This window comes from Anoplophora glabripennis, unplaced genomic scaffold (genome assembly GCF_000390285.2).
Source record: "Anoplophora glabripennis isolate ALB-LARVAE unplaced genomic scaffold, Agla_2.0 scaffold12, whole genome shotgun sequence".
Taxonomy (NCBI): Eukaryota; Metazoa; Arthropoda; class Insecta; order Coleoptera; family Cerambycidae; genus Anoplophora; species Anoplophora glabripennis.
In genome coordinates, this window is record NW_019416512.1 from 1 (window position 1) to 54,391 (window position 54,391).

Consider the following 54,391-nt stretch of genomic DNA (forward strand, 5'->3'; position numbering starts at 1 on the left):
GCGTGGGGGACCAGTGAGTTGGCCTTCAAGGTGTCCAGATACGATAAGTTGCGACTTTTTTTATTTTTTATAAAAAGGAAAGTTTATGTTACACCACGGCGGAAGCATTACAGTAGCATTTCAAGAAATTACGCCAGACATGCTGACCAATATTGAACAGTCTTTTAAAAACCGAATTCGTTTGTGTATTGATCAAAATGGAGGACACTTCAAACAATTGATGTAAATCTAAGTCTAAGTATTCTTCTCCTTGTTGTGTTCAGAGTTTCAGTTTGTTTGGTTTTGCATTTTGTTGTAGTTGTTGTTAGTGCTTTACTTTTGTTTGTCAAACTACTTCTTAAATATGCCAGTAAATATTGACACTGTCAGTCCCAGACCTGATAAAATGTGAGAGAAAAGTGGTTTTGCAAGGCCTTCTTGACGCTGTTACATAGCTACTTTTTAGGACTTTAGAAAAGAACCTGATTTTTCTGGAAAACTATTAAAGATAAGTATGGACAATCTTATACCAGTCGAAAGGGCATTCAATTTTACATTTACCCATGGCAATTAATATGGGTCATTCCATTTGAAAAAAAGTTTTTCAACTCGTAAGCTTATTAAATGTAGGTCTCACTATTTCCGAGTCTGAATAAGGTACATGTTTTGCTCAAAGATGACAAGATAGAGTAATTTATGCCCAAACGAACTGTGAAAACTGCAGGTTTCTAACTCTTACAGTTTAGATGCCATCTAGCTTTATTTAGAGAGCTAAAATCGTGATTTAAAAAAAAACAACTGAATATCTCGAAAACGGTAAGTTTTAAGCACCATGTACATTTAATAAACTCTACCTAATATTAACCAAATAATTGAAAATCGCAATAATATACAGGGTGTTATATTTAAAATAACAAAGTTATGTAGCGTCTGCGCGAAATGGAACACCCTGTAAAGCTAAAAATATTTTCTTTACATAGCCCACATGATTCCAGGCAACTTTTATTAAAACCATTTTTTATAAATTTTACAGTTGCATAGTTACAAAAGAATCCCTCTTAGGTGGAACACCCTGTATATGTGTTTTTATACTGTGTAAAATAACAATAAAATTTGAGAAATTCCTTCCGTTTACTCAGGGACTCTGCCGGTGTGGATCTGTTGTCTACCGTCACCACGTTGATGTGCTCTGGGTACAGGCACAGACAATAAAGTGGGCTTCAAAAAGAATACAGCAGGAAACGAAATTTCCTTCGAAAGTTTAACGCCTAAGATTCTCAACTGAATTTCGTCATTAAAAATTGAGAAAGAAATAAAGGAAAATGGGAATTACTTCTGTTCCGTTTCTCGAACTGCTGTCGATGCCCATTAGTAGGGAAGCAGCAATTTGTACCCTAGACACATAAATACAGTATTGAAACTAAAAAACTAACCGAAAATAAACGAAAATTTAATATGTATTGGTACTGTCAAAAATGATCACAGGCCAACGACCAAAAAACTTTGTAGGTGTGTTTACCTTATTTTTATAGTTTTGAGTGTATACATTTTGTATACATAAAAATACAAATTCAGCCAAATTTCCTCTTTCGGTTCATGTGAGCGTTTTCACCAAGACATAAGAGTTATGGAAAAAAGTTATCAAGGACGCTGGAACACCAGTATGATGGGAGATTACTGTTGGTGACTTCACCGAGACAGTCAGCAAACAGCTCATAAGAGAAAAAGTCGCATCAGGAGCTTTAAAGAAAAGAGAGAAAGAAAATATAAACCAATGGACACATAAATCCTTTGTAAAATTTAGTATTACGTATATAAAATGTACTTCTATGTTCAAATAAAGTTTTGTGTGCACGTTAAAAGTTGATTACTTCTCATTTTTATTGCATATTTAGAATACTTTGTCATATCTAAATAGAATGAATTGTGACTAAACTAAGCATGATACAAATTAACAGAGTTCAAATTCAGATTTACCACCCCAAAAACTATAAAAATCAGCTATAATGATTTAAAAAGCTTTTTTGATGTGTTTTATTTGCAGGCCTGTGATTCTATTAGAGGGAATGAAAGATATATAATTTTCCACATTTTCTGTATTTAAAAACGGTATTCCGCGATTTAAAAAGAAATGGAGGACAATGGAGCAATTCTGGCACCGGATTCGGATTCAGCCAGTCAAAATACATAAAATTTGTATGTTTGTGTTATATGCCGTATTGTATAGGAAATCGTAAGTGAATATTTATAGACTATATGTGCGATTTTTTCCGTAGATGTAAACCGAAGAGTGATTTTACAAACTATCCAAATACTTTGTTTTCATGCTGCAATTGATAAAGAAGTTCTATAGGTAATGGAAGAAAATCTATCACTAAACACTCGATTAATTGCGGTTATCACAAAACGTGATGTGGAGATTTCCTTTACATGAAAATCGCTTTATCCGCACTCGTCCAAGCATTATAGAGAAGTGCTTACAGAAATTATTACCTCGAAAAAAAATGACCATATAGGAAATTAAATTTTAAATTGAGTTTCTTGCAAAAAACGGTTTTTCTAAAATAACTAAGAAAATATAGTACTGATCGAAAAATATTAAATGAGAAAGTTGTAGGTTTTAAAAAGATATATCCTCTGATTTTTTGTAAGTATCCATTGCTGGAAAATGCTGGTAATATAAACTCACTTTCTCAGAAAATCTTATATTTAAAGTTTAATTCTTAACATTTTTTTTTAAATTAAACATAATTATAAGCCTAAAAAAATATCGAACTCGTTAAGTAATAATTTAACACATATGGCTTATAGTAAGGAAATCACATTAAAAAGAAAATACCTAAACTAAAACTAAAAAACCACTTTAACCTGAAAGTGTTCAGATTGTAATGGAATATATGGAATAGTAGATAGTAGAGTGTAGTAGATATACAGGGTGTCCCGTCATGTTTCAATTAAATGGAAAATATTTTTAAATATACAGCTTAGCAATTAATCTCATTAAATGTTTCTTATTTAAAAATTATAAAATGTTTTCATCTTTCGTTAATATTTGATATTAGAGATTAATTACCAATTTTGCTCTGCTCTTAATGACATTCTATACAGGGTGTATTTAAATGAAGGAGCAGAAAAGCTACCTTGATAATCTTGAGCCTAGAATTTTATACTTGGGCTAAATATACTTTAGCCTTACTTGCTTCATTTGCTTGTTACAGGGTGTTTAAGTTTTTGAAAAACATCACAAGTATGCAAATTTCTGGAAAGATATTTGACGTAGATTAACGGAACTTGGGGTTGCATCTTACCTAAATAAAAATAAAAATTAACTAAATCTGCATATAATTATATTAAGCACCAGCGGTGGAGAATATTGGGAGATACCGTCATTAAGAACCTCAAAACTTCGATGTTACTAAATATTTTGGAAATTCGATAAATTTATATAATGGTATTAAAAAAAAAAGATATTTTCCATTTTATTCGAAAAACAAACTATTTTCGAAAATAAACTTATCACACCGTTGTAAACTAACTATTCTTTGTAAAATTGCCCTTTTCACAAAAAAAAAATGTAGAGGAATTTTTTATTACAAAAACAGTTCTAAATACTCGCATTATATAAATTCAGTGGCGTAGAGATTTGCCCTATACTACTCTTTAGAATAGAGGAGATATTTTTTCATTGAAATGCAATATACAACTTGTATGAAAATTTCTGTTCGAACTATATACATTTGTAGTCTATAAGTGACAACAACTAACAGTGGTAAAAAAAATAGTTTCTTTAATGCTGGAAAGTAATATTACTTTGGCAGTCTCTAAACCATTGTACTTACTACTATCCTCGTCCTGTCCCAGTCATTTATCTTCTCAATTCTCGATCACACTAAATGACGTCACGAATTAACGCAGCAGCAAAAACCCGTTTAAAACATTTATTTTGCGCGCCAAATTTTAATAATTGTTAATTAACAGCCTCTAAATGATTTCTAATATTCTCACTACATGATTATTTAAGGTTACAAATTATTTCTAGACATTTTAAAAAAATATGTGAACTTATTAAATTTACAAAATATTGAGTATATATCTTGAAGCCACTATTAAAGCTATACAGGAATTTACTTTTAAATTTTCATCCATTGCAATGTTTTGCTTGAATAAAAAATAATTGTTTACAAGATACATACAAGAAATTTTACATGTTAAACAATGCATAGTTGGTAACACTACTGCAAACTAAATAAATTGCAGCAATTCTGTCCCATTGTGTGACAATAAACATGCAATTTTATCCTCGCAACAAAATCCCCGTAATTTTGTCGCTGCAACTAAATTGCATTTTCTGATACAGGCTTTATGAAAATATGTTACGTTTTTCCATACTTTTTTTAATATTCTTAAACCAAGTAGAAACATTTTTGTTAAATATCATTTCGCTTTTTTTTCTATTAATTTCATTGTAAATAACATTTTTAAAAGGATGTTTTTTAATTTATGGCTATTTGAGAGTATATTAATAAAATAAGCAAATAGTTGCGTAAATATTTCTATTTTCTATAAAACCTGAATGAACATCCTTCTCGTGAATATCGATAATATTGTAAATGCAACTAAAAATTTCTAGATTCATTTAGTTGCTTGACCTTGAAAATTTAAACATTTTTGCCTGCGGCGCTTTTTTTTCTTCATTGCCCAACTAGTAAAACAGGCAAGGGCCTCGCCTATTCACAATGTCACGAGCCGCCACTGGTCTGACATGTGGAAGGGATATCTGATTTGTCAAGGTTATCAGTTGTTCGTGTAAATCACTTTAACTTCATTAATTCGGCTACCAAAGCCAATGTAAATCTCCCCATTCACTAATTGGTCGAGCGGCGTCAAAATATGCAAATATGAATGCTCCCTAACTGAATCAAAAGTTAAAAACTTTTGAATTTCCTAGTCCCTTCAAAGCCGTAGCTTATTATTTGTGTATTTGCATGAAAGCAACCCTGTCTCATTAAATTCGTTCTTTTCAAAGTCACAAACGTTTTAAACGTTACTCTGAATTGCTAGACGATATCATACTCGCCTCCGAAGCGAAATATTTACATTTTCTTTTCTTTATGCTTGAAATAACTAGCATCATTAAATTGGTTAATGCAAATCGAGTTCGCACTAATGAATAGGAAAATTTCGTGTATACTTCCTCATTTCAATTTAAAATTGTTCGTTAAAATATTTGGACCGCTCGAATACACAACTGGACCACTGAAAATTGAATTAAACACGATGGGATGCAATGCTACAACAAAGAGCTCAGTGAAGATAGCTTTACTTTTAATTATTAGTCGTGAATTAATTATTACACATCTATGGAGGAAATGAAATTTATTTCTCACTTAATATTTCTTTAGTTTAAATTAAAGCAATTTTTTTAACACATTTCAATTTCCCGCTTGAGAGAAGTAGTTGTCAAAATTAACAAAAAGAATTATATTGATATTTCATAGCATTATAACTCAAATAACGTCATCATCATCTTAATGGTACAAAAATCCAATATAGCGTCCGTAAGAAAATCAAAAGTTGGTTGTGAAAACATAAGGATTTAGGAGGCTTGGAAGGTGTTCTTTTCAACAGACAGAGCATATCGCCTTATGTATACATATGTATTTTCAATAATCTACTTTCAATAATAAAAATTATATGGAAGAAACAAGAAAAGCCAAGTTTTCAGTTTTTTCAGCTTATTTCATGAACAGTGCAATTCTCCAATTTCTTTTCATAATCCGAATGGCCATGGACATATGCAATTTCCCTGTAATTTAACCAACTCTTCTAGTTATGGAGATACTAATAGTGCACACCTTAGAAATGACAACCTATCTAGGATTTTCCAGAAACCTCTCTCTACCAAATTTGATTGAAATATCTTTAAAAGTATTCGATACGGACTTAGGAAACTTTAGTTTTTTGTACTTTAACTAAATACCGGGTGTCCGGAAAGGTCATGTCAAAAATGAAGGGGTATACAGGGGAGGTAAAAATAGTTGTAGTACTTCATAAAAAAATAACATGATGTCGGCGTATGTAATTATGCGATTTAATAATTCTTACCTACTATTTATAGTAGTATGATAAACAAGATTTTTAAGACGACCCCAGAGAAAAAATCGAGAGGATTAAGATCGGGAGACCAAGACGGCCACGGAAAAGGACTACCTCGACCGATCCATCGATCGGGAAATGTAGTATTACTAGTATTTAAATAAGCTCTTACTACCCTGCTAAAATGGGGTGTTGCACCATCATTTTATTTCAAATATTTAAATGGACGTCTTCCAATAGGGTTAAGGTGTTCTTGCAGTAAATGTACGTATTTATCCCCATTTTAAGTGTCATCAATGATATGATATCCTACTAAATAATTTCCAATTATTCCCATCCATACATTAATGATAAATTTTTGTTAGTGTTAATAGCATGGAAGTTTTCGTCACTTCACATATGTAAATTTTATTTGGAAAGCGGTTGGCGTAAATCCAAACATTTTCAGAAGCATTACATTCTGCAAGTTCGTACATTAGATGAATATCTGCAAATTCTTCCTAGCTAAATATACTTGTCAAGTCAAATCCAAGGAAATTCTGGACTTATCTTAATTCCCAATTTAATTTAGCACCTCTTCCTCACATACTGAAATATAATGATGACTTAATTGACGATCCCCAATTGATAGCTAATAGTTTTGCTGACTATTTTTCCAAATCCTTTACGGTACCAAGCATGATAATTAATAATTATATCTTTTCATCAGCATCATCAAATATTTCTATTAGTCAAACTGATGTTATTAATGCCATTAAAAGAATTAAACTTACTATGACTATGGGCCCAGACTTAGTTCCTTCATTTTTGGTTAAAGATTGTACTACTGCTCTGGCGGAACCACTTCCGTTTATTTTTAACTTAATCCTTAATTCATGTTATTTTCCCGATCTTTGGAAACTGTCCGGAATATGCCCCATTTATAAAAAAGGTGAAAAACTTGAACTTACCAATTATAGGCCTATTAGTATTATCTGTAATTTTGCCAAGGTCTTAGAAATTATTCTTCATAACTTCATTTATAGTCGGGTTTCAAATACAATATCGATTGAACAACATGGCTTTATGAAGAACAGATCAACGGTTACTAACTTGGTCACAAAATGTCAATACATAGCTGAAAAGCTTGACAGTCAGAGTTAAGTGGATGTTGTGTATACTGATTTCTCTAAGGCGTTCGACAGACTCGACCACGGAATTTTATTGGATAAATTAACAGCGTTTGATCTCAGCATACCAATGATTAATTTGTAAAAGTCGTATCTGCAGAATAGATACCAATTTGTTCAATTCCGGGGGTATAAATCTGAAAAGTTTCAGCAGAGGTCGGGTATACCACAAGGATCTATTTTGGGCCCGTTATTGTTCGTAATGTTTATTAACGACATAATTCGTGTTTTCTACCCGAAGATTACAGACTAATATACCCCCAGTATCAAGTCAAACCCCTCAGCCAGCTGACGTCTCAAATAAAGAAGCAGAAGATGATATGATAGACTCTGAAAACGCTATTGATCTTGATACGGAGGCGACAATACTAATAGTGAAGTACAAGAATTAGAAGTCAACAAGGGGGCTAGTAAAAAAAATCCGTTACCTGGTATTACTGCGAAGTCTTCTAAAAAACCTATCATGACAACAAAAAGAAAAATTGATAAGACGGATACTATAGGAAATATTCTTTTATTGGAACAAAGGAAAGTTGAAGATTTGGAAAAAATGCAAGGAACTAAAGACACATCTGAAGAACCCAATAAGGATGAATATTACTACTTTCTTATGAGTTTGATACCACATCTTCGTGATATCCCCAAAAGAAAGAAGCTTGCAACAAGTTGTAATGAATGAGGAAGAAACAGATGTACCAAGCTGCAATGCATCTGTCTCATCGTAGACTTATAACTATGGGCTACCATGTACAACTCAATCATCAAACCCAGGAGAAGTGAGTCAAAATTCACTGGTCTTATATGTAGAAACCTTTAGTCCACAGTACCATAGCATGTGATTAATATAATTGTTTTTATTTTTTATTCAGTTTGTGCATTAATAAGCAGTATTTGTTTGTTTTTATATAATAAATAAAAATTATATATTTATTTTAATTAAAAAAAAGTTTAAAACTTACCTTATTGTTACTGCGAGCCGTTCTTCTGGAGAAATACATGTTCTAAAATTGTCATATTTTTCTATATACGGTCTTATTCTACTTAGTAGGTACCAGAACGTATCAGGTTGCATTCTGAAGTATTCAAAAAAATTGCTTGGTTGCTTAAGAATCTTTGGAAACAACGTATGAAACTCGCCATGCTGTTCTCTCTCCGTAAAAATTGTATTTATCCATTCACTTTTATCATCCTCTAACAGCAATATACGCAGCTACGGGTTTTCCAACAACATTACTTCATACATGCGGTGTGACCACAAGTTCGGCATAACAAATTGACCGATTCGGTTGACCGTAGACTAAAAATACATTAAATAATTCTACATTTTCTGACTCATTTCTGTTTAAATCTAAAGCCGGGTACAAATGTAAGCACCCGGTTCTAGTTTTTGGTGTATGTCCTTGTTATTGGTTGTTTAATAGAAGAACTGTTTTGCAGGCATTAAGATACAAGAAATACATCTGAAAGCGGCTTAAATGGCTTAATTTTGTCAATGTCTTTGCAGACAAACTTTCTGTAAAATCGACAGACCTTCTATCTTTATATCCTGCCATCTATCGTTGACATATTGATTAAAATTAGTAGAAACCATTTCGGCCTATATCAGTGGCAGCTCGTGGTTTTTTGATGGGTGGGCAAAATATTTTTTCTTTCATGTAACTTAATATCATATAGGAATAATTGCACTCTACTGACCTACTAATTTATTTTCTATATCAAAAATTTTTTAAATTTTCTGTTAACAAACGATCTGCAGCTTTTTTCCCCTTGCTTACATAAAAAAATCCCATAAATCTTTCAACTACTTTACCACAGTGAACATATCTAAAAACTACTAATAACTGAGATAAGCATTTAACATCCGTTGTTTCATTTGGGTACTTGCCACGCGAAATATAGAGCATTTCTTATTTTTTAAAATATCACTTCGGATGCTACTCCATTGATGCTCTCTATTAAGTCATTTTGAATAGTTTTTGAAAGGCTGCTGAAAACTAGACTTTTTTCTAAAAACAATTTAAATTTATTGTCGTACCTTGAAACTAAGTTTGCAAGCTCACGAAAATTGCCTTGAGTAATGGAATTATCTGATTCAATATGGTCCTTAAATCTTGTTCTTGTGTAGCTAAGTGAATAATCATATCAATAAAGTGCTTTACAATATCTATTTTCGTCCACGACTTTATTGTGTTTTAAAATATCTCCCGAAATGCGGAATCAAAAAAAGTTGAAGTGAATGTTTTTTTCCTAATAATTTAAATTTTAATGATGAATATGTATACTAATTTGATCGCTCTTGTTTTTTTTAAGGAGTCATTAATATGTTTCAGATCTGAATATCCTAGATAGTTTCACGGTGTTTTACTTTTTTCATTACATAGTAAGCAATTCCTGCAATATAATTTGGTTTTGGTTTAACTGCCTGTTAACCACTCATATTTATTGTACCACTTTTTACTAAATGATCCGTTCCTTCCGTTATTGTTTTTATTTGTTAAATTTTTCATGTCAGGCGTAGGTTTTAATTTTGAAATAAATAATTTATCATCGAAAGTCAACGGACTAAATTTTTTATCTAATAAAAAAATTAACAATACATTAACATTGCTACTCACCAATTCGCGAATTTCACTTGTCATTTTGCTTTACTCCAAACTATTAAACAATAAAAACTTGCCTAAACTACCACTAGAAACCCTAACCACAGCTTCCCTAACCTTGTCTAGGTTAAACATAAACAAACGACAATGACAAATTGCAAGATGATACGTAAGTACTCGAGGAATATACGAGTGAAGCCGAAGGGCTTGCCCGGTGCGTAAGGCAATTTATGTATATTCATATTATAATTTATTAAAAATCTGATTGAAATTCAAAAAATGTATTAAATGAAACAAACGGTTTTTTTATATCTGACCATTTCTTTACTATTTGAAGAAAAAATGAATATTGGATTTAAAAATCCTACAAATTTACGTCCATATTTACAAACTCGAATCTATTAAAACATTGAAAATTTCTCCGCAATCATTCTTAATTCAATTTAACAGCAACGAGTTAAAAAAAACTAATTATAATTATCATTGTCACAATATTCAACATAGCACCGTAGATATTTATTTTTTTACTCGATTTACACATTATTATAAAACGGTTTATTATTTCATTTATTAAAATTTGTAAAATTCATTTAAAGAACAAAATTACAGCAAATAAATATACATATGTGTATTTCCAATCGCTGTCGAAAAGCCTTAGCTGGCCTTAGCCGATACAGCCTTCTACAGGCATATGCGGGCTTGCCCGTCGTGGCGCAAATATTCTGAATTGGTAAACGACTTACGTTTCCGATTACTCTCTAGTCATAGGTAAGGATATTTATAATACATAGGATTGCTCGATAAGCAGATATTTTCTCCACGTTAGTGGGGGCTGTGACGTCATCGCGGACCACTTCAGATAAATCTGCATAGTCGCATACTGTTATAAGATGTTTTATTTACTTTCTATATTTAATATGGGGTTTAAAATAATTTTAACTTAAAATATAAACTTTATATAATCTGCAACGGGTCTCCCGGTAAATAAAATTATAGTCAAGTTATACAAATTTCTATTTTTATTACTATTTTTGATTTTTTCTATTTTATTTCTACAAAAAGTTAATATTGCAAGTTTTTAATTTAGATAAATATGACTGTTTCAAACTTCCACTAAAATATGAAAATTATTATTCTGGTTCATTTGCACTTTCAGAAGTTATATAGAAATACTAATTTTACTGTTATCTTTTCAAATATATGTTTAAAGTTAAGTAATTATTATTTAAATGTGTACTAGTAACTTATTCCATTTATATTTTTAAAAGAACTAAGCACATTAAATATTTTCTAAACTATTGTAGGTATACCTAATAAAAAAAATTGGAAATAGTAGGTGACTGTTTTTTATTAAATAAAAATAAAACGATACAAATGATTAAAACTAGTGTTGTAAAGAAGAGTATGCTCTTAATATGCATTTATGAAAACAATAATTAATAATATATCCTGAACAAATTTCATTCCAAAATAGTAACTATAGAGTTTCATTATAAAAAGTGGTGATATTTGTAACCGCTGGTGGCTGATAACATTTCAGGTATACGTCTAGGGATGACAATTTTTGAAAAATGATCGATGTATGACATCACATCTTTTCGTATAACACAAAATAATATAAGTAGATAACTATTACGAATTTGTGGTATGGATAGAACTTTTGCCTTCTACTCTAAATATTTTTATATTATTCTATTCTATAGCAGAAAATACAATTAAAAAATTTAATACAATTGATTTTAATGAGCGAAGAGTACTGTAGTTATAATATCACAATGATTAGATATCATATTAAAATTACATTACATTAGTTGTACCTGTTGATAAATATAGAATGTATTAGTTTGTCTTCTTATAAGATGGAACCGACTTTATTTTCTTTCAGTGCTACTAATTTTTGCTTATTGAAAATTAAATTTATTTTTATCAACATAATTTTATTATATTACACATTAAATAAAAAGAATGATTATTAATTGATATAAAATCATAAAGGTACACAGCGATCTGAAACGCTGTCGATACATCGATATATCGGTTCTTCCTCTTTTCTTTGTAACTCTTCTTCCATTTCCTTTTTTTATTATATCTTTGTGTCCGTAAACTTGTTACATCCTGTGGTTTGTTTGGAAGAAATAATGATGGCACAGCAGTTGTTTTAAGAAGTTTTCGTGGAGGCAAACCTACAAATTAATATACAGCAATTGTTTACGACAACCTGAACATTGAACAAATAATGTAATTATTACCTAATGTTTTTCCTTGGGAAAATTATGGTAAACTATTTCCGGATTATCCGTTTTCGTTGAAATACGGCTGTTATTAAAGCCATACATAGTAGAACGGCGCCACGGCATCTCATCTATTATGAAAGATTATAGGTTACCACTAAGAATTATATTTGTTTCTTACAACTTACCACATTATTATTACTACAAATAGTGCACAAAGATTCAAAAAAGTTCTACAATTTACACACACTACTGCTAAAAGTTTAAGAAAGAAGATATAACACAAATTTATTAAATGAACGCACAAGCTCCATAAGAATACACAAGCTTCTTACACATCCAGGTCCGCGATGACGTCACGGAAGAGTGGGAAAACGGCCAACATTGAAGGTATAGGGATCGAGCAATCCTATGTATTATAAATATCCTTGGTCATAGGTACGTATAAGTAGGCAAGGGATGGCGTCATTTAGTTCAGCGGCTACGGGCCAGCCCGAATGTAATGTTGGTTGCTGCTGAGATCATGATTAAATTATAATTTTAAAATTTGGTAGCGGAAGTTTCAAAGGAGGTAATGCAGTTTAGATTTAATTTTATAAGAATTAGGTTAAATTACTTTGGTATATGTATACACATTTTTCTTTTATTTTTCTGAAATTATCAGGGGGTGGAAGCCCCCTGCTTAGACCCACTTCAATCGCAATGCTACGGGCTTTTCTCTACGGAAAAAGTGTGAATTTCATCTGCTACCGCATAGTCTATGCATCATCCTTAAGGCTTACCTCGCGGTAATAAAAGTATGCGCCGTCGTGTCCGACAATCAGCTCTCGCGACCATAATAATTCACGGCGGTGTTCCAGTTGCAGCCGGGCGTAAAAATGCAAATGTATGAACAATATCGCATTCCCGAAATGCAGAAATTAGTTCCTGCGAGCGCATTCGAATCACGTCCGAAATGAAATTCCCTTGCTTTTCAAATGCTAATAAGCCTTATACTGTTTTAATACGAGCCCTATTCACGGAACAGAAGCGAAACAATAAAAATATGAAGGCACTTACCACCAACGCTTTTTCTAATATGAGAACGCGATAAATTATAAGCGGTGTTTTGTGTTTTACGTTTTATTTGCTGCATTCTGGAATGAAATTAATAATTTATTGTTGTTGCCTTTGTCACGGAATGTGTAAAAAATATAGGATTTATACAAAGAAATAAGCACTCTTATACAGGGTACCTTTGATTATTTGCAACACAAAGTAAGTTCATCATTAAAATTGTATTCTTTTTAAACTTTTTTTTTTTCGTAATTGTCATACCTATTCGTTGAGCAAGCTATAGTAGGATCATATTCGATGCAAAGTAATAAATCATTGCATGTCAATAGATCCAGTGCAATACGGTTTTAAGGGGTTTAGAAATAATTTCCTTACGCATTATGAAGGGATGAAGGGATCAGTTTACGTCTGGCACCTTTGTTCCTACAAAAATTCTTTTATTCTCATAAACTATTTATTTTAAATGTAATTTATTATAAATCCAATTTGTTTTTTAAATTCCAGGTATGTACTACATTTTACCTCTGTACGCACCACTGTTGTTTACTTATTTTTTGGAGGCGGTCTCTGATTTGTGACCAAGTTCGTCAGGTTAGTATTTGACGTATAACCGACCACTTCGTACACTCGATGCATCTGGGCGACTACAGCTACTACCAGAACACAGTGCGTATGCAGCGGTGTTTCAGATTTTACATTCAATTTCATTTTAAATTTGAAATGTTTCATCTTGTGCCTCCTAAAAATGAGGACACGATTTTCCTTTGATAAAAGACCGACAATTTTTTGCTCTACTTTGCATCGAATACGATCCTACTATAGTGTAACCTGAAACAGTAGCACGCCATTCGCGAAACATACCATAGATACCTTAAAAAGAAATAGGCGACAAATTAAATAAAATCCTTGTTCTAAATGAATATTGTGCAGTAAGTCAGCAGTCATGCGCCGCATATGGTAAATTGTAGTGAAAGTTTTGAAATACAAGGACCGTGTGATAAATTTAACATACGAGAGATGTATGATTAATTATAAAAAAGCTTACAATTCTTCTTGAATAATTTTATAATTTACTAGTCTTTACCTAGACACATGAACGAATAAGATATTCGTTCGTTTTTTTAAGTTTTACTCGAAAATCAGGGTTTTTTTGAAAAACATAAGAGAAAAGTAATTTGTAGAAAATTTAAAAACGAATCCGAAAATATCATGGTTTTTACCGTAAAGCAGTGGCGTTATTTAGAAAAATATGCCACCGATACCATGTATCTCCGCCACTGGAACATGTAAATTTTAGAAAAAGTCCTCATATTTTGGACAATGTTTATTTTATTTATTTATTTATTTATTTATTTATTTATTTAATTACAATATCCAACGAGCAATGCCCAGTTACAGGATAAGGTTACAAACTAAATAATAAAAATAAGTGAAAGAGATAAAACCTATTCTTAACCAAAATAAATATCACAAAACATAATATCTAAAACAAACAGGGAACAGACATATAATATTAAAATGCTATAATACAATACAAACAAATGCAAAAACATATTTATACAAACATAAAGTTCAAAGGAAAACTTTTTTAATTTGAGAAATACTGGAGCAGAGTATATCAATGCGAGATTCAATATTAGAATAACCAACAATCATTTGGTGAACCGGAGACGCTTTATATAAATTAGTACGATGATTCTTGATTCTTACATAAATATATGTAAATATGGTATATAAATATATAATATATATGGTATATATTATATATAAATATATGGTTTACATAAATATATGTACCCAATTTAAAATTATTTCACTTATTTCACTATTTCACTATTAAAAATATTTTTTGAAGTTTAACCCCTGCATCTTTTCAACGAAGCGTCCTAGATAAAAACTTTATAGGAAAGACACTCCTTAAAATTCACCAAAGATTTTGGTCACCATTTGTGAATCACCCTTTATAAGGATAATAATAGTTTTCCAATGTTAGGTTATTACAATTTAGTATTTTTAATATTGTTCACGTTTTCACTATGTTTTATAATTGAATATGAGTTTTTAGTATTATGTCAATTAATTATTCTGTTTGTAGTACGCATACCTAGTGATTTGCAAAGAGTAGTATGGTCGATAGCACTTTGTTAATAAAGTTGGGATCCGCTGTCGTTAATTTTGAAACCAATTGCAAAATTCAAGATGACTGAGGAAATCAGCTGTTTCCCTTCAACGTTCCAATGCTCTGTGGTCCGCCGGCGTATTCCCGATCAGAAAATGTGATGCGAAGTAGGGCACCGAACTAATGGGAGTCAAGGATTAATTTCTTATCATTTAAAAGGTCGAGTAAACGTTTTTTTCGATTTTCTGTCTTTATTAAGCCTTCCGAATACGTAGTTAAAATAACTGACGTTATGATTGAATCTCCCTGTATGTACCGGCGGAAGCGCTTAAATTTTCTTGTTTTTGTTTATTTGTACGGGCATTTCCACAACAAAAAAACATTTATTCTAATGCCCATTTCAGAAACGAAAATGACCGTTCAATATTTACCAAGACCACAGGCGTATATCTAAAATAGTCGAAGAATAGATGCTATTTTTACTAATGGTGGCGAAGCATTAGTTACATGTACATGTTTGCCTCTGATCTGATGCTTCGCATCGATCAATTTATTCGATACGTATCTAGCGCATCCTATTGTCTGACCTTTCGGCCTGGCGTGCCAGTAAACAATCCAGGTTTATTGTTGAAGGACGTTGGTCGTGGATTTCATTGTCGTTTGTGCGTGCGTCAGTGAGTTTTACGCTTTGCTTAGTCGAGTGCATAGCACATGTTTTTATGGCAGTCCATATAATTGTGTACCGTGAGCATAGAGTGGCACACGACTTAACCACATATTTTGCCTATTTCTGCTACTACAACGCGTGTTGCTGCTTACTAGCATAATATAGATTACTACTGTTTATTTATTTGATTGTCGCCACAAAGTTTCCGATGTCTAATAATAACATAATATAACGAGTATCACTGCTTTTCTTTTAGTAACACAGTATTTTTAGCAGTGCTAAAGACTGTTGTCGTCTGTAATATAGTTTATCGATCCGTAGAGTAAATTATAATGTTTTATAAAAAGCAGGGCAAGCGTAACGAAGCGAAGTAAATAACGTGCATGTGCGTATATGCACATTCTACATATTTACATATAACGAGATTCTAAATGCATACTTATATTATAAAAACTGATATCGGACTAATGTGTTTGTTTAAGTAGCACCAAACACATTAAACAGAGTATTTTAAAGTTGTTTTGGAAATAATAACACACCGTTATTTCGAGTCTAAATAAGCTGAGTGTGATTAATGTTATTTTAGGGAGAGGAATATGAAATTGTGTTGGTCAGAACAAAACGAGGGCAAAGCTAACACTTCATTTGAAATTTATGAATATAAAATTAAATTGCTAAATAATAAATAAATGCAGTTACCATACTTCTTCCAGATAGTTTTCAGGAACGTTGAAATTCAATTCAATTAATTCAATTTTTCACAATTTCATCTTTTTGTCAGTAAATTTGATTTCAGAAAACATTATTTGTGTGTCTGATTGATCATTCTTCAGTTCGATATGAGAAAACTTATACTTCAGACAATGTACGGGGTTAGTCACTATAATCTGACAATTTATTATGAGTTTATTATTGAAATCACAAAAGTTTTAGCTTTTTTATGAATTTTTATAATACGGTATTAGAAAAAAGAATTGAATAATGGAAATCACTAAATTAAAGAATATTTTTTTTTAATGTAACCCTATAAGTATATTAGTGCATACTTAGCTTTGTAAAATTTTTCTCTTTTCAAAAATATATAATTATATATATTAATAATTGATTGATTGATTCAGGACTTTCCGACATATTTCAGTTTAAAACTATTTTTGAAAAAAGTGGAGGGAAATTTATGACGGACGGATCGCAGTGGCTATACAAATTTAACGAAGCTAAGTATGCACAAATATATAGGGTGTTCCATTTAAAATTAAATTTTATTTAGTGATTTCCATTATTCAATTAATTGTTTTTTCTACTACTGTTTTATAAAAATTCATAAAAAAGCAAAAACTTTTATATTAAAAACTTTTTTGTATTTCCAATAATAAACTCACAATAAGTTGTCAGATTATAGTGACTAACCCTGTACATTAATTTTCAGAAAACATTATTATATTTTGGAAAGTTTGTTATAATTATTACTTACTATACTAACTAAAAATGAGCGCCCATTTCAAAGTTAATTTTCTCGAGAATGGCTAAACTGATAATGATGAACTTTTTTTTATAATTATAGGTTTATTTCTCAGTAATGGCCCGAAGGTATACATTTTTGTTATAATTTATAGTTCTCTGCATATACAGGGAGCTAGAACAAATAAGTTTTTTCCTGAAATTTGAAACACCCTGTAGTGTGTCTCAACTAAAATAGTGAACGTCTACTTAAATCATACTGTGGTGACATCTTTACTGGATAATTTTGATTTACATTATTAGCTCTATTGAGATACACAGTTAGGTAAATTAAAGCGCGTCAGTACATTACAACATTTTTAAAAGCTGATGATGTTAGAGCATGTGTCAGTCAATTATGTGAAGCTGCTATTAGCAGTATTGATTTATCTTCTGAATTAAATAATACCTACGAAATTTAGTTATACTTTCTAAAACAAAATGAAGAACACTGAAATACTACTGTCGCTTAAAGTGATTTAAAAAATTTGCACAGTTTTACTTACTTCATTATACGAGTATTTTTCGAATATTTTTTCAAGATAAAGAAATAATTAAAGTTATAATATATAATTTTTCTGGTTTTGGTCTCTTTGTCACACTGTACAAAATAATTTTTTAAAAGTTATTAAATAATTCTTTGCACAACAAGGAGGTTTGTATTTTATAAACTAATTTTTCAATGTTTAAATCATAATGAGAGGTAGGTGGGTATATAACACTTTTTACACTCTATAGCGTGAATTTAAAATTACAAATGTGTATGGAGATACTACTTTTTTAAGGTGCAATATTTCGAAAACTATAGAGAGAAATTATCGTTTTTATATGCGCAACAACGAATTGTGAGTGACTTTGCCAATTCATGTGGCAAGACAATTATTTACAATTTGACTTCAATTCTTCATCAGCCCAAATAATTGTTATAACTAAATTGAAAAATAAGGTACTTAAATGATTACTACAGTATATGTTTAGTGAACAATCTATCAAGCTAATGTTGTCATAATAAGCCTGTCTACATATACACACAACTGGTGTTCAGTACATTACATATAATTAATTTAGGACAGGAAACTGACAGCTGAAAACACAAAAGCCAACACTTGATTAATATTAAATTTGATGTGAAAATACGCATTTTGAATTGCACTGAACTATATTTTGTGTAGTGTATAATAATCTCTTATACTGAGTAATGTACAATTTTATTAGTCTCTCTGTGTTGTAATTTACTGTTGACGTATTTGTGCCGATTTGCAGTTTTCATGGATGCGTTTAAGTATATTTAATTAATAATTGTAGGGAATTATAGTATACTCACGTAGAATATGACAGTTTACACGAATAGTGGAATATAGTAGATATGTGATTTTATACGCGGATTGGTACTGAGGGCAATGGAATATGAATGAATGCACCTTTGTTTGTATTGTTAAAAGATTAATGGACTATAAATCTTTCAAATCCACAATAGAGAAGAATGAAAGTAGATATAATAGGCCGGTTCTGGAGCGGAAGTGACGTCATATGGCCAGCGTCCATCGAGCTTGAGGGTCCGCCTTGTGGTCATTGGCTTCTGGGGTGACCCTGAAGAGTTCTTGAGCTGGATGGTAGCATACAAGAAGTGTCATGGCGGCAAGGAAGTGACGTCATGGCCAGTTGGCGGTAAATTTAAAATTTAAAACAGCATTGCGGTCATTCTTACCCGGTTATTGCATCATTCAAGATCAATGACCTCCAAACAGCAAAATTGCAACTTGGTAGTCTATTTCCTTTAATACTGCCACGCTGACATAAACTGTAACCTAATATATTATTTCCTTTATAATTCCAGTGTTAGTAAAAATTGCAACTTGATATTCTATCTACTTTGACATAAACTTTAACGAGATATTTTATTTCCTTTAATATTGCTTTAATAAACTGTAAACTGATATATATTAAGTTGCAATTTTTACTAACACTTCAATTATAAAGGAAATAATATATCAGGTTACAGTTTATGCTAGCGTGGAAAGGAAACAAAGATTACTGTTTGGAGGTCATTGACCTTGAATGATGCAATACCGGATAAGAATGACGCAATGCTGTTTTAAATTTTAAATTTACCACCAACCTGTCATGTGACGTCACTTCCATGCCGCCATGGAGGTCATTGACCTTGAATGATGCAATACCGGATAAGAATGACGCAATGCGGTTTTAAATTTTAAATTTACCGCCAACTGGCCATGTGAAGTCACTTCCATGCCGCCATGACACTTCTTGCAGCTCGATGGACGTTGGTCATGTGACGTCACTTCCATGCCGTCATGACACTTCTTGTATACCACCATCCAGCTCAAGAACTCTTCAGGGTCACCTCAGAAGCCAGTGACGTCACTTCCATGCCGTCGTGACACTTCTTGTATGCCACCATCCAGCTCAAGAACTCTTCAGAGTCACCCCAGAAGCCAATGACCACAAGGCGGATCCTCAAGCTCGATGGACGCTGGCCATATGACGTCACTTCCGCTCCTGTTTCATATTACATTTTCCATAAGCACTAAGCATATAGTGAAATCAGGCCTATAGCTTAGAAATGGTGATAAATAATTTCTAATTTGTTAAACATTTGAAATGGTTCATGCCATTCGCAGAGCATCGGTGACGTCATAACAATCGACTGGCTTGACCTGACGACTCAATGCGCTATTAGTTGAAGTTATTTATTTGTGGTATAGCTCCAATTTTTTCCCTGTTTTTTGTATAAAAATTAATTAAAGTAACCTTTGCACCAAAAGGATTAACCTAGGGTTATTTTTATTAAACTGTTTTTGCCCTCATACTGAAAAAAACAGACAAGTCAAAAATACGCATATGTTATTTCTCCAGATACATGTTTATAAATGTACTCTCTTCCTCTGGTGCAAATATGAAATCTATGTCTTAATAAAAACTTAGCTGTAAGATAAAAATAATTTATGAAATCCGTAAATAGATATTTTCGAATTTATAGAAATTCGAATAACCGAAAAAAAATCCATATCAAATAAATTCGCAATTAAAAGGTAAAAAATCTCGCGCCAACCATCCAGAGACGTCTAATGCACGTCGAACAGCATCAAGTCGTCTGGTAAGACAATAAGGACGATTGCGGCACAATACTGGGACAGTTGAGCGGTTTTGTCATCAGAATCCTGGCTTTGTCTTCTAGATGGCTGGGTACGTGAAAGCTTCGGTCCAGATGTCTCGAGATATTTCATAAGTTGTCTGGCGCGCCTGAAATATTCTTATCTTTGAAATATATGCGCATAATTTACATTAGGGATCCTGTTCTTTAAGTTTTTGAGGTAACGTCGTGGAAAGGATGAGAATTTGCTCGGCTTAATAGCTATGGTAATTAACGTGGAGGTTCAAAAGTTGCTTTAATCTAGTGGAAATTTATGCAAAAAACTATTTGTTAATGCAAGTTTAAATTTTAACTGAAATTTAATACACCAGGAACTATTTAATTAATAATTTTATTTTTAATTTTACTGAATATTTTCCAAGTATTAAAAAAGCTATGTGATAAGAACAACTCCAGCACAAGAACCCAAAAACTCGTTGGTCAGTCAATATGTCGCGTTTGTCGCTAATTTAAAATAGAAGTATTGTTACGGTACAATTCTATATGTGATTAGGTGACATGAGAACCTTATTACATTATATTAAAAATATTTTATATTTAGAAGAACTACAAAACATATAAGTGAAAGTTTATACAGAGTGTCTCACGAGGCAGTACACAAACTTTGGGCGAATATTTCTTAGGTAAAAATAAGCAAATAAACACATTGAAACGTTCACTATTAACACTTACAAAATCATGCACTTCAAATTATCACTGCCGTATTTTTTTATTTAGTTTACTTATTATTTTGTATTTATATATCAACTCCATTTATTTAGTTATCAAATCATGTAGGTAATTTAAATTAAATTGGATTTGGATGTGCACATTGTACAATTTGCAACGTCATTATGTATTTAACGTTTAATATTAAAAAATTTATGAAGAGTGTGTCAAGCCTCCCTAGACAGCAAGGACCTTTCATTATGTGTTTATCATTTATTTCGTGTTTTAGGTATAAAATGCAATAAACTGATTTTTCAAAAGCAACTTTTCATGTTTAGTTAGTTTTTAATTTAACTTAAATGTACGTTATTTTCCATTATCTGCAATAAAGACATTTTTACTATTGAAAAACTTGGAACTTCACAAATGTATTGTTTATCCTTGTCTTACATATGCATATGTAGCAGTTTACCAGTTTATCTTTCTCAGGTACTTCTTTATCCTGGCGAGACACATGGGACATTTGCGTTGGTGTTGGTTATTCGCGTACAGCTTTGCTTAAAGGTTGTTTTGATTATTTTATAGGTAGACTATTGATTTACGTCTAAATGTTTCTGATATTGCTAAACATGAATTAGTGAACTGGTGCTATTGGAATTTTATTAAATCAAAGTTTTCTACATATCTTTACCAAAAAGTATCACACACGCCTATGGATAAGTCTGATTCAATGCTTATCAAACTATCAAGCGTTTTTAGATGGACTGCTGTCACATCTGCGACTGTGACAAGGGGGTAACATAAATAATGATTTTTTTGAAGAAAAGAAAATATATTTATTGTAATGCGATTAAAAGAAAACTATGAATTATAAATTCGTTATTACAGTCCATAATCTGCTAAGATGTGTACTTCAAAACAACCCTAAAACTAACTTTTTCTCTACTCCTACAGTCCACCACCCAATTATCCAGGTCCAATTAAATCAATTTTGCAGATTTACAATTGTTAAAGTTCCGAGTTTGTTGTTGTGTTGATGTATTAATGTTGATTACACAGCCCCACAAGAAAAGGTTCTGTACCAGAGTACATAGATTTTGTATATTTTTTTATGCTAAATCCAAATCCGTAGCCCAAAAACCGATTTACCAGGTCATTTTTAATAAAACGCTAAAACATCCTCTGAAATAGGGTGAAATAGTGAGGATAAGGTAAAGCCTTATAATGAAATACAACAATTTGTAAATACTTTGAGGAAACAATTTAAAATAATATTTTGGGAAGGTAATAAGAAACAAATTAAATCCACACCCACCCCTGCGAGGGAGTTAATTCCGCCCTTAAGAGTAAATAACGAATGTTAGTGGAAAACTATACAACCAAATATATTGTCCCACATTTTTCTGTTCAATATATTTGCTTGAATTTTGTTACCGTGAGTTTTTGAGGTCGCTGATTACGAATCTGAAGTCCGAATCCGAAAATTCCTAAATAAAAGAGGGCGGATCCAATAGCATTCAAAATTTGAAGATTATGGCTGAAACTTGTTACTCTGTGATTTTCAATGTCGCCAATCACTAGTGATCTAATTAATTCGGAAATTATTAAATCCAAAATGGCAGACCTATTATGGCGGATTGAAGAATACCATAGAAATGGGTTAGGAATATTTAAAAAATTGGGTCATTGAGTAAAAATAGGCAAATGTTTAAAAATTAGAAACAAGCAATATAAATTCGGTTTGCAGGGTGCTGTCTCTTTCAAATACTCTTACCAATTCCAGCTGGGAAATATATAAGAGGCACAAAATCAGTAAGATTTTAGAGCTAAAAATATAAATTTGATCATTCAAGTAGCAACCTTTCTCAACTAAATGATGGGCGTAGTTTATCATCCATGCAAGTGCCAGTTAGAATTTATGTGTTATTAATTTTATTAATAAATCGACTGGAATTATTAATACTGAAATTACTGAACTGAACTGGACTGAAATTATTAATAAATCGACATGTTCTTTGCTCTATACAATAATGAAATTTTGAATTACAATTAAAAATTTTTAATTACTTTATTTTAAAACAGAATTTAATTTAAAACTTAATTATTTCTCTGATTGTGAGAGTATTTTTAAACACAGTTAACGAGTATATTATTTTGCTTTCAATAAAAGAAGCAACTCTTCGTCCTCCCCGAGTAGTAATGTCTCAATCGTCTCTAAAGGAACACTTTTGTCTAGTTTCTGAAAGACTTGTTGAAGGAGAGCTATACTTCAATAAGTCAGTTAAATAATTAATTGTTTAGTTTAGGCAAGGAACTTATTTTTATAATAATTGCTTTAAAATATATATTTCCAGAGAATAGTGAAATATACAAATTTATAGAAACAATTGATAGAAAATGAAATTATAAAATACAAATTTTGAATCATGTAGAAAAATATTCTCACAAATAAGTTTGCTTCTGAGATAATTCCGCCTAGAAATGCGCACTAGACATGACGAGGCAAACGCTCCAGAAATATATTTGTGAATCTACGTTCCACATAGGACCGACTCTTAGGGCTGTATTAATGTTTCCAAAACTACTTCCCAATGGATTTTTGTTTTAAAAGTGACAATTAAAAAGTTAACGGGGCAGTCACGAGAAGTGGTAGCAAATGTGCTACGTTATATGCAGCGTGATTCTGATGCAAGTCAGCCTGTCAAAGAACTTAAAAGGTATAAGAGCGAACTGCTCTTGCATCTTTTCTATCTCTTGCTGGGGAAACGGAGCCTTTATTAGACATTCTTATGAACAATTTTGTAATTAGTTCACAAAAGGCAGTGAGAAAAGTTACAGTGAACTTCATAGTAAAAGTTCAGATAGTGAGTATTGCGCCATTATAATCTTTTGTAATTATAATTAATATTTATAGAACATCCTTTACATATACAGGGTGGTCCGAATTTTATGCAGGAAACTTCTAGGGCAGATCTCTTTAAAATAATATGTATTTGCCTTATAAATATTGGTATGGAACACTCCCGTTTTAGAGATACAGGGTGTTGAAGTTGTATCAACTTCGACGTCACCTGTTACATGGGTGTTGTATAATAATGAAAACGTAGTATTGACAGTTGGTAGAAGGAAGCGCAAAAACAAACGCTTAGGTGGGGAATTCTGGAAGGAGGCCTAGATAGTTGAAGGGAGAACAGTGTGGAGATAGGTAGTAAGACGATCGGTGTACGGTGAAAATATATAAGTAGTGAAAAATTAAAAGTGTTTAACCGGTATTAGTTAGCAGGTAATTATTCTTTAAGTACTTTGTTGTTAATTCTTCTATGTAATCTTACGATTGTGATGGTTATAGATGTTTCATGATAATAATTCTTTGTATGCTTAGCCTCCATTGCTTTATGTTCAGGGACGTATATTTTTCTAAGATAAAATTGTTACAATTATTATTAGTGATTGCTCATTATTTATTACATGTTAAAATATGTATATATGTCGTGACTGCCCGGATATTGCAATAACAACTCCTTTGTTTCACATTTAACTTGTTTTTATCATGATTACATTGTTCGAAAAACGAATAATAAAGCATTTCTTGTGCTCACTATATGTCAAGACGCATATAAGGGCCTTGTTGATTTTACTAATATTTTCGCCCTTGCCATGCTCTTTCCCCACAGGAGCTCTAGGTGAGCCTGGCACTCTCATTTTATGTTAAATGGATTGTTAATGTTTTTGTTGTTCTTTCTATTTGTCACATGTTTAATTTGAAGACTGTTGTACGTAAATAATAAAGTTAGGTATATTTATTCTGCTTTTGTTTTATAAAATTAAACTATACTTCCCCTCTTTAAAGTTAGTAGCCAGCGCCTTCCGGTCAATTAAAAGTAGATGTATACAACGTAGGTATTCCTTATGACGATCACATATTATTGGCCACAATTACGTTTATTTTTTTTTTCGATCGAACCCGGGGTTGTTATACTACAATTTCTAAACTTTCTAGGAAACCATCTATTTGAATTATTAGAGGATGATTAAATATACGACAAAAGAGCTGGATACAATAGATGGTGCTCCTGTGCATTCTGGGAGAATAATATAAGAATGGCTTAATGAAAATTATATGGAGCGATGGATAGGTAGAAGACCAATGTCAACCATAATGGTGTAGAGGGCCCAGTGTCTTGGTCAGCCAAATTGCTATAACTAAACCCCCTGGACTTCTATGTTTGGGGTTATCTGAAAAGTAAAGTTTATTCTACTCCAAGAGATACAAGACCACAACTACTGCAACGAATAGAAGACGGGTGTAATGAATTGAAAGAAAACCACCACATGATATTAGCTTCAATTAATTCCATTAATAGAATATGTCAGACATGTATCGATGTGGGTGGTTCGCATTTTGAACAATTGTTATAAATACGTAACGGTAATTTTGTTTCTTGTTTAGTTGTTGTTGCTTGGTAAATATATTTTTATTATTAGTTTGATTTAAATTGTTCTTATTTGTAAAGGGTATTAGACCCCCAGGGGGATTGTATTGGTATGAATAACTTAAGAACGACGAATCTTAGGGTAAAAATTCAAGTTATTTTTTTACGTATTTTGTGCATTAGAATGTAAATCAGTTACAATGACTTGTAAAAAATCCTGTCCAGTTGTACACCACTGGTTGAACCTTTAAGGATCATATTTTAGATTACTGTCATAGATTACACAGGTCAACAATACATTCCCGAAGGATTTTGGTGCGCTGAATCCGGATCTGGTGGCAGAATTGCTGTATCACGTCAGGTTTTTGAGATATCCTAACCTAAAATTGCAAAAAACACTGTTTTTTTTCATATTTGAGGTTATGTAGTAACGCCATCTATTCTTTAAAAAAAAAATACATATAATTTAAAAGTACAAGGCTCCCTCTTTCGAATGCCGTTGAGTTTGCTCAAATATCTTTTTTTTTTCGTTGAGATATCACATGTTGAAATTTCCAAGTTTATCAGTTTTTTAATATGCGAAAATCTACTAAGACGCCAAACAGTTGATTGCAGTTCAGCAACTTCATACTCAAAAACCTTCAATACATACGAACTCAAACTCACAAACTCCAAATCCACAAACCCACAAACCCCAAACCCACAACCCCTAAAGCCACAAACCCCAATCCCACACCCGAACCTACAAACTCCAAGCTTACAAACCCCAAGCCCACCAACTCCAAACCCACAAACCGTATGGGTATGAAGTCTCTGAATTGCAATCGACTGCTTGATGTCTAAGGGATCCTTAGTAGATTTTCGCATATTAAGAAACTGAGAAACTCAACGAAAAAAAAAGATATTTGAGCAAATTCAACGGCATTCGAAGGAGGGAGCCTTGTACTTTTAGATTCAATGTACTAGTTTTTTGGAAAAGAATAGATTGCATTACTACATAACCTCAAATATGACGAAAAAGAGTGTTTTTTGCACTTTTAGGTTAGGATATCTCAAAAACCTGACGTGAGCAATTCTGCTGCCAGATTCGGATTCAGCGCACCTAAATCCTTTGGAAATATACATATACATGTTTCTGCTTCCAAAAAAAGTTAATTTTTGTAGGTCTGTGTTATCTGTACCAAATTTTATTGAGATCGGTTAGTAGATTTCGGAGATATAAACAAAAGATCAATTTTTTTAACAACTTCAACACCCTGTATCTCTAAAACGGGGCTGTTCCAGACCAAAATTTATAAGGCAAACACATATTATTTTAAAAAGATCTATCTGCCTGCATAAAATTCGGACCACCCTGTATAAGTTTTTAATCCTTTGTCATTTGGATAAAACTATAAATATGGTCATTTAATAAAGATATTGTATTATCTATATATTTAAATATACTTATGAGTAAATGCCACTGCGCATCTGAAATTCGCAGAAAAGATTAATTTGGTCAAACTGTATTTGCTTTTATATCAAGTGACTGATGAATGTAACATTCCAAAACTAGAAAACTTTGTCGCAACAACTATGTTATTTCATATAAGAAAGTAATATATTTCATTTAAATAAAGGGGCCACTTGAAAAGCAGATCTAACTCGTTCCCTATTTCACAAACTTCAGGAGATGATGGAGAAACTTGAACCAAATGACGCCATTGTCGCTGAAAGTGTTGACAAGATAAAGATGTTAACTCTTTCTTTCTCATTATCCAAAGACGATCTCGCCCTACAACAGCTTGAAGCACTAAAACAAAGCTCGAGTCAAGATTAACCGGAACATTTGAAACGAAATGCAAATAAAATGCGTTATAAAAGCTAAACTAAGGCTGATAATTAATATTATGCGCGATTTGAATCGGATTTGAGGGCACTCTCCATCCTGAGGATGTCGTCGCAGTCCTATATAAATTAATTTTGACGACAAGGGGACTCGCGTGCAACATCTGACAAAACAACCCTTTCACCCCCTCGAAGGACGGACTCGAGGACGAATCCTGAGGAATTACACGCTTAAAGGACAGGCTTAAGGGCGCCAATTAGTCTGGTGGGGCGTAAAAATAACACGGGTTGATTTCATTCCACATTAAGGCGATTTATTTGGGCTTCCAAGGGTAGGTACAAGTAAAACGAATACTCTCTAGTGTAACACCGAACAAGTTACGATTTGTTGCAAAGATGACACGGTATCTACTAATTGTAAGTTTTTTTGAGTTTGATCGTGTCATCGACCCTGTAACGTAACAAAACCACACGACACAGAGAACAAGTTTCGAATCTGGCTATAGCACTAACTCATATTTGAAGCTGCAATTAGTGTAGCGGCGTCATATATTTTTACATTTATATTCGTTACACGATCGCGATACTTTTCATTTTTCTTTTGCGTTAATCCATAGGTCTTCCTAGTTCCTCTACAGTTTCAACCTACGCATCCTGCTTCTTATTGTTGTTAAAATGATCGGAACGTTCAGGATCCTAAATTTAATGACCTTTGATGGCAAACGTCTAGAACGTTTTTAATATGTTTTATACTTCAGTCCGTGAACACTTCAAGAAATAGCTGTTGTTTGTTCCTTGGCAGAAAGTGGGCTCATAAAAATATAAGCGAAATGAAGTAACTCTACAACACGTTTCAACTTTCCGCGTACCTTTGCACCTCTTTGATATGATGGCAGAAAACCACCTAATGATAGTTTGACAAAGCATGGTACGCAAATGAGATTGGTAACACGTAAAGGCAGGTATCCACTTGTGGCAATTCTCCGTAACGTAACAACAAACATGTTACGGGCTGTTGCAAAAGGTGACACGGTTCGCTGCGAAAGTATGTATGGTTTTGGTCGTATCATTCATTCAGTAACGTAACAAAATAAGGTTACTAGACGACATAGGAAAATAAACTCAGAGTATGAACCTGACTGCAATAATGGATTCATCACTGCAATTGCAGTTAGCGGCAGCGTCATATATTTTTATTGATTATACAATTTTGAAGAATAAGAAACGGAAATCTCCGCGATGGTGGATCTCAAAACTGTATCAGAGTAGGACGATATATAGTGGATCAAGTTTGTTGACGGATTTAAAATTCCAACATCTAAGTGGACTGTACAAAAATTTCGTCAGAATGTACCCGACTGATTTTGCACAATCACAGAAAAACACACTCTTCCTAGTCACTGCAGAAAACAGACTGACCCCAGACCATATACAAAAGACTGACGAAACAAAAAATAAGACAAAATCACATGTGCAATAGACAACTTTACGGTAAAACCCCGTAAACTTGTAACCCCGTACTGTTGCCCCCCGTACTGTTGCATCTCTTTGATGCGACGACTAAAAACCGACAACTGATGGTTCGTCCCGGATTAGTTACGCGTGTCAAATTTGTTACATGTACAATGCAACAATTTTCGGTGTTACGTTATGGGGCATTTGACACAAATGGATACCCGCCTTAACATATAACAATTTATGTAACTGTAACGTTACATGTTCGCGGTTATGTTACAGGTCATTTTTTACAAATGGATACCCGTCTTTACTGATTCGGTATCATGCACCTCGCCTTAAGAGGTTTTGAATAAGTAATGGCTACCGCAACTCTGAATAATATTCACAGATTTTTACACCAAAATTATAAACATGTAATGCAAATCAATAATTGTTTTGTGTAACCAATTTGACTTTTCTCTACAGGGTATATTGAAATGAAGGAGCACAAATGCTACCAGATCTATAAACTCACGGCAAAAAAGTATCAGTAGCAGGGCTATTATAGTCTGTTTGGAAATGAAAAAGAGTGTAATAAAACCCCGAGATAAGAACCGGCCATGGGCGTGTACATATTTCGTTTCAGGTAATTATCGGGTAACACTAATGGTAACAGGTAATGGGTGTACATTAGTATATTTTACTGGATACATCATAGGGCAGGAGCCAGTGTATTGTGACAGATCAATCCAGTCTTAGAGCTGAATATACGAAGACGTGCTAGTGCAGTAGAGTAAAATTCGACTTGTGTTTAGTGACTATTGTGCCAGTGGATATAATATTGTTTGGGTAAAATGTTGAGCTTATCAGATTACGTACCTGCTAAACGCGTGAAAAGGTGTGTGCTGTCTCAGAATGAGAAGATTATTATATTAAATGCATTTAATGCATTGAAACACCAAAATCCTACCAACAGTGTTGACGACATCGTGGAAAAGTGAGAACTCGATAATTTAATTGACGTTACTGTGGAATCTATCGTTATCAATCTAGGAGACGAAGATAATTCATCAGAATATTCAGAGGATGAATTTTAATATACCTACTTTTTTATTTTCTTTATTGTACATTTATACAATACTACATTTACTCACCATAATTTGAATTTTCAAAATACATATATTTTTGTGTGGAATAAAAGTCTATTCATTAAATTTAAATAAATATTTTGATAATAATATTGAATAATTTTATTTAAATTACTAAAAACCCTCTTAACCCGGTTATGATGCTTAAAGTAGCCTCATGTTTTGAAATGCTGTTTTTATATTGTTTACTTATAAGAGAAATGGACCGAGAAATTGAAGCGGCATAGACAAAGACGGATTGTCGGGGATTAAATTTTAGCTACCTGCTACAATTTAGTACAACCCGGTCACACTAAGTTTTTTAAAAGTACACCTACCCTATACCGGAAATACATAATATAAAAATATTGAATGTAAGCACCAGTACTACATTTATTTACGATTTGCATACATAATAAGCTTTTATTACTCTCTTTCATTTCGAAACAGACTATAGAAGATATTCAATTGCATTTCAAAGAAAGAAGAAATATACTTATCTAAATTGAAAATAATTTTAAAACTATTCGTTTCACAAAAAAAGTGTATAAGACTTTTTTATTTTAAAGTCAATGTAATCATATCTAATGAATAATAAATCAATCAATACTCGGAAAATTCAGTGACATACAATTTTGACTCTCGCTATCCCTTAGAAAGTAAAATATTTCCAGGCCAATGTTTTTTTTTTTTTTATTCTTAATGATTATATTCTATTTAAAGCTATTTGAAAAAAAAAATCTATAAACAGTTTTTGTGAAATGAACAGCTTGGGGTTATTTTGTATTTATTAAATAGATTTTATAGCAAAATACGTGAAAATTACATATTTTAGGAATAAACTTAAAATATAATTGCGAATCAAATAAACTTTCCGAAATATCTTATATACAGGGTGATTCAGAACTTATCCAAAAAAATTTTCAAATGTACAGGAGACTTACAAATACAATTTTGAAAAAAAAAAATGAAAAGGGCAATTCGAAAATGATTTAAAAATACACTTCTATACGGACAAAAAAAATTAAAAGAATTTCTTTCCCAAGGAAGGAAATAAATAAAATTTTATAACATCTATTTTATATTAGCAAATTCACCTGCTTTTGCCGTTATTGTTATTATTAATTAATAAAAATTAATTTGTGGCTTTTGTCCACCGACGTGTAAATACATTTGTTCACTCTTTACCCAGTTTCTACGAATTAACACAAATGTTGTCTTGCTTCACCATAACACAAATGTTGTCTTACTTCATCAAATTAAAACGATATCCATCAACTCCTGAGTTGCTATACACGTAAGCCATTTATAACACTTGAAAAAACTTATGCAAATACTAAAAAAAAACACTATATAGTATGGGCGAATGACGCTAGAGACTACAGTAGCCCAGTGATGTAAAGGTTGAAAATACTACAACTTCAATAATTTTTTTCTTGGAAACTATAAGGATTTTACAATTTTTTTTATGATATTGATTTTTCATGACGCATCTATTCCCTAATTTTTTTGAATAAGTGAATCACCCTGTATATATTTATACTTTGGAAGGTACATTTGGATCATGTATTATATTTTAGCCTCAAGATTGCCTGGTAGTAATGATGTCAAATCCAGTTACTTTTCAGTAAAAGTGAGTGATTTGATCAGTAATAAAAATAAGCTAAATACACTCGTTTCCGAGTAATGTTCTAGAGTAGAGGGCTTTAGATATTAGTCCATTTAACGAAGTGCCAAAACTTGAAAGTTTGTAGGATCCATACGTTTTCGAGGGTAAGAAAAACGATTGCCACAGTTTCTTGTACTTGTGAGGTCTCGTATCGGAATTTTTATTTGAGAATAGTAATAAATTAACATAAAATTATGTATAAATAAGAAAAATAACGTGTTCAGCTTTTGTGGAAATACCTTTTTCCTCGTGAACTTGTCTGTTTATTCATGAAAAAAAACAACAAAATTCATCGCTTGTCGTAAAATGTACCTTCAGACAACCAAATTGCTTTGTGCTTCCAAAAAGTGACGGTAACTTTAATGAGCTGTAAATATTTAAACCGTTTTCATTTGTCTCAGGAGTATAAAAAAACTAATCGTATAAAAAAGTTTGTGCCTATTAAACAAAGCAGTATCCGACAGAAAGTCATGAAACGACAACTCTTAGGACCGACGCTGCAAATTTTTTATGTCGAAAAGTACTACAGCAACGCCTTAAGGGCTAATAACGATATACCCTAGTTGAAACGCACAATTTAAAATTAGTTCTACTAAACACACGGAAGGGTGTCTCTTACAATGTGACACGTTATTGGAGATCCTCGTCGTATCGCCAGACGTTTTTTTTAATGTATTCGGATGGGGGACGTAAAACAGACATAATTAAACTTTTAATTGGGGTTTACTTTTGCGGGCAGAATAATTAAAACGACGACCTTATCGTTTGCATAAAAAGGGGGTCGAAATTGATGCTCATAAAGCGATCATAAAAAATAATGTGAATTAAATCTTTCCGGACTTGTTGCGCGTTATTACCGATGTCCTTTGTTTTGTTCTAAAGTGGAAGCGAACTGTCTAACGCGTAATCGAAGGAAAAATACAGGTATGTTCCAATGTTATATTCAACAATATCCGAGGAAAAAATGATGATTAAGTATGTTATATCTCACACATAAATCAAGTCAGTAGTAAGATATCCCAATAACTAGATCATTCGTCTTACAGACGAGAACTAATAAATTCGAAACCGGTGTATGTCTGGTGGTTCTGCTGATAAAGATCTTAACTGTTTACTAAATATTGCTGGTATATTCAATGCTGGATGGAGCTTCAGACTGATTGATTGTGATTTTACTGCGATAAAAAATAACCTGTTGATAGGTAATAATATTGAATTTTGAAATAATAATAATAATAATAATATCTCTACTCCTCATTCTAATTACGATAATTAGCCCATAAGTCGGAGACTTGTGCGGGAGAGGAGGCGGCATATTATTATTAGGCAGGCCGCATTTGCGCCCAGGAACGACTTATGTTGGTAGGCCCTAACCACCATTCAGTGCAGGAATGAGGGAAACCTGGAAAACCTCATTAATTAGGGGGGGTGGCCAAATGCCAACCGGTGTCAATCTCTCACATTGACCCAAGCCAACATTCTTCCACCCTACCATACCTGCACAGAGGGTGCCAATCCTCCGTACAAGCATAGCTAATCTACGGTCTACCGGCCGCGGGAATCGAACCCGGGCAGAAATTTGCACACGATAAAAGGACTAACGCCTTAAACCGTGCGGCTATCGACCGACAAATATTAAAATAAAAACGACAGTTCCAGTAATATTTTTGCTAAATATCAGTAGAGACAATAGTCTTGTTAAAATATATTTCCAGTTTTCATTCAGAAAGCCAAATCATTCGTACCTCTTTATTTTTTCTTTACGAAGACTGGTGTTTCATAGACACGAAATCGCACTTTTAGTAAGACAGTGATAGAACAAGTAGATCTATCCAAGAAGTGACGAAACGTAACGCTAAACTAGAGCAATTTTCTTTAATATTTCGCACTGAAAGATCACGGAGAACATGTAAATATCAGAAAATGTACATTTCCTGTTTTGTCCAGCAAATTTGTAAGGATACTCAATAATTGTGATTAATGCATGTGTTAGTAGTTTCCTAAAAGCATTCTACAGGGTGTGATTATGTTAATAGTACCGTACCCGATTTTCTGTATGCTCAACAGGCGTGCAAAATTCAGGAAACGTAAGATAAACACACGATGTAAAAATATGCTTGTTTTTTCCACAAATTCTGATACCATTCTGTCTCTGATTCTTCAATTTAAATAAATCTAGTTTATTTAATTCTCCCCTAAAAAACAAATTTAAAATAATGATGCCGTAATAAAAATTTGAAAAGATTGTTGACATCAGTTAAAATAAAATTACAAATTGGTAGATGCAAATACTGTATTACGAAGGATAACACTGACTACGTTTATCTGGCTGGTTTCGATCCACACTGAAAGAGATTATATCGAGTTAAGTGGATTGATAGTTAGGCAATAAACAACGCAGATTTAAATTTCTGTCCCATCGAGATTCTCATTCGATCAGGCTGATAGAAATTTAAATCTGTACTCTTTATTTCGTAAATTTCAGTCCATTAAACACAGACGCCAATCCTTTTCAGTACGAATCGAAACCTGCCAGATAAACATAATATTGAATTTCACCTCATAATTTTGATAAAACATGCACCTACCCTAACGACTGAACTGAGGGAACTTCACCGAATTACACAGTTTTCTATTTTCCTTATTAAAATCTAAATCATCAGCGCACTTTACGACACATTCCCGTACTAAAACACAGAGCTGTCAAAAGTGGGAGAGTTAGAAGCTCCTGGGTATTATTTAACACAAGAGAATAAAATTCACAGCGCGAATTCGTCATATTTACAGCTACACTGTTAAAATTCTAGTGCTAATCTTCTGGAAATACCCAATGTGTGGATGCGAGAGAAAAATCTGCTAATACCATGATTTAACCACTTGCAAATAATCCAAACTGTAGTGAAAACTTTCACACTTTTATGCCTGCCTGGATCTCTGGAAAAATATTCCGATCAACTGTTTTGCGATTCATTACTTTTTAGGAAATTTTAATTCAGAATATTTTGCCTATAGGAAAATTTGTCTCGATAAGTTGATTGACAGCGCGGCTTTGTCCTGTGAGATTACCGAAGCAGCAATCTTTTCAGCAAAATAATATTCCTTGATATATTATTACCGGCAGAGCCCGTGTTTAAAAGGCATTTTCAGTCTGTGGAGGCGCCGAATCATTTTTTCTAATAATAAAAGCTATCGACGCGGTGATATTTTAAAATCGAGTCAGCTGGGGGCGAAACAGAATCTTTTGTTTTATTTCAAAGCCGCCCACAACAGTTTTTTGTAACTTGTACCTATTTTTAATAAATTAGCCGTTATTATTTTCACGGAAAAAGTTCTTTAAGTTCTTATTGGACGTGACGAAGAGTAATTTCTCGACTCTTGTAAACAGTTTTTTTCTAGTCGTTTCCGGAAAACGATGAAGACATGCCATGTGGAATCCAGCAAACAGTAAACTTAATTTAAAACTTATAAAAGTTCAAATAAAGATGTTCCTAGACAAAGCTCTCATCCGGATATGATAAAGACGGAAAAATTGAAGTGGGAAACATCAAAACTTCGTTTGGGAGGCGCAATTAGATCCAAACTTTCAAATAAATCCAGCTGTCCCGAAAGTTCCAAATTCTGAAGGGTATTTTATGGTTTTGCCAATTGCCATGGCATCTTTTCTATTAAATAATAGTAATTAGAGGAAGCTCTTCGATTATTTCCAACATAAATACCTACTATTTTTTCAGTAATGATTTATTTGTGACATTTTCAGTTATTTTGTTTATTTCATCGACTATTGTCATTTTTAAATGTGGCCGAAGTGCACAATAAATTAAAACGAGTAACGTGTATAATTTTTTTTTTACTACTAACTAGAGAAATCGCCGTTATTTACTCTATTCCTCTAATAGTCCAGTCGGCAGAGGCCGAAAAGTTACTGTTCGTGACATTTCCTTGATAACTCGGAAATAACTACACAGGAACACTAAATGATGAGTATAATAATAGACTAATTTCCTGACAAAGTATTTTATCAGGAAAAAAGTTATTAACAATTTAATCGTGAAATTTTTTTTAGTACTTTTCTTTAAATAACTCGGCGAGATGACTTTGTACGAAAAAATGCTTAGGACATGATTTTGTTCTTAATAAAAATAGCTACAAAATGGCGGTGGTCCGATTACGAAATTTGCAATAACAAAGCCGTGAGATTGAAATAACGGTATAATACATCAATTTTTTATAAATTGTTAATAACTTTTTTTCCTGATAAAATACTTTGACAACAAATTAGCCTGTTATTGTACTCATCATTTAAAGTAGGCCTGTGTAGTTATTTCCGGGTTATCAATGTTTGACACAGGCCGAACCTCTACCAACTGGACTATAATTAGAAGTAATGTTTCTCTCCCTAGGTAAATAATGATAAAACGCCTCGGTAAATAATGACAAATTTTCTATATTTTTAATGAAATGAACAGAAACCCTTATTAACTTAATTCTAGGATAATGGAAATTATAACAAATGATTTGAAATTATTATTAATTGTACAGTTATGTCAAATATCAAATCATGTGTATTCCTGCATTTCCTATATTAATAGAATCAACATTTGTAACAGGTATATTTAGATTTGTATTATGAATATTTTTCGTATTTTGTGAGCATTCATTGACACCTGGCACTAAATCATCAATAGCCTGGAAGTTTTCTAGAACAACATCTTGACGTGCAAAGGAAGTGGAAGATATACTTAAATTTTCATTGGATAATGTGGGTTTTTGTAATAATTTAGCAATTCTCTTCTTATCAGCTATTGATTCCCCAATATATCCTGAAATGTCAATGTTTTCCTTCATTAAGAGTGGCTTTTAATATGGAATAATTTGCCCACAATGTTGATAATTTTTTACAGTCAGCTTTTTCTTTGAAATATGCCAATATAGTTATTTACGTAACAAGTCCGGAAAATACTGTTTTTTTGGACGAGTTGACAAAATTCTAGGACGGGCCGTAGGCGAGTCCTGGAAGTAACTGTTTTCGGACGTGTTGCGTACACTATTTTTTCGGCAACCATGTAGAATAACAAATTAATGAGACACATCTCTTTATTATATTTTTTTGTAGAACAAAATTTCGAACATTTTAATTCTTATTTGTATTAAATATTGAAATTCGAACAGAAGATAGGTACTAACAGAAACATTCTAATTCTTATTTATATTATGATTTATAGTAAAATTTGAGCAATTGCTAATATTGAAAGGGTTTAATTTGTTTGAAATGCTTGGTATATTTAAATGCCTTTTGTAGTCAGAATTCACAATGACAACAACGATGTGATTCTTCCCGGCCTAGTCCGGAAAGTGCGTACTTCCCGGACTAGGCCGAAAAAATGCTACTTTCTCAAAGAAAAAGCGTCCAGGAAGTAGCCACTTCCCGGACGGTTGCCGAAAAAAACATTTTCCGTTATTTTAACAGTTTTTTTTCACACCATATTTTTAATTGTGTGTATGCATTCGTGTACAATCTCTTCGATTCAAATCACTACTTACACTAATTACTGCACCAAGTTCAGGCGGGTACACAATTCCATCTCTAAATCACTGTTACTAAAATTTTCACCTATTTTCCAATTTTATTCACATATTTTACATAGAACTTTTAGGCAGCGTCTATTTTCTAGAAAATTATATTTAAAATTATATTAGTGCATTAGATTCATTGTGTCAGTTTGACAACTGAATTCCCAGACAACTTGATATTTCGAAATAATTGAAAAAAGTTAGAAATGACTATCAAAATCTAATCAAATCAAAAATGGTAATATATAAATGTTAGTAGTAAAAAAAATCTATATATACTTGGGCTGAGAAGGCCATTACCTCGTACAGCATATCCTTCGACCCTGCGCACCTCAGGATAAAAAAATACTCGGTAAATAATAGCTCACTTCTCAATTTAAGTATACAGGGTGTGCCGTGTATAATTTATAAAAATTAAACTACGGCTTCCTGATGATATTTGTAATAGAAAAAGTTCTATCTTCGCTTATTGAGATGCAACCTTATAATTTAAGTCAGTATAATACTAGTAATACTATAGGAAGGTTGGGCTACATTGTCAAAAAATTTGTGCAGTCAATTGATTTTGTATTTGTATTGAATTCATTACTCACTTAATTATTAAAGAGTAAACATCGTCCATCGACCCATCAGTGTTAAAAAGTGAAAGATTTCAGTCAAAAGTTTTTATTTTGTAATTCCACGATAGTGACAGTGTAATTTTTATAAAGAAGTAAAAAATAAGAAAACGTGCCGATTACATTAAAAACGAGATTCTTATTTCTTACTTTGCTTAATTTTTTAGTTTGTGGACAAACTAGTTTTACAGTAAACCGAGAAAACAATGCATTTACTATTTTCGAACGTGTCGATATGGTGTTAGTGTATGGTGCAGCCGGAGAAAATGCGCTCGCGGCGACTATAAGTTGTACCGGGAACGATGGCCACAACGTCACCCCCCATGTGCAAATACAATCCTACAGTGCGTTCAGCGGCTGCGAGATACGGGAAGTGTTATTCCTCGAGAAGAAGGACGTGGTCAGCAAGGTAACCTTAATGTTGAAGAGGCAGTGTTGCAAAATCTTGACGAAGATCCCACAATTAGTACTCCACGACTCGCACTGCAAGTAGGAACCTCATCTCGTACCGTACATCGCATCTTAAGGCGCCAGCTGTTGCTCTCCTATCATGTGCAACGAGTTCAACAGATTTTACTCCCGGATTGTGATCAACGAATGCAGATGGTTTTTACGGCAATGTGCCAATTAAGTAAGCTGGGTGCGTCGGTACCACGCCTGTATCCGCGCTAATGGGGATCAATTTCAACATTTTCTCTAGAAATGGGAAGTTTTATTTCATTTTGTTCCATATTTTAATGGAGTTTGTTTAGTGCACGCAGTTGGCAACTGCATATGCTTACGGATGTGGTTTAGTTGTGAACTCTTGCAGTAACAACAATGCATTTAAGATAGTAATTACTATTAATTATTGTAATAAGAAGATATCAGTTTTTTTAAATATCTATTTTTCTTAGTTTGTATTTTTACATTGAAAAATTTCCCAAAAATTGATAAGTATCTTTCTATCTTCAATGACGATTTGTTTAAGTGGCTGGTCTACAGCACGTAATTCATCGTATATGACAGGACCGTCCCAGAGAAAATATTTTGATCCATAATTTAAGGAAAAAAAAACGCAAAAATAGAACTTTTTCGTATAAGACTCTTCTATTACAAATATCGTTAGGAAGTTGTAGTTTAATTTTTATAAATTTACACACCACACCCAAGATTCCTTAACTGGTGAACTTTGGTCCCCCTAAATAAATAAGGACCGCTTTAAAGCATCGAAAGGCAACGAATTAGGTTGAATCTACTCTGGTTTTTTAATTTGCAAAATTCTAAGGTAGACGTTCGGTCACACCTCGGGGTGGCTCCCCAAATTCTCGCGGATTGGTGTTCGGCCCAGATCTTGACATCTGACTTCTCCGGATTCATGGTGCTGTGCTGACTTCCCCATACGTGGATGTTATTCTAGAATTACGTAAGGTAACTCAGTCTCGTGTTTCAATTCGAATATTGTGGCATTCCTGGTATTTTGGCAAAAAATTCAAAACTGGAGTTAAATCTTACTCGTCTGGCGAGGATCACTCTGCCAACAACATTGGGCTCTATTGATGTGGTTTGCTACGGCTTGGGATGTTTCGAGCTGTTTGTGGTTCTGTTAACAGTTTCAGCTGTTGCATTCAGAACATGGAAAATAATTTGAATTTTGGGTTAGATGTCCTCGAGTATCGGCAACAAATATTGACTGGGTTTTCCGTGCGTAGGGACTTTGCAAACGGTTTTGTAGTTCAAATTCGAAAGTTGATTGAAATTTGTAAAACAACACAAATTTTAATTTTAATTAATGAAAATATGTATTTGAAACGGCAAAGTGGCTACACGAGATGAAACGTCGGATAAGAACTCGTGCATTAACGTAGCAAGGGAAGTGACATCCATTTTCTTAATTAAAATTTGCATATTGCAGGATTCATACGCGATTATGAAGTTCAGAAGGTTTCTCTGCAACGTATAACTTTACTGAAACATCGAGTCTCTAACTAAATTCTATTCGTTTCCTGAATTCTAAAATTCTTTGCGCGGATAATCCTCCGTTATATGCATGCAGGTGTGAATTTTCAATTTAGAGTTCAACTGAGAAGCAAATTCCCCTAGTCGCGCAGCGAATGAAGATATAGCGTGTAATAATGTATGATAATGATGACGCGAACGATAAAACTGTATTGAAAAAGTTTGGCGAGAGCTCTGCGAACGCCCTGACGTACATCATTTCTATTAGGGTTCGGTTGGAAAGCGAACGATATTAAAAACTGTCGGGTGACGCATAGTTAGCTTATTATACGTTTGAGTTGTATCATTCTTAAATGTACGATATGTCAAGTTAGTCTTCTCGTTGAAAAAGCAGTAGCGTAGGTCTTCTTCGTGCTTTTTTAATTTTTAATTCTTAGAAAAATAATTCCAAAGTAAATTGGCAGGCTGTTTTGTGAAATATACACACTGGCTTAACTCGCTATGATGCACAGCGCCAATAGAATAATAGGCATAAATATGTTTATGCTCTATTGAACGATATAATCTCATACAGGGTGTAAGAAGTTTGACTGCCATTACTTCAGCATGAGATAGAATAATCATAAAGGAACAAAATAGTTGTATATTACAAGAGCGTAAGATTAACAGTTTTCAAAATACAGCGAGTTTAGGGAGTTTCATCACAACGTGACAACAGCGCTTAATCTGCTGATGCACACCACGTGTGCGCGCGGCAGGCTTGTCCTACGGAATAACAAAAATGTAAACAACTATTATTGTGAAACATTTAGTAAATTTCAAGACAATTGTTTTCCAATTTTTAAATAAATAAAATAAAATGTATCGATTTTGTAGTACGAAGATAGTGTTGTGCTTAAATTTTAGATCGAATTTTAGTAATTATGAATCTCTTAAAACAGGAACTTTTAATAAAATTATGAATTTGAAAAATATGTAATTAAAGTACCCAAAGATTACCGTTGTCCAAATAATCATAAATAATTTAGATACTTCCCAAAAAGCAAAATTCAGTAATTTTTAAATGCACAAGTACAAAACAAACTACAACATACGCCCAAAATGTCCACCACCATTTTCGATGCACGCACGACACCTTCGAATCCAATTTTCACGCACTCACTGAAAAATACCCGGATTTGTCCTTATTTGATGGGCAGTGGCAAAAATTCGTTCTCGCAAGTCTTCGACTCGTGTTAACCGTTGGCATATTGCTCGATATGAGTTTTATCGAATTTTAAATTTATTACAACGCTAATTATTTTTTAAAATTTTTACATTTATCTGCATTTTGTCTCATTCAAATATCTTAGTAGTGAATGAGTAAACTGTAATAAAAATGTAATTTTTTCTCTGTTTCTGAATGACATTTCTGGTACCGAAATATGGCAATATTCATCAACCAGGTGTAAAAAAAAAAAATTGTTTGTAAGGTGCCAAAGTAGACATCATTTTGGGGTTACTTTAACAGCTTATGCAGTTTCAGAAAAGCGTTCGTCTGAGTTAGGAACTAACGGCGTACGTTTATAGCAAAATACTATGCTTGCCGCGCCACCTACTGACAAGAGCTAGGCCGTCGTTGGAAACCACTAAGCGCCCGCTGAATGGGGCCTCCGTGATGGCGTAGAAGCCCTAGGCCTATATGGGTGACCCTCGAGCAATGGTGTGGGATAGGAGACAAACATGGGGCCCACGAGGAGCAAAGACCTACGTGGGGGACTCCCGAGACTTACGTGGGTGACTCCGTGGGGACCTACATTTGAATTTCCCGCCAAATGCTGTGCTCTGGGGCAAAAAAGGAAGAGGGGGGGGGGGTAAAATTCGTCAAAAATTTGCAAAATGAACCTCCATAAAAAAAGCGTGAGATTTTGGCGTGGTAGTAATATAGCCTATCTACTCTTTCCCGAAGAACCGGGCTCAGCTTTCTTTACATCAAAATCATCAATAGTTGGTTTAGATTCATCAGATCGAAGTTGTTTTCCAGGTTCAACTTTCTTGCCACGTTTTCTAACAGGTCGTTCCTTTGATTCCTTCGGCATTTTCTGAAAGAGTCCCCGGGATACTTTTCAAAACTTCTGAAGGGTCATATGGACAGAACCTGATTTAAGGTTTTTGCTGACATTTTTACTTACAGCTTTCCATAATCTGTTTAACAATGTGGGAAGATACTCTTTAGGGATTGATACGCTGGATTTAGACTCACTTCGTCATTTATCAAATATTTGCCGTCATTTTATCTTCATGGGCGCAAACACAGCAATATCTAATGGCTGCATGATGTGTGTGCTGTTTGCGGGTAAAGGCGACATGTAAATGTTGTTCTGCTCGCATTCCTGGATAACTAAAGGAGGCTAGGATGCTGTGTTATCTCCCATTATAATTTTCTTCTCAGGTGTGTTCATGTCTTTACTTTTAGGCAATAGAATCTCAAAAGTAGGTTTGGCGGCGGTTTGGCCTGGGAAAATTTCGGGGACCGTGGAGGCGTCGGGGTCCTTTGTCGGCATAGATCAAAGGTTGGCGCTGCATAGGTGTTAATTTAATTAATAATGACATCTTATGTCAATATTTCTTAATTAATCGAACTTTTATACATCAAGTTGAAGATTTTGATAGCTTTTTTCTCGGAAATGGTTGAGTTCAGGACCCATGTCATATATGTTTTTTTTTTGTTTATTTTAATGTATTCTATCGTCTGTTAAAATTAAGGCAATCAAAATTCTAACACCCTGTATACACCTCACCGAGATCAGGAAGCGAGTCACATATCCTACATGTCCTATTTATGGAATGAATAAAAATATAAAAAATATTGAAAATATGTAAACCCCTATTAAATCCGTTGGCGTACGCCCATAGATCTGGACATATTCGTTTGGATTTTGGGATTTATAATTTTCTTTGAGCATACTTTTACGCCACTAAAACTTCCGCAAAACTAGTAGCAAAGAAAACAAATTTTGTATTGTCATGTATATCTCATTAATTAAATGTGTTGCAGTGTGCATACTGTCAAGAAGGGTTTCAATATCACATTTTATCAATCACATATGTTTTTGGGGACGCTGAATCCGAATCCGGTGTCCTTTTGACTCTGGTTGAAGGTCAGTTCAAGGTCAAATGTAGTGAATCAATTGCCAACAAAATAAACTTACATATCTATATTTGACCCGATCGGTCTGGATTAAGGTCAGTTCAAGGTTAAATGTAGCGAATCAATTGCCAGCAAGGCAAACAAATGTATCTATACGTGTTTGGGCTTGCTGAATCTAAATTCGGGGTCCGTTTGACCCGATTAGCTCTGGTTGAAGGTCAGTTCAAGGTCAAATATATGTAATCAATTCCCAACAAAGTAAACCCACATATCTGTATGTTTTTGGAGTTGCAATTAGGCAATTCTATACTTATATTTATATGAATTTTATTTCTTATTTTTTCTTTACTTTTAAATACTTTTTATACTTTCTCTAGCACCTTATGTAAACTTCATTCACATCTTTCATGTGTAAAAAAGTTTAAAATTAGTAAGCCGTTGTCCAAATTTTGATTAGCTTATGAGATATTTAGTTGATACACACTGTATATCTGAATTTTCTGTTGATAACATTTTTCACTGACCTTGCCTTGTGCTGAGATGATTTTGCTACATGTGTCTGGTTTATTCAGTTCTTTTCCATACGTGATACTTCGTAGAGATACTATTCCATGAATCACATGTACGACCTCGTATTATGCATACATATGTGTATAGTGTAGGATATATGTACTGCTGAAATCTGACAGTTTTATAGAACAGCTATAAAATATGAATTTCAGGCAAAAGGCGAAAGAAAAGAGAGGTATCTCAAGATATCGACAGATAACATTCGATATGTTCCCAAATAAAGAACATTACTTAATGTTACAAAGGAAAATTGTATAGCCGGGGTATAATGATTTAAACCATAATTAAAAATCCCAATTTGTTGATTAATTTTGTCTCTTAATGTTGATACATTAAGTTTGGGACAAGGAATATCAATAAAAATGTAGGAAATCATTGACTTCTCTAAGAGAAAACTTTTAATTGGCGTTTGTTGATATTAGGTTCAAAAAACCAATTACTCCGTAATCTTGTAAGCGCACACCCACCACCAAAGAGTCGAAATCAATGAATCGTACAGAATCGAATAAGTTACTTTACTGTTGAAAGTGAAAAGCTTTCTACCCCAATCGTAGTCAAAAACATCAAATAATAACTGTCACCGAATCCAGCCAAAGGCTGATTATTCAGGTTTTCTTCGGCTCGCGACGTCTCCAAACAACTTTATGCCAAAGGCAACATATTTTCAATGAGGAACAGCCGATATCCCACAAATAAATCGAGTAGTAGTTCTTTGAGGTATCGAAATCGAACGAGCCTTATTGAAAGCCTGACGGCGCTTATAGAAAATAGGACATCCACGTACAGAAGTGTTTATTTGCTTTTATTAGTTTGCATAACAATAAAGGGGATCCCAAAATTCGTTTAAAATGGTTTTTTCAACACAATTTTCCCTGATCAATAATAAATTCAATTCCTGTACGAATACAGTAGGGTGGCCCAAAAAAAACGAATATTTTTTTCGTGTCTCTTGTGAAATTATGTTGAGCCCCCTCAAAAAATCAGCTCAAACAAAATTTTGTTTAGAGTTCGCTCAAGATTTTTAAAAACTTCCAAAATTTTTTAATAATTTTTTTCGCGTTATTTTATCATTTTCTAGGTTGAAAAAAATCTCGATTCTGCAAATGTCAAATCGATATTTCTAAAGATCACTCGTAACTATTTTAACTTTCAAAGTAATGTACATAAAATGTTTTCGAGCGACCTCTAAAAATAAATATCAACGAACTAATATTTTTTTATTGAATTTGATGAACAGAAGAATAGAAATAAATCACGAGACACTTTAATTTTCTAATATTGAAACACGAGCTCGAGAGACACGAAAGTTTTTCAGCAACATCCGAGAACGTCCTAATGCAATTGCGGTACAAGATGAAGAAATTATTTTGCAAACAATTGAAGATAAACCGCAAGTAAGTACTAGACGTTTATCTCGACAGACTGGGTTATCAAGAACTTCTGTAAACCGAATTCTTAAACGAAATCTACTGCATCCATATCGTGTCCAAAAAGTGCAAGAGTTGTTGCCTCAAGATTTGAATCGACGAGAGACGTTTTGTGAGTTTGTTTTGCATCAGGATATTAATTTTCACAAGAAAATTCTTTTTATTGATGAGGCTTGTTTTACTTGCCGAAAAATTACAAATATTCATAACTTTCATGAATATTTCGACATAGAACAGGTGCATGTAGGGGTGCCTAAAATATTAAACTTACCCACATAAAAGTAGTAGCTTCTCATCGAATTCATACAATTTAGCTTCTCAAATGTCATTAAAAATGATGATCATTTTCAGTCAATCTCGTCAATATTCGATTACAAGTTTCTATACTCCACAAAGCGTTATTTCGTTTTTATTCAAATAAATCAATTTTTTTATGAAAGTGAAGAAATGTAAAATATAAAATAATTTGCAAAAAAGAAAATATTTGAAAAACTCCTTCATTAGTGATAGATAAAAGTTGCTATGTCTTTTAAAAAAGAAACAAGTATACTTATCATCCTGGTTTAAATTTCATTTAAATCAGAAAATGCATTTTAGAATTATTACAAACTAAATCTTTTTCAGATTTTGACTCGCTTTAGCGCTAAACAACGCAACTTTTATTAGACGTAGGTTTAGCCACAATGTTTTACTTTAACTTCAAGAATCTTCAAGTAGTTTCATGGTAACGAAATTATAGGCCTTTCTGTATTTAATGCATGTTCATTTTGCAATTTAAGGTTATTTTTATGCAAAAGTAGCTCTTCTTAAATAAAGAACCGTCCTTTCCTTCTTTTTTCTTTGCAGAAGAGTTGAAAAATTATATTTCCATATAATTTTCTATCGTATAATCCAAATTAATGGCATTAAAAATCCTGACTGTCTCTTAAACTAAATATTCAGATCGCGTCGTACGGAAGATATTATGAACCCCGAAGATAAGATACGGCATCAAGAGGGCTTGGAAAATTTAAAAGGCCAAGCAACGAGCTCCTCTCACAGAAAATTAACCTTTCTAGTGCAATTAATAACATTTTAGGTGCACAAAACTGTAAAAGACGTATCTCCTGGGCTTAATTATGAACGAAATAAATGCAAGTAGGGCTCTGTTCTAAAATTTCTTTAAATATGATATGCCTTAATGACCTCACCTGGATTTAATCCCGTCTCGTAAAAGTGTTCGTGAAGAGTTAAGGGATGAGTTGAAGTTATGAGAAAGAGTTTAATTTTCAAGGTCAATGTATACTGAAATTTGGAAAACTGCTCGTATACGTCCTGTTCACAAAACTGTCGACATACTGATAAAAATTTTGTGTAAAATTACACACTAGATCATTAGCTATTTTGACGCTGCAATGGGTAATGCAACCTCGGGAAACTTCTTCAAATAATACTATTGTTCTGTTAAAAATATAATATCCCCATTATTATTATTACTAGAAATGTTAGGGACATGTTAGAGCGACTGCAATGTTATAGAGGGCTGGCCGTAGGCCATCCATATTATATAATTTTATTCAAATAAAAAGTGACATAACCGTTGCCTTCTTATAACGGCACTCTTTACATTATAATAATATGTATGTAAATATTTCCATAATAGTATGAAACAAAAAGGGGCAGTGTCTATTTTTCTACTCTAAACGCTTCACATGGAACTTACCATAATAGATATAGTATGTAATAATAGCAAAAGTTAACAAAATAATAATTTCTTACTCATAAGGAAAACGATTGTATGAAATAATTAGCAGTTGTCCTAAGACTTAATCATCTCCGGCGATCGATAAATACCCATTTTAAAAACGGAAATGACCGTTCAACATCTAAAATAGTCGAGGTTTTTAATAGATGCTGTTTTTACTAATCATCAACTACTTCACATTTTAGTAATTCCATTATCATTGTACAATAATATGTACAAGTCTGCCTTTGATCTGAAGCTACCCATCGATCAATTTATTCGATACGTATCTAACGCACCCTAATGCCTCCCCTGTTAGTTGGCCTGGCGTACCGGTGAATCAGGTAAACTACACAAGCATAACAAACTCCATGTAAACAAATACACCAAATTAGAGTGCGCTGGTGTTCCATATGCACCGAAATAGAGGAGGGTGTAAACTGTTTATTCAATAAAATCTTAAAAAACAAATTACAATATTTATTTTAAGTTCTAGACTAGTATATTTCTATTCATTTTAAAATAAAATTGTTTGTGTTTACTTTACTCGTATTTATCATACATTAACTTCGATACAAAAGGAAAACTAGCAGCCCTAGTGGTCAAAACTGCATGTAATTTCTACCATTACATTCACAAGTTTTGTCAATTGTCCCGTATACCGTGCATTTCATTGTGAGTGTGTAAGTTTGAAGCTTTGCTTGGTCGGGTATATGGCAAGTATTTTTATGACAGTCAGTAGCATTGTGTATTGTGAGCATAGAGCGGCACATGGCTTCACCACAGATTTAGGCTATTTCTGCTACTACAACATATGGACTACTATTGTTTATTTATTTGCTTGTCGCCACAAAGTTTCCATTGTCTAATTATTACTATTACATACTTAAATTTTTACCAGTTTTTACTATATCTTGAAGAGAATATTACTTTTTATATGTTCTATTTTTAATACTATTTTTTTCTCTTATTGATTTAGTAGTAGATTCTTATTTACTGTATATGTGGGTAATTTCGATATGTTTCTTTACACTTCTTATTAATACACACTATCATTTCACAAAAAGAAAGGAAGAATGTACAAAAATAAATTACTACACTTAGGCATTTGTTTATTAATAATTTTCACAATAAAAGAGACACGTTCCCTCAATGATAATAATTGACGTATAACAGATGATTACCTGAAATTGTACTATACTTCGCGGTCGAAATTATGGAGAGCGACTCATCGCTAGGTATTTGATTATTTTGATTCTATTTGATTATTAAGGAGGATGAAGCGTTCTACGATTTCGATTAATAAAAATGCTTATTGTTGATACATAAAAAATCCTCTTTAAGTTTCTAAATACCCTGTATTTAAGTTCGTATTTATCTATGTCCCGTTATAAATATTAACACCATACAATTCACGCTCCAAGAGATTTTTATATTAACGGTCATATATCCATAAATTTTTAAATTTCGCTGATCCATAAGGAAAACTGTTTGTAATAAATTATTCTAGTTACAAACATTGCTCTGTCAAATATATTTAATACTACCGGCCTGTTAATTAAATCTAAAAATGACCGCCATTATTTTGGAACACGTGTTAGCAGTTCCATAAGGGAATCATATAATGACGGTTAGAATTAATTTAATTATCTTGATATAATTACACTGCCCCTTTGAAGTGGGCATTATTCCAGGTTACTAATTCGGCCTAATTCGTGTGGCTGAATTTTTTTTTGGAGATAAATGGAACGGACGGATCGGTGACCGGAAGGTTCTAGAACAAATCGGCACGTAATCGTTCGGGTAAAAACACGCAACATAATGAAAAAGAAAACATTTTGATGTTAACTCTAAAGAGAAAAATGGACTACGCAAGAACCAAATTACTGAAAGATATGCAAGTTATTTGAGAAAGGTTGTTGCAATTATTTATTTGTTGTTAATATTTTTCTTTCTATTTGAACAAATTAGTAACTATCTATTTTCAATCTATCTATCAATGTTGCGTACGAATTTGTACTCTTGTCTTGACTTATTAAATTATTATTATGATTTCATCTTCTGATTCCGTAGAACGTTTTACATAATGACTACATATTGTGTCATTGAAGCACTTTAATATTAAAGAAGTATACCGCATTAAAAGGAGAATTATGAATCAGCCTGTTCAGAATAGTTACTGTTTCTCATGATACAGATAATATTGATCATATTTTACTTTCCTATGGGAATACTTATGTATACAGGGTGTTCCTAAATAAGTGCCGCAACGGAAAACTGTAAATTCCTCTTGAAAAAAGAAACATTCTTTTCCTCTTCCATTTTTCTCTTCGGGCTTTCGTTTTCGAGATACACGGTGTCAAAACTTAAATTTTTTTTTAAATTTTTTGCCAATATCTTAGTAACCGTTTGAACTACAGGACTGAGTTTTTGCCGTGCCAGTGGTGGAGATTCTAAGGTATCGTAAGGGTTTTTCCCCCCTAACTTTTACGCCACTGGAAAAATTGACATTTGATAGCAAATTCTGAAGCGCCAATGAATTTCTACATAAAAAGAGTTCTCTTTGTTCATTGCTCTAAAGTCAACCGTTTTCAAGAAAAATGACTTTTTATGAACAAAAACAAACATTTTGCTAACATTTCGAAAATCTTTTGTAATTCAAAAGATAGATAGTAATAATTAACAATTTTAACGAAATTTAACAACATTTGCAACAAGTAGCTATTAATAGTGGTAATGTGTGTACAAAAGTTCAGTCCTGTAGTTCAAACGGTTCCTAAGATATTGGCAAAAATCTGAAAAAAAGTTTTGACACCGTGTATCTCGAAAACGAAAGCCCGGAGAGAAAAATGGAAGAGGAAAAAATGTTTCTCTTTTCAAGAGGAATTTACAGTTTTCCGTTGCGACACTTATTTAGGAACACCCTGTATACCTACAGATAGGTACATTAGACACGAAATTAGTATTCAGTTAATATTTAATTATAATGAGTAATCATTAATCATGACTAAATATAAGAATGTCTAGTTTTAGTATTGACTCGACTAGAATTGCCCAATTGCCCATCATTGATTAATCAGTATTTATTAATTCTACATTGCTATATACAGAGGTAAACAATAATCCACGGTAATAAGACCAATATGAAGACCACAGTAATATTGAATACCTGGAATCATGCGCGAAAAAACTGAAGCAACATAATAATAAACATATAACAGCCACTTAGCTAACATAGTGCTTTTTTTGCGGAAATCTGTAAATATTTTATTAAAACCTTTTTGGTGTTATCGATTTTATCTTTAACGTTGTATATACCCCCAAAGTTTTTTCGATGAGGTGCGAATTTTACAAAGCCCGAAACACAACGAATGACTAAATACTGACAATTATCACAGGCAGTGGGGCGCGCTAAGTGTTTTCAATTTTTTCAGCTCCGTAGAGTATAAACAGCTCCATTTCAGGAAATTAAAGTCCCTACATTTCTTTCATTAAGAAAAAATCTCTGACCTAATTGTCTATTCGTCTTCATGAGTGGCGTAGGTAGCAATTAAAACAACATAATTCTCACTTTGCTGAAATCGTTATTTGCGAAATAATTTACCTAGAATCGAGTCGAATTGCTTCATTACTTTTAAGACCTACTGAAGTTGCAATAGGACAAAGGTTAAATCTGTGATTTTGCATTGTTTTTAATAAATGTGTTAATTATTTTTTGCTTTGTTTGAAAAAATTCAAATAGGATGTCTACTATTTCTAAAAGTTTATTTTTCTAATACTGAGGTTTATACTCTCTTGTTTGTACAACTTTCAATTGATTAGCTTCGGATAAACTGGATTCTCATCGAGATATTGCAAGCAAAATATAATATAAAGGAAATATATTTAATCAGTAGTGCATGAAAAATAGTTAATTGCCTTTTGTTTTGTTTTATACAGGGTCTCATCCGATGCAAAATGTGGATTCACATCTTCGAGAGACCCTATAAAACAAACTTTTCAAATTCTAAAGTGTTAGAGATAAAAAAAAGTCACAAAATCAGGATAATTAATAACTATAACAATAACAATAATTACAAATCAAATTACTAGAGAGCTAACTAAGTGTGACACAGTTACTAATAAATTTGTTATTTTGTCGTACTTGCTCGATTGTTCTTCAGAGATCACTTTGAAAGCGCTGATTCGTACAGAAAAATCAAAAGATTTCTTCTATTTCTTCCAAATTGAATGAAGAATCCAAAACTAATTTTTATTTTATGAAAAAGAAGTGGCGTACCAATTTTTTCTTTAGAAATATCGATAACGTGCTAGTACGGACGCCATTGGCAAAACTAAAAATAATGTTTTTCATTGTAGAACGTACTCCCTCGATGGTAGTTAACGTCTACAAAATTTTATTGAAATATCTTTAGCCGTTTGGCAACAATAATTATTAAATATGATTTATTTAAACCAATCTTGAACACCTTGTATTTCTATAAGTTTCCGCATCGGAAACTGGATCACCCTATATATCTAAATGTTTAAATTTATAAATTCGGTGTTTATAGTCTACTTTGATCAAATTAGTTCTCTTTATTTTGTCCACCAAATTTAAATTATTTAAAAAATATAAATAATCATTAAACACTTTATTTTTTTAAAGAGGTTTCAATTTTTTTTTTCAAATACGTAGTTCGTAAAAATTTAAAATTGTCTTTGCATCTCAAAAACAAATGACAATAGAATGGTTTGGTTTTTTTCAAAGTAGCACCACGTCATTTTGTTTTCGATTGCGTTTTAAGACATCACTGATGCATATACAATTCTATAATGATCTTTCCATGCTCATTAATACAAGCAACGCTTTTATATGCCGTTTTTTATTTTCTGTCAAGAGACTTCTAAGTGGCAGTAAAACATGAAAATGAATGCCCCTTTGAAGTGCTGGCTTCATTCATACGGTCCATGAACACTTAGCGCAACTTAGCTGGGGATAGTGTAAACTTTCACACAAAAAAATCTGTGAAAAATATGAAGAACCCCTAACATGTTCAGCCACGTATAAGTTTATTTTGAACGTAACAAGTAAAATAGATAAAAAAGTGTTTATCTATGCGACGTTTCTTTATGACTAGTAGTTTGTGTACCAAATATCTACTATAATCGTTAAGTAGCTGTTTTTCTTTAAATGGGAATTTCTGCCACAATGAAAAGAAAAGTTTTAAATAAATAATGAAATAAATAACACCTTGCACAAAAAACAGTATAGGGTTGATGTTATAAATTTAGTTTTGGTCAACTTACACTGAGAAAATAGATATTTCTTCTCTATTACATTATATCTACGATATTAATTTAAAAAATTGACGATTGATTGATTAGTTGCAAAAAAACGAACGAAATGAATTAACAAATGTAACAATTTCACTGTCCATCGAATTGGCCTTTGACACAAATGTCGGTCATTGGATTAACTGTTTTTTCCATTTTCATCAACATCTATCGATTTTTGCAATAATAAATGTACAATTTTCGATAACTGATTTTTCCACGTTCGACCTTTATTTTAAAGTTAATAGATTGATGAAATATGACTTTAGGTATCTTAAATAATTGTAGGTGATCTAATTGGCAACAACAAAAAATAACGAATTTTCCGATAGTTAGTTTAGATTTTCATTTGCAGTAAAAAAAGTGAAAAAAACATAAATTTGCTACTTATTCGCAATTAGCGTCACTTCTTTCGAATTATTTTTTTGCTATTATCATTCTACATACTCTTCTCATAAAGTAATGATTGGTATTAGCGATTTTTTCTCAAAAAATCCAGACTATTTAACTCAGGCGAACTAGTCCTGTAGCCAGGGGGGTCCCAATTGCCTTCTTCATTTAGATGGAGTTACCCAAGTGTTTTTTTATGTATTTTGAGCTGTAGAACACGAATTTTTTGGGTAGAAGTTTGCCCGGATGTCGATAAGTTTTTTTATTAACAAAAAACTTGCAAAATATTGAGAACTTAGTTTTTGGCAAAATAAAAGTATTTTCTTGGTCTTTAACCCATTTTAAGAAGAAAATGTCTCTTGCAATTTTTTTGTTAAACGCATAGTTTTCGAGATAAACGCCGTTAAAAACTCGAAAAATGCAATTATTGCGATTTTCAATCGTTAAGAACATTTGATTGAATAGGTATTTTGTAATTCTGATGACGGCGTTTGAAAGTTCACGTTAAATACTACAAATTATGATTAATTGCAGTGTGAAAATTTGTTTTTTTCCACTGTTATTTGAAGCTATAAACAAATAGCGATTGAGCGTTCAGAAGGGTGTGCCGCCATGTATGTAAGAGATCCTGATCTAGATATTGCCTTCTTACAGGCGTTTACTCCATCTAAATGAAGGAGGCAATTGGCTACAGGACTAAACGTGAGGGCCAAGGAACTGGACCACCACGACCTAACCACTGGTTTGGATATACGTGATTTAGGTGTTATTTAACCTGAAAGATAAATAGGTAATAGGAAAAGTATAATAACAATAAAATAATCACATTGCTAAAGGAACGGGCGCAAATTTGGTATTTTACATAAAAATGTTTTTTTTTTACAAAAACTACGCAACTTAGGTATAGGGCATCTAAAAAACAAATGACAATATAATGGTTTGGTTTTGTCCAAAGTAGCACCACGTCATTTTATTTTCGATTGCGTTTTAAGACGTCATGGTGCGACTGATGCATATACAATTTTATAATGGTCTTTCCATGCTCATTAATACAAGTAACGCTTTTATATAACGTTTTTTCTTTACTGTCAGAGACTCGTATTAGGATTTGTTGACTTTTCCATAAACACTCGTTTCATATTTGTTACTATTCGTTTTATTGAAGAAGGTGTAAGAAAGATAATGAGTTATTCTTTTTAGTTTCTAAGGTGAATTTAATGATTTTTCTTCATCGTTTATGTGTATGCATATCAAAAAAATTATTTAAATTATAAGGCCAAATTCTAAAAACATCATCAACGTAGATAGCTCTACCAAATCAGTATTTTTTAAAAATTGTTAACAAGTCTAGTTATTTTTTAAATATACCATAAACTAGTCACAAAAATTAAAGGATAAAAAAACTCTAAACTTTCTAAAGACTAACTTTGCGAAAAATGGTCGTACAATAAAAAAGTTTCAGAATCTGGAAGCCAAACATTTTTATTTATTTATTATTGACAACCTTTAAGAGATCATAAGAAATCCAGCGGAAAAAAGGTTTTTCCCTTTCAAAAGATCCACCAGGCTTCAATAATATTTTTTTGGCAATCCTACCTGTCAGCTGTTTTAGTTTCTTTCATTAATTTATCGCCACGGTAGCGCAGTCGGTCGAGAGTGCGGTGGCAAGCATTTCTCGGCTAGGCTTCCTACTCTGGTCCGGGTTCGATCCCCGGTGTCGACACTGGCAATGTCGATGGGTAATGGGTGTTTGTCCGCGTTTTTTCATGTGTAGCCCCCTTCCGCACAAGCCTTTGGCTTTTGGAATTGGGGGTTGTCTCATTTCTGTGGTGTGTTTTATGTTTTTTATGTTTTTATTCTCTTTAAATCTATCTTCAAGAGCTTTGTACATTGAGTTATCGTCTTTTATATAAAAAAATTACCTTTTTCGTTTTTATAATTAATTACTCGGAATTGTACAGAAAATTTGAGCAGGGTTT

The 54,391-nt window shown here is 32.7% G+C and overlaps 1 long non-coding RNA gene across 1 annotated transcript; it reads right to left on the minus strand.

Moving 5' to 3' along the window:
- Window positions 1-11,686: 11,686 nt before the first annotated feature.
- Window positions 11,687-12,478, minus strand: LOC111691655. Its single transcript, XR_002763011.1, has 3 exons — window positions 12,264-12,478; window positions 12,094-12,206; window positions 11,687-12,027 (listed from the first exon to the last, which is right to left on the minus strand). It is a non-coding gene; the product is annotated as an uncharacterized LOC111691655 (long non-coding RNA).
- Window positions 12,479-54,391: the final 41,913 nt, after the last annotated feature.